Source organism: Lactuca virosa, chromosome 5 (genome assembly GCF_052849685.1).
Source record: "Lactuca virosa cultivar CGN04683 chromosome 5, Lactuca_virosa_CGN04683_v6, whole genome shotgun sequence".
Taxonomy (NCBI): Eukaryota; Viridiplantae; Streptophyta; class Magnoliopsida; order Asterales; family Asteraceae; genus Lactuca; species Lactuca virosa.
The window spans coordinates 376,621,612-376,693,700 of NC_136430.1; the positions used below are offsets into that span (position 1 = coordinate 376,621,612).

The 72,089-nt window shown below is 34.6% G+C and overlaps 2 protein-coding genes, 2 long non-coding RNA genes and 1 pseudogene across 5 annotated transcripts; 3 read left to right on the top strand and 2 right to left on the bottom strand.

Annotated features, from left to right (window-relative positions):
• Positions 1–14,343: 14,343 nt before the first annotated feature.
• On the top strand, positions 14,344–17,456 carry LOC145113683 (tubby-like F-box protein 7; annotated as a pseudogene).
• A 3,704-nt stretch (positions 17,457–21,160) lies between these two features.
• LOC145116237 (uncharacterized) lies at positions 21,161–22,631 on the bottom strand. The gene is made up of 4 exons (XR_013711939.1): positions 22,016–22,631; positions 21,867–21,927; positions 21,680–21,759; positions 21,161–21,544 (listed from the first exon to the last, which is right to left on the bottom strand). It is a non-coding gene; the product is annotated as an uncharacterized LOC145116237 (long non-coding RNA).
• A 16,132-nt stretch (positions 22,632–38,763) lies between these two features.
• Positions 38,764–40,628, top strand: LOC145117427 (Lactoylglutathione lyase / glyoxalase I family protein). The gene is made up of 5 exons (XM_079053717.1): positions 38,764–38,913; positions 39,421–39,583; positions 39,737–39,820; positions 39,933–40,136; positions 40,369–40,628. Exons 1-5 carry the CDS (start codon positions 38,851–38,853, stop codon positions 40,464–40,466), a joined length of 612 nt encoding a protein of 203 aa, XP_078909843.1. The 5' UTR covers positions 38,764–38,850; the 3' UTR covers positions 40,467–40,628.
• On the bottom strand, positions 40,530–45,203 carry LOC145117426 (U-box domain-containing protein 34-like). Its single transcript, XM_079053716.1, has 9 exons — positions 44,890–45,203; positions 44,213–44,334; positions 44,005–44,120; positions 43,666–43,766; positions 43,365–43,600; positions 43,160–43,261; positions 42,657–43,088; positions 41,817–42,566; positions 40,530–40,939 (listed from the first exon to the last, which is right to left on the bottom strand). The coding sequence occupies exons 1-9, from the start codon at positions 45,095–45,097 to the stop codon at positions 40,733–40,735; spliced, it is 2,274 nt and encodes a 757-aa protein (XP_078909842.1). The 5' UTR covers positions 45,098–45,203; the 3' UTR covers positions 40,530–40,732.
• Positions 45,204–67,523: 22,320 nt separating this feature from the next.
• On the top strand, positions 67,524–69,753 carry LOC145116138 (uncharacterized). Of its 2 annotated transcripts, XR_013711888.1 has the most exons (7): positions 67,524–67,767; positions 67,848–68,027; positions 68,138–68,221; positions 68,317–68,441; positions 68,515–68,659; positions 68,771–68,935; positions 69,554–69,753. It is a non-coding gene; the product is annotated as an uncharacterized LOC145116138 (long non-coding RNA). The 2 variants fall into 2 exon arrangements; XR_013711887.1 differs by lacking the exon at positions 68,771–68,935 and having other exon boundaries at positions 67,524–68,027.
• The last annotated feature ends 2,336 nt before the right edge of the window (positions 69,754–72,089 follow it).

Consider the following 72,089-nt stretch of genomic DNA (forward strand, 5'->3'; position numbering starts at 1 on the left):
TTCGACAACATACCTTAAATCTCTTCAAGAAATAACAATCTAGGTAAGCAACCTAAAGCATGTTATAACATATAACATTTAGCACATATTAGCATATCATGAATCTCTCCTAAAGTATGCTAGTGCACACTATAGCAAGTAAGGTATTAAACCTAAGGCGTGATATAAAATAAATCTCTTAGCACATAATATCAATTAAGGCCTACAACTTAAGTTGTTCTAGTACTTGTGTCTTGTAACAACCCAAATTTCCAAATAAAATTTTTCAATTTTTAATTAATCAAAAAATTCCCATAAAATATGAAATCTCAATAACAACTGTTTTCAAAACCCACAACATCAACATTTTATTTCAAATATCAGAGTGTCCCATATAAAATGTCGGAGAGTGCATACCACGCCATCAAACTTTGCCCTTGCCCTTAGGCTCTGAAGTACTTGAAACAAATCAACAAACTATAAGCTAATGCTTAGTGAGTTCCCCAGAGCATACCCCACACAATCCACATAATCCATATTAGCTATATAAGCTACATAAACCACATAAGCCATGCATACAAACATATAAGGGTGCCGTGGGCTCCTCCCAGGGTCTTATACCTACATGTCATGGGCTCCCCCATGGTCTTTACTACATTCCATGGGCTCCCCACATGGTCTTTACCTAGGAATGTCATGGGCTTCCCCACATGCTCTTATATCCAACTGTCACGGGCTCCCCCCGGGGTCTTCCATGAAAATAACATAATAGTCAACTAGCATATCATATATCACAGAAATATCTATCATACTACATAACTCATAGATAAACATATAGGGATGCCGTAGACTCCCTCCAGGGTCTTAACTACTTTCCATGGGCTGGCCCACATGGTCTCTACCTAGGAATGCCATGGGCTCCCCCACATGGTCTTATATCCAACTGCCATGGGCTCCCCCCGGGGTCTTCACATATCCAGTCAATAAGTACTAGCACATTCTCATATACATGCATACCAGACATATCAGTAGTGAATCCACAATAAACACTACAACTAACTAAATGGGCCGACCTTGGTGCCTTCGACCCATTGGTATGGTGAGGAGACTCACCTCTGTCTGCTGAATTCCGAAAGATGCTCTTCTCACAGTCTGTAACCACCCGTGTTGAACAATAATATCATTAACCCAAGGTTAGGGTTGAATATAATCCAATTAAAGAACCCAAGCCCCAAGTCCTTTCATAATGGCCCAAAAGTCTTCCTTTACTAATGGGCCCACAGTCCATGTCCAAAATCATTAATGGGCCTCATGGCCCAATAAAGCCCAACCATAGTAACCATGGCCCAAAACAGATAAGTTGGCCCACTAACTCAAAACGTGACCAGGCTCAATATCTGATTAAGGCCCAAAGGGCTTACAAGCTCAAAACAAGTCCAAGCCCATCTGGGGTGCGTACGCCTTGCGTACCACCCTTGTACGTGCAGCGTACTGAGTCCCTGAGTTGTACGCGCTACGTACCCTAAATTAAGCCCAGTGTACAAAAAGATTAAGCACCTTCTTCCATTAAGTGCTTAATACGTGATTTTCTAACGTCTAATATCAGATTTGAGCTCATTAAGACCTCCTAGGGCATAAAGTTCGCAACTTTATGCCCTTACATGCTATATGGGACTTAAAAACTTCATTCTTCACATTAGGACTTCATATAAAGCTTCAAACTCATGCATGGAGTCTAGATACTCTTCAAGCTAGAACCTTTATTCAGTCTCTGGAGTTGCTCAACTCTCAAGAGAAGGTCCAAAACCAACTAAAGTGACAATATAGAAAACCCTAGCTAGATCTAATGAATAAGATGACAAGATCAAGGCTTTATACCTCCAGAAAGCTCTTCAAGGTGATCTAGATGTAAGTTCTTGGAACACAATGCCACTTCAAGCTTGCTCACTAACTTCTTCTTCTCAAATAAGCTCCAAAATGGCCACCAACACAATTCTATGCTCCAAAATCACACTCTCAAAGGAAAACTGAGGTAAAGGGACGAAATGAGGCTCAAGAGGCGGATTAGGGTTTAGTCCCAATGACTTAAGGGTGCTTAAATAGGTGTCAAGTCCGAAAATTAGGGTTTTGGTCCTCTGTCGCGTACGCCCCGCGTATGCAATGCTCCTCCGCGATCCTTCCTCCATAGTACGCTAAGCGTACCCTTAGGTACACCCAACGTATAAAAGGGACCATTTTTGCCAACTAAGTCATTTAAAAGGGTTATAAAGGTTTACCTGATTTGGAGTGTTACATGTCAATCTAGGTATACAACCTAAGATATACTAGACACAAATCTCACCATCATCACTTACCAATCTAAGTTTAAGTATATAAATCCTCACAATTCCTGATTCGTTTGAACTAATGCTCTGATACTAACTGTGACATCTCCTATTTTCCAGAAACCAAAAAAATCTTTACACTTTTAAGATTCATAACATCTTTATTTATGGAAAATATTAGTACATAAACATTTTGAGTACAAATGATTGTTTCAATATAATAAAACTCTAAGGATGTTATAATCGATACACAACATATGTTAAAGCATAAATACCTAACTGTCCTGAACACTATGGCAGGTCCGCTCTTCAATCACTCAACATTTTATTCAAATCTTTAGCAGTCTTAACATTGTTACCTATGATGCATACAAAATGAGTGGGTCAGGTTGGGAAGCCTAGTAAGATACATAGGGTTTTCAATCCTACAATGTTTTAATGATAATTAATCTTATATCTCAAACCTGCAAAACCAACTGTTATCATTAACATAGATATATCATATTTATAAGAAAATATACCCCATATCGTCGATCCACACATTTTGATCCTATAAAACGACCTTACGAGATCTATCCATATGGATCACTATGAACAATAAATTGATTATATTGCTTCGGGGATTCCCTGGTAGCCAATGAGGATCAAGAAATAGAATGATTAAAAGGAATGTAGTTCTTGAATGAACATACGATCCAGTCTCCTCAAATTAGTCTAATTCATTAGCACCACAAGATAATTATGTTAGGGGTAGTCATCTATACTCCGCTAGATGAATTAGACATGCCTAGCAGTGGTCCGATCCCAAGTATTATTGAACATAGTTCCACCCTCATACGCACCAGCAGTCAAAAAGAAAATAAGGGGAGAATACTAATATAGTACTCTGGTACGCTCTTGTACCCCGACACATAATACCATCGAAAAAGACTTTGTACAAACAGTACTTCTATCACATATTGTACCCCAACACAAGTAGCACCTGAGAAACAGAGTTCTACTCTTCATTCCAAGCTCACGCCCACCCCAATATAAAACTACCCAATATCGAAACTTAACTGAACTAAACATCTCTTTTAAGTCTTAGGTTATAGCTACATAAAATTGTAATACCTATAATCATCCCAAAGTTCATGCATACGTAATATAATTACAATACAATGTAAGTATACATCTCTTCAACTTAACTCAAACTAAGCATCCTTTATAAGTCTTATCTCATCACTAGGCAAGACTATAACGCTTAATATCAAGTCCCAGTACCAACTCTGTTTTGAAAACACTATCCTAATCTAGTGTATACATTTAACACAGAGTATTAAGTATCAATATATATTTACTTTCTCAGAAATAATACTTCTATTATTATTATCATGTAATAATATTATATATATATATATATATATATATATATATATACATCTTATTTTCTAGTATGACTTTTATTGATAATTGTTTAAATGTTGTAACTATTTGTGCAAAATAACAAATCACTTTTAGAAACTAAAATTTGAAAAAACTATATGCACCTGTCGCTTGGCACGAGTAAATGGCTAGTGTGTGTGTGTGTCTGTATATATATATATATATATATATATATATATATATATATATATATATATATATATATATGAATTTAACATTTTAATATTTTCATTTTGCTTCAAATTTAATTGGTTTACTACTTTCTTTAATTCAAGTCTTCAAACTTTTGATATGTATTAATGAATTATTTATGCATAATTGATTTGTATAAAAAGCTTTGTAACTTATACCTCTTAAAATTCAAGATATGTCAACTTTTTTAATGATTTTAATAGTCTATAAGGCACGAAAATAAGAATGTACTATTAAAATTCAAGATAAGTCAACCATAAGTATCGTTAAATTGATTTTAATGACAATAATCTTTTATAATATATGTTATGTTATAACATAAGTATCATTACTAATTTAATTGGTTAAAGAAAAGGTAATGTCCATGTACATGACTTGTATTTGAGTGTATCGGAGATGAATAAAGTATATAGAAAATGACTTAAAATGGTAAAAAAAAGTTTCAAAAATGTATAAAAAAAAGGCCATTATTTTTTTAGTAAAAAAATACCTTTAAATTGAATTTCTTTTACAAAAAACACCAACGAAGTACTAATAGATACCCGAGGTAACCGGTTACCTTCTGTAAAATAATGGCTTGGATTATTTAATGTACATTTACACCTTCAACTACAAAATTAGGGTTCTTCATCTTTATCAACAACCCTCCCTCCTGCAACGGCTCCTGATGGCATCTTCATCTTCATCAACATTTATGAAATCAATTTCACACATTTCCAAGAGTAGGAGTACAATTGATTATGCTAACCCTTGTCACTGGGAGAAGCCTTCCATAATTTGGACCTCAACTACGAGGGATAATCCGGGTAAAAAGCTTAGGTGTTGTCGTAACTCAATGGTAAATGAATCTCATATATTTATCATCTACTTCTCCTACATAATTGATTTCTCATGTAAATTTTATTATGTATATAAAGGAATCCAAGAAGAAAAAATGTGATTTCTGGGAATGGGTAGATGAAAATGAAGAACCAATAACACAAGATACCACTGAAGTGAAGATATCAATATTGGAAAATAATTTTTGGACTCAGAAGGTGAATGCATATCAGGAATCAATGAGTTTTAGAAAGGAATTGGATAAGTTAAGTAGGAAATATTGGAATCTCAAATGTTGTATGTTGTTGTTTTTTGTTATGTTTGTACTGTATGTTATTCTAAAATAAAGTGTAAGATTAGGTAATGTACTTTGAAAGTTGTAATGAAATGACTTTGGTAATGTAATTAGAAAGTTGGGTTAATTTAATTACTTATATTCAAATGGAATTATGTTTTATGGAATGGAAAAATAGTTTTGATAGTGGAATGGAATCAATGATTCCTGGATAAAATTAAGTGTTTACATTGGAATGGAATCAATGATTACCGAATAAAATTGAGTGTTCACATTGGGATGAAATCAGTGATTCCTAGATAAAATTGAGTGTTCACATTGGAATGGAATCAATGATTCTTGCATCAAATTGAGTGTTCACGTTGGAATGGAATTAATGATGCCTGAAATAATTGAGTTTTCATCTAAATGGTACACAATAAATGATTCCAACAACAATATATATCCACAGTAGGACCTTTAACCAATATAATTGAGTTTTCATCTAATGTAGACCACATACATTATATGTCATTACAATATTTAATAGGACACCTAACCAAACACATGTGTCTTCATCAGTTTTGGGAATAAATACAAAACAAAAGTTATCAAAAGATGTGCCCAACAAAAGATTCTCTAACAAAAGATGCCCCTAACAAAAGTTGTCCCTAACACTTTCTCCTAGATTGTGAGAGGATTTTGAAGACTTTCCCCTTCATCAGTCTTGGTCACCACCTTAACCTAAGTTTTGTGTTCCTCTGAGAAGGACCACACTTTGTCCTTTTCAAATTAGGAGCAACCACATGTCGATTCCCAGTGTTCACCAAATCAGCTACACCTCCAACATCACCCACTTGTTCATCACCCACTTCTAATTCAGCCACACCTATATATCCCTCACCACCATCCTCAGCAGCCCCATGTTCCTCACCAACTTCTACATTACCTCCAACCTCCTCATCAGCCCAATATCCCTCACCAACTTCTCTATCACCTCCAACCTCCTCAATAGTCCCATGTCTCTCACCTACTTCTGCATTAAATAACATGTGGTAATCAAATAGATCTGCATCATCAACTGCATTAACCTGATTGAGTGGAAATTTCCTTTTGTTATGACCTTCTTGGGAACATAGACTGCATTTTGAAGTGGTCCCTCTTTTGCTAACAGTGTGTCTTTCACTTCTTTCTGAATTGCATTTCTTCCTGTTTATCTTTGGTCTACCATGCATTCTTCTGCATTTTTGTGGTAAGTTGGTATTACAATCATTCACTGGCCACATTTCAGATCCATTTATTGGCTTCACATTGTATTTGTAGCAGCTCCCAAACATATGCGATGTATACCAAATTGCTACATACTCCTCTATATTTCCATTCAAACACAAGATTGCAGAAATAGCATGGACACATGGTATACCTGTCAACTACCATGATCTGCATCCACATGTCCTTTTATGTAAGTCAATTGCATACACCTCATTCAACCACCTACTCTCATATTGATGAAAACCACTTGGAGTTACTCCCCAATACCTGTTATGAAATGCTACATACAAGTTAGTAATGATATATATAGATATATGTATTTTAATTAAATATAGTTATATACATCTGTACTTTCTTCATGTCCTCAATATTCCTTCTAATTTAGGGTCAAATCTCCAAGTTCCACTTCATTCCCTTCCTTTTTTGAGTAAACATTCTTTCCATGACATACACTCTAATATCTTCCAACATTGTTATTATGGGTTTTTTTCTAGCTTCCACAACTACTGAATTAAAGGATTCTGATATACCATTTTCAATTGCATCACTACCAGTATCTTCCTTAAAAAATGCCCTAGACCATGTGTTTGGTTTTTTTTCCATCAGGTGTTCATAAGCATGTAGGTCAATTAACCTGATTTCCTTCATTATAACTTCAAATTTTTTTGTGGTTGTGGCCTTGGCAGCCCCCCATAATAGTTTCATGTACTCAGCTCCTGTGAATTTTCTCTTAAAGTTGGCATAAACATGCCTAGCATATTGTCTATGCTCACAATCAGGAACTTTTTCCTTAACTGCCTCAATAAGCCCCTGTTAATTAACATTTCAATGTCATTATCAATTATATATATATATATATATATATATATATATATATATATATATAAATTATTATTAAAAAATATCTGAAAAGCAGTTAACTACCTTGTGTTGGTCAAAGATGATGATTAGTCCTTTACCTTGTCCCATTCCAATGTCTTCAAGTAATAGATCCAAAAACCATTTCCAAGTTGCCTTAGTTTCAACTGGAACAACAACCCATGCTAGAGGACACATTTGGTTATTAGCATCCCTACCAACAGCTGATAGTACCTCACCTTTACAAAGACCCTTTAAAAAACATCCATCTACACCAATCACCCTTCTACACCCCTCAATCTGACCATCCTTTACAACCTTCAAGCAAACATAAATCTTTGAAAAATAGACTGTAGAATCAGGCATGATATCCACATCTAATTTTACTATGGAACCTAGATTAGCCCCCAATAGCTCCAAACCATAACTCCTAAGCTTTTCATAATGTGCCACCAAACTCCCTTCTATGTCATCCATTGCAAATTTTGTTTACATTTCTACATTGACCAACACTAACTTGTAGATTAAAATCTCTAAGGATTGCTGCTTTCATTTTCCTGTAACGTATTCTTGGATTATCTGTTATGGTTTCCATTAACTATTTTCCAATCCAACTATATGTGACCATTGCACCTAAATTGAAGGCCCTACAACAGTTGTGTTCAGAGATTAAGGACTTAATCTGAAATGAACTTTCTTCACTCATCCAAGTTGCCTACAATCTAAAAGGGAATTTAGACTTTTCTTCACCTTTGCAACATCTGACTAATAATCTACTTGAATCATTCTTTCATACCACAGTTTATTTGCATTAGCAACAACATAAATGCTTAACATGTGCTTAAGTTCAAAATGATCACAAAATTTCATACCTAAGATTGGTGTCATTGTATCCTATTTCTGGTTAGGATCATGAACAAGATACTTAGGAAGATCTAACTTCACATCCTTCTTATCATCTACAACTCTTGGTGGCCTGAAAATTTTTCGTCTAGTGAAAAGATCATCAGATGGTTGTATTTGTATCTCTTCATCATCAGGTTCATGCTCCACAAACTCATTATCTGAAAGTTCAGAGTCTACATTATCGTCATCATCCGTATGGACATCTGACAATCCATCTTCAACTATCTCTTCTTCAGTCCACTCCATAACTGCCTCCTGAGAGTGATTAATGTACAAATTAATCCTTCCCCCATTCTCATATCCAGCATCAAGAAAACGTACGTAATCATTTTCATCTTCAAAGGCTCTCAACCCATCTCTCAGTGAACGTTGTGGAAGACAATAGTAGACAGTGATTCTTCCATCCTTTACCAGCTTTTTTACATATGAGATCAACTCCGTGAAACTCATGCTTCTGAAATCAACATTGCTAACAACCACTTTTACAGGATTGAAATAGACAATGGGTTTGGGGACAAAAGAACCTATATGATTAACTTCGATTGTCAAGTACTCCACTTGCGAGGTTGAATCCATTGTTTGTGGTGATTTATGTAAAATGGAGGAATAGAGGAGAATGAGCAATCCCTAATTGTTGCAATTGGGGGGAAATAATGAAGGGGCAAACTCTAATCATCCCGTTTATCATTTACTGTTTAAAATAATAATAATCGTAAATCGGCTAACCTACAATACCCGGTAAAATGGATTTTTTACACAAAAAAAAATGGTCTTTTTTGTATATTTTTGAAACTTTGTTACCCTTTTTAAGTCATTTTCCCTAAAGTGTAATACTTTATTCACTATTAAATATAACAACTTTGACATATTTTGACATATTTATTTATATATTAGTTGATTTATTTATAGGGGTTTTCTATAAGTACCCCCTTCCTTTTCCAATTCCACCCCCTTTGATTTGATTTTTTGTCTTTTGTTGTTTTTTTTTTGTTTTTTTTCCTATTTTGTTTTTTTGTTGTTTTTAATTCTTTTTTAATTATTATTATTATTATTATTATTATTATTATTATATTTTGATTATTATTATTATTATTATTATTATTATTATAAATTTCGCACAAAATTTTAACATTCGGAAGACATTATAAATTCAAACGGCTATATAAAATCGGTTTTTAAATATTTTTTTTATATTTTTTAATTACAGACAAAAAAGTCGTTTGAATTTTATAATGTCGTGCGAATTTATAATGTTTACCGAATTTTAAAATGTCATCCGAATTTAATAGTAATAATATTAAAATATAAAATAAAAGGAAAAAAAATCAAAAAAAAAATGAAAAAAAAAAAAATAATAATGTCAAATCAAAAGTAAAAAGTTGATTTGATTGATGTTAGGGGAGGTAAAATTGGTTAAGAGGTACTTACATCACAACCCTTATTTATATCTAATCGACTAAAACTTTATAAGTTAACAAGTTGGCAATATATATCTCAAATAAATCAACAATTACCCAAAGCATATATAATCGTTACAATCTCCTAACCACTTAAAAGGGAAAGATTTTTAACGTTCTAGTATGGGGTAAATACCATTAGTATGTAGTAAATAATTTATTCTTGTAAACCAATACCAACGTGTTATAGAAAAATACTATTAAGCAAAATGTAATTGTCAATTCAAATTACAATTATTTTTTCTCAAATGATAATCAAATGATCATCTAAAACCACTTCCTCCATGGCTATGATGTAATAGATTATGTGCAATACTATCTCTAACTTGCACTGCATTTACCATCTTACCCCTAGCATTTTCCCCCGCAACTATCTCATCATCAAACAATTCAAACCCCAAATCCGCATCCATTGTCTCATTATTCATTTCACAAATATTGTGTAAAACACAGCATGCCCCCAAAACAACCGGCAAATCTTGAAGCTTTACTTCTGTCCTTTTTTGTAAACACGTCCATCTCCCTTTTAGCCTCATAAATGCATCTTTAGCCACTTTTTGTACCTCGCCAATTTTTTCATTGAATGAGTGTTGACTCCATGTTTGGTTTTGGCTTGTATACGGGACCAAAAGCCAGTCGAGTAGTGGGTAGCTTGTACTACCCACTACCTGTATATCTTTCAAGTGGCCCATGTTGAATCTTTGGGAAAGTGCTGACTTTTCTAGGATTTTGTCGTCACGCATCGAGCCAGGGTACCCGATGCAGATATCAGTGAAAACGCCATGTGGGTCGACCACACCTTGGACTGTGGTCGAGTACGATGGTTTTTGGTTTCGTTCGGTGTGTTTTTTGTTGAAGTAGGCGGCTGGGCTAACTTTTGGCGCGATTATTGAAATGTGGGTGGTGTAGATTGATCCGGATATGTTGGGTATGCCCGAGATTGACTCAAATTCAGCTTTGATCTGTTCGAGGCGGGCCTCATTGGGCCATTGAAGATATTTAGGCATTAGGACAGTGCGGATGGCCGCACAGACTTCTAGGACGAGCTTGTGGCATGTTGAAATGCCTAGTCCAAATAAGTCTGACACAGTTCGCAGTGGGTCGCCAGTTGCCAAACGGTACAAGCAGACAGCGACCCGCTGGCGAACTGGTATTGCCATACGAAGCATGGTGTCCTTTTTGGTGACAGCCGAGTCTAGTTCGTCACAAATCATATTAAATGTTGCTTTACTCATTCGGAATGCTTTTTTGAACTCCATATCTGGGCATTCATCGCTGTTGTAAAACTCCCACCACCCTTTCGACCTCTCCTTCACCCACAACCTCCGCTGCGGTCCTCCGACGCCGCCACCATGGAACTGACCGGAAACCATTTCCTCCGTCACCGTCGACGACGATGCTCCGCCGTCGAATTTCGGCGGCGGTGTTTTCCTGACTCTCTCCGTGGTTTCTGAAGCGAAATTCGAACTGGGTTTTTGAAAATCGAGGTCGAAAGTCGAATTGGGGATGTCCAGATCGTCGAGAAACGAGATGGTGTTGAGAATTTCCTTTAACGAGTTATTTTCGCCGGCGGGGTCATCAATTTTCCGGCGTTTGTTGATCGAAATATCACCTATGTTGCTATTGTTGTCGAGCTCTTGAAAGAAGCTGTAGAAATACGAGTATTCTTCTTGGTTTAAGAAAGGAATTGAACTGATTTCCATTTTTTAATATAAGATCTGTAGTGGGTGTGAAAAGGTGGATTAGAATTGGGGGAATGTGAACAAGGAAACAGAGATCTTGAACTTTAATGGAGAAATTGGAGATGTGAAGAGGTTGAAGATGGATTTGATATATAAATGAATATATATACATATACCTGAAGAGAGAGTAAACAAACGTGTGAGGATTAGAGAAGAATACGACCAATATGAACGCGTGGGGGGGAGTGAGGGAGCTGGGAGGAAGATTCAGTGACGAGGACTTTCTTTTGGCAGGTAAAGCAGTAGAAGGGAGTAGTGAGAAAGTACTATTTGGACCTCAGAGAATTTTGAATTACATTTCAGTCCTTTATTTGCATAAAGCCATAAACCATTGACAAAAATAAATAAATAAATTAAAATGCTTCTTTAGATAATAATATATACTATTTTTAATTGTTGTAGCCTTCTTTAGATAATAATCAGTAAAAAATATTTTTTTTTATTGTTGTAGCCTTCTTTAGATAATAATCATAATATTCAGTATCAAATATTATTAAATGTTGTAGCAAAACACAGAAATAAGGATTGCAAAAAATCTCATATCATGGTACTCTTAATCATATTTAACTAAAGAATCATCAAGTTGATTTGAGATAGGGACAAACATGTTTGTCCCTGACCCCAACCCCAAGATAGGGACAAGTTGACTTCAGCCATAACTATGAACTCTAAGAGGTCAACAATCGTTTTAACCAAGTAAACACAACTTACTTGTTTCTAGCTATGACCTTTATTTCTAAGTAAGTCTTTTCAAGTATTTGAAATGGAGAAGATTAACGAGTTTATAAAACATGATCTTAGAGCACGTACAGCAAAAACTTTTAAAATATATTATTTATGTATGTGAAGATTCACGATTTGATAACTTGGAAAATTTAAATTCTTGGAAAATATGATGGTTGAAACAGACAGACATATAATATATCCAATTGTATATATTGTAATATTAACATTGGCTTTGCTCGTTGCAACATTCTTAGTGGTCCGCATTCAATTTCAACGATGAAGTTTATAAAAACAGTTTACACAATAAGAATAAGCGATCAATTTATTGACGGTTGTTTATTGTCATCTATTGAGAATATATGATTTTAGATAGTATTAAAGAAGAGCTTGTAGCTTACTCATATCAAGAGTGTTGGAAATATGGCTCTCAATTAATAGGTTAATATGTTTAGGGTTCAAGTTCTATTTGAAACGAAGATGTAGTTTTAGGAGCGGTATTTAAGGTATGTGTGAATGAGTAGTTAAAAAAAGACATTAACTAAATTACATTTTATCTGTGGCATTAAAACTATATTTACCGCAGATGGTATTATTGAAAAACGGACCAAATAATCAATTTTTTTTAACATATTTATTTGTAACTTTAACAAAATTAGACATGCATACATTTGAGGAATCGTTATCGTTATCGGTCTTAAAAGAAATCCTCACTTACTAAAGATTTCTTGGCTCAATCAATATAATTGACGCCAAAATAGAATAAGATTACGTTGGAACTTTGTTTAAGTATGTTTTTGTTTGTTTCAGTTTTATTAAAATTTCTTTTTCATTTGTTTTTTGTTTGGCTCAATCAATACAATCAAGTATGTTTTTTGTTTTGTAATTCCCTTGTAATATATACATTTCTTTTTCATTTGTTTCAGTTTTATTAAAATTGTTATTTTTGTCATAACAGATTTATGATACATGTACTGAGGTACAGTTTGAATTGTCTACCTTCAGTTATTAGTTTATTTTTATTTTAGATTTCAATATGAAATCATAATCTTTTTTTTTATTTTTTTATTTTTTTTATTTTTTTTTGTGAAATCAATCTATAAGTTTTTCCATCTTTGTAGTATTTTGTCTCGCCTACTTAATGTTATACGTGTCCATGGAAAACAAAAATAGTTTCCTAATCTATAAAAAAAAACAAGTATAAAAAATCCGTCGGTATTTCGTAAAAAAATCCAAAACTAAATTCAAAATAAACTCATATATTATCATATATCATAGTTGAATGATATTACAAATGTTTGGGCAATTAACTCTATTTTTTGAGCCACTTCTCTTATTTCAGTAGAAAATAAGTAAGCTCAAAAAATATATCGAGTTGCACTACTTATCATTGTGTTTTTAAGTATTTGCAGGGCTATGGGACAAGGAAACTTTCACGGGAGTACAATGAAGTTGGTATGTTGGTGTGGTGGAAGATAAATGGGTTGAAGTACCTTAAAGTTTTTGTTTTTATTTAAAATAAAAGCTTTAATCTCGTATTCATGAATAATTTTTTTATTCGAGTTTTTTTTTAAATAAAACTCTTAGAAATTCTTAATAGCTTGTTGTCAAACATGGACATATATGTGGAATCAACAAACATGTACCACATATACTATTTATTCTTAAAAGCTTGTTGTAAAATATGGGCATATATGTGGAATCAACAAACATGTACCTTTTAAACATGGACATTATATATATATATATATATATATATATATATATATATATATATATATATATATATATATATATTAAATCACAAGGGCCTTAGCAATAGTAATTTTTTGTCTTTAGTTTTTATCACAAATCTTTGATGCATTTAACACTTTTCGCCCTTAAATTCAAAACTTTTACATTTTTGCGTTTTGACTAAATTTTTCTGCCTTGTGGTTTTTGCCACAAATCTTTAGTGAGCTTGACACTTTTAGTCCTTCCAGTCAAAAGTTTTACATTTTTGATGTTTTTGCCACAAATGTTTAACGAATGTCACTTTTCGTCCTTGTACTAAAATTTTTTCCTTTTGATATAAAAAGAGAAAAAAAACCTCTTTTTGAATTTTGTCACCATATTTTCCCAATTTTGGCAACTTTAACATTATTGCCACAACATTTTTAAATTTTCTTCAACAGTGTCCATTCTTTTGGTTGTACACTTTTGACATCCAATTTTACGACCTGTCGACTTTCTCCCCTATTTGTGGTGATTAACAATTTCAGCACATATCTTTTAAAGTTTGCCGATTTTTCCCATATTACCCCAAAAGCGGCGTAGCTGCGGGCTCTTTACTAGTATACTATTTATTTGTAAAATGCTAGGAGGGGATTGAAATGGTGTCATACGGTATACAGCCGGGGTTAAAATATAACTACGTGATAGATAGAGGGTTGAAAGCGATATTTAGAACTTCCGGTTTAATTAAGCGTTATAGCGTATACGCGGTTGGGATCGCGGTTGACCGTCTCAGGAAGTTTCATTAAATGCAATAGAGTAATAGACAACTACCACAGTACAAAAGCAACAGCAATCATAATGATTCCTCCTTTATAATAATAAATATAATACTTTTTCTTTCTTTTTAATATCCTCTTTGCCATTTACCACGTGTTTTTTATTAAGTTTCATCTATGTGCTTTCGTGGTCTTTTTTTTTTTTTTTTTTTTTTTTTACGTTATATAATTTCGAATTTTGGATAATGACAAAAATACCACATGGCTATTGACAGTACAGTAAAAACATCCATAATATTGAGTTATTTTTCGTCAAAAAATTTAAAATGATTTTTCTTTTTATATACTTTTCATAATAAAAAACTTTGTCTATTTTATTACTGTTTTGGTTTTATAATCGTTTATTTCTTATTGTTTGAAAGGCCAGACACCTATCTTAGTGAAACAACTCAAGAGAAAACTTTGCTAAAAACATCCGCAATATAAAAAAAGCTATGGAAATAAGAGCTTTTTACTAAAAAAAAAATTCATGAGAGCTCGTTAATTAACAAAAAAAAAAATCATTTATTCTAATAAAACAGTACATTTATAGCAAATGACATTTTCTCAGCCCTTCCTAATGCTTTTTCCCGTCCAAATTTACAAAATGAAATTATGATTTTACCCCTATGCTCCTTTACACTCTAATGGCATAAAATCCCGTCCAAATAATCACGGATTTTTGATGATGCAATTTCAAATCCTGAGTAACTGATATCCCAAATAATCATGGATTTTGTTTCCTTTCTAAATTCCATTTGAGAACGATGTAAAAGACAAGAAATACGTAATCTTCTCCAAATTTGAAATTCATTGACTAGGGCTTCAAGCTGCATATATCTAATGCATACTCGCTATGTATTTCATATACATCTCCATCGAAACCATCTCCCTCACCTTCGTCTCTCTCATCCCAATATACTCCTCCGGTTATCACATCTTTGTAAGTGTTCCTGTCACTAACACTCTATTTTGCCCTAACCACTTCATACATAAACTCTAGCAAGCAGCAACAATAGTAATCCTCTTCTTGATTACAAAAATGAGAGCTCCAACAATCATTTTATTTTCTTTATTGGTGTCAACAATCGTTCCTATCACGTCGAACCAGCGGCCGGTCAAATTCGTTTAAGGAACTGACAACCTTATCAAAACCGTCGGAAATTAACATTGCTGTTGTTCCCGGAGACGACAACGTCGTTGGTGAACAGAACGTCGGCGAAAATAATGGAAGATTTTCGTGGTCTAATATGTTGCCAGAGCTCTTAGGCAAGATAATCAAACGAGTGGAAACGAGCGATGACCGGTGGCCGCTCCGTCGAAATCTGGTTGCTTGTGGATGTGTTTGTAAAAGTTGGAGAGAAGTTACGAGAGAGATCGTAAAGCCTCCTCTTCACAGCGGGAAGATCACATTCCTTTCTTGTCTTAAGCAGGTACGATTTGGCTGTATATTATCTGATTTTATTTGTTTCAAGCTATATTCCTTGATTTTTATGTCGTTGATTCCAGATACTTGAATCAATGAATTAAATGTAGTTAGTTTGTTTGTTTTTTTCAATTTTTTTGTTAAATTGCTTTAGATTCTTATGTTTAGCCAGATGAGTATCTGGTTTGTTATGGAGAAGCTTTTGATTAGCTCACACAACTGAAAGCAAGTAGCATAAGTCAAAACTCCATAAAGTCAATTCTATTGTGATAACGATTAGGAACAGTTTGATAAATGCTCGCCTTTGGTCACGGTTGCCAATTTTTACTAGGTCTTATTTTGAAGTATTTTCCGGTAACCACGTTGTTCATTATAATATTGTTTACTTCATCGTCGAATCAACATGGTAAATTAGGGAATATATGCCTAATGATGCTTCGTATATAATTTCTGCAAATTGTTACCTTCTAAGTTTCCATTGTTCACTTATTACGCTATAATAGATCCTTGAAATTTATCAATGTTGTTAATGGATGAACATGCTTGATTTATCTAACAAATTTCCATGTCTTTGCAACCTGGTTCACGTGATTCTCCAATTCAATGCCTGATTAAAAGAAACAAGAAGAACTCGGTGTTTTAACTCTATCTTGCTACTACTCCATGTAAGCATCATCAATAACTTTAATCTCTTTGTGAATCATGTATTATACAACCAGACATGCCAGAAAATGATATTTCTGGTAACTTGTAATTGAAGTATTAACCATTTGGATTCCATTTTTGTAGCATTTACAAACAAGGGTAAGTTTCTTTTAGCTACAAGAAGATATAGACAAGGTGCTCACATGGAATACATAATATCACTTGATCCAGACGATTCATCTCATGGAAACAATGCTTATGTTGGTAAATTAAGGTAAGTGACTATTTCTTTTTTGTACTTAATGAGCTTAATGGGTTAAGCACTTAATCTATACACCTATTCATTGATGCTTCTTTATGACTTAATATGGACATAATGACTATTTTACCCTTCACAGGTCAGATTTTCTTGGCACAAAGTTCACAATATATGACAGCCAACCACCATATAATGGTGCAAAACACTTAAGTAGCAAATCTATGAGGCGAATTGCAAGCAAACAAATAAGCCCACAAGTTTCATCAAGCAACTTTGAAATTGGAGAAACTTCATACAAATTCAATCTTTTGAAATCAAGGGGTCCAAGAAGAATGGTGTGTTCTCTAACATCCACATCCACATCACCAGATCAACTCTGGTTAAACTCAAACCCTTTTGAGAAACAAAGCTCCAAGGTGGCATGAACATTTGTAGTGTTGGTGCTTGAATTTCCATGGGCGGGTGACAGTTGCATCGGTTAAGAATTTCCAGTTGGTGGCAACATTGGACACGAGTCAACCGGGTGGGAAAGGTGATGGTGAAATGGTTTTGCTTCGGCTTGGAAAAGTTGGTGATGATATGTTCACCATGGATTATGTATGGATTATAACTATAAATAAATAGTTCAAAGTTTTTAAAGTATAATGTTTTAATAAAAAAATTTATAGAATAAAATAATTGTTTGCATATAGTTTTTTTTCATATATTTGAGTAGTCATTACGATTTCGAATTACAAAGTGTTTTTTTTGTTTTTTTTTTTCTTTTTTCTTTCTAATCCGTGGTTTCCACGGGTTTTAAACCTAGTATATATATATAAATCATTTTCAGTTAAAATGATGGGACACATATATATTCAACTAGTTATAAGTTACCAACTTATATAAAAACCAATTGAATCTACCATAATAAATGAAAATGTTATTGACACTTGTCATTCTTTTATTCAATTGGCCACATGTCATTTTGTCATAATTTTGAGATATATTTATTTTTCATTTGTCATTTACTTCATTATTCATTTCCGATATATCATTAATTTAGTTTCCATAAATTAAACCTACCGTAATGACTATTAATTTCAAATTTGAAATTTAAAATTTCAATTTCAATTTCAAATAAATTTACACTTTAAACCTTTGTATTTAACATTTTGTTATAATAACTCGTTTAGTACATGGGTCGGACAATTAAACACATGATTTTAATTAATTTATTTTTTGCATGTTTTTTTTCCAATAATTTTCACTTATTTCATATTTCAAATTCAAATAAACTTCTCATTTAATCGCTCCTATTTAACATTATGTTTTAATCAACTCGTATAATATACGAGTCTCACAACTAGTAATATAATGTAAACTAATAGGTGAATCCGAGGTGAACCCCAAGACAATTTTTTTTCTTATAGGACAATGTACTTTGAAAAAACTCAATGATAACATTCTACTTTTGATATTTTTCTTATTAGGAGATTATACTTACAATTTTTTTCCAAAATATAATTATTGTGTTTGGATGAAACTGTTAAAGTTTGACATTGCATATGATAAATCATTCCATAGACACATGAAAATTGGCCACTTGGAGAAACGAAAAAGAAAATAGCAATATACCACCCAGGAAGGTTAGCCTGCAATCTTCACCTTCTGTTTACCAGACAACTTTGCATTCACATATTTATTCGAAAAAAACCACTTTTTTCCCTCTTTCTTTGCCTCTGCCCTGCCTAAAAACCCATCACATTTTATCTATTATATTACATTATCAGATATTCAAGAAATTAAAAAATACACTTCATTAGTCTATCACACTTTATCCAATATTTGTTCTTCTGTCAAAAGTATTTGAACGTTAGCCTACAACAAAAAAGATAGAAAATTCAAGGCGGTACTTTGATTGCATTGAAGACGAGAATAAAACTCGATAAAGAAACAGTAACTTACAATGTTAAGCCACGAATAAAGTTCACGTATTTGAGAAAGAAACTGTACTAAACGTTTAGATGTTCTTTTCAAAACAGAGATAGTCAGAAAATAACGACAATAGAAAAAACTTGTTGCCACCCATACGAATGAAAAGAGTCAAATTTAAAAACTTTGCAAACTTACTAAATACCTTTCTTCTTGAAACTTGAATGATATAAGTTTTGTTCAAATTTAATTCATCAGTTTCTTATAAAATTTAAAAGATAAGCAGTTTTGACTTTCACGCTATAATTCCTACAAAAGGGATGATAATCTCAATTATATAAAAAAAATAGATTTTTGATCCAGATCCCGCCGGCAAGAAGAAAAAAATCATTCAAAAAATGAAAGGATTTTCAATTTTTTGATGAATACAAAGTGGGATTAGACAGAATTGTTATAACATATGATGACATATCCAATTCCTTATCCCTATAACAACTCTTAACTAAATAAGGTGAAGTTAGAGTCTGGGAAAAGTTATTGGAATTTTGAATTAAATGAGATTGAATTTCAATTCCACGCCTAGAATTTTGTGGTCATGAAACTAAACTAAAACAGTTCACCATTGAAATGATTATGTCATACTCACATTTTTCCTAAAGATGAAAAATATTTTGTAATTTCTTAGTGAAGTTTGCACATTTGTTGGGTTCCAAAAGCCACTTGTCAACGGTGGAATTGGCGGGACCCGTAGTGTTGGTCCAAGCAGTTGTAAAAAAAGTAAGAAATAATCATAAGTACAAACTAAATTAAGAAACCCCTCCCAAAAAAAGATAACTTTAAATTTTGATATCTAAGAGTTTTGTAGAACATGAAGCTAGCCTGAAGGTGTTTTTAGGAGCACTTACACAAAGCTTGCCTGCAACTACAAACCTCCATAATGCATCAGCACCTTCAAGCAAAGCATAATCTATCCCCACACGTGGGCCCACTACCATCTCCTCCAGTTTCACTTCCGGCCTATCCAATAATTCCAGATCACCTAAAACACCAACCAACTTTTTTCACATTCCACTCACAAAAAAAAAATTGTGATCGAATGTTCTAAAAATAGAATTCTAACCAATGCTTGGTCTAAATGGCCTAAAAAATCGAATTTTGACCCTGCATTTGGTTACAAATGAATGCGTAATTGAATTCCATGGGATTTCAAGATGGAATTCATTCCTTAGTATTTGTACCTTGGTAAAATTACTCAAATATCCTTTTAATTATGATTCAGACCGAAGAGGTGGAGGGTCTTTGAACTCTCTCCGAAATGGATATATTTGTTTTTCAATTTGTTAAGGTTCTACATTTCATCGAGTGGTCAATTGCCTGACACATAAAAAACACATCTGAAAACAAATTATAAGGCTTTGACTAAGAAACAAAATCCTAAAAGAAGATCAAATTGTGAAGAAGGAATGTTGACACTCGCCAATTTAATAGTTGGTTGGTGAGTCTTTTTAGTAGTTTTAGTCTTAACAATAGTCAATTCTTTCATGCTTTGTTGGGTTGATTGACATTCCGATTAACGGAATTGTTGGGTTGATTCCCGTTAGCAAGAAGAACGGTGGGCGAGGATGAGTTATCGGAATGGGTGGCAGCAAGGTGACGTTTCTGATCTTGAATCATTTGATGCTCTTCCATAACCAAGACTGATCTTGCTTCCATGAATGTAGGAGGAGGTTTCGAGTATAGAATAGTACGTGCAATGTCTTGGAATTTTTGGGTCAAACCACTAAGGGTATATGAGACAAGATTGTGTTCAAGTACCGGAGCCCCCAAATTTTCAAGCATATTGGCGATAGTTTTCACACGAGTACAATAGTCATTAATCGATGATTCACCCATGCAGATATTACGAAGTTCAGTCTCTAATTGGAATGCCTTATTTTCTTTATTAGTGCGAAAAAGATCTTCTAGACTTTGCCATAAACCGTGAGCAGTGGATTTCTTTTTCAGAACCATGTGAAGAAGAGATTGAGATAAAGTGATATATATCCAAGATTTAACAATATTATCAACCCTATTCCATTCTTTAGAATCGATAGCCACAGGTTTCTCTTTAGGATTTGATGAGAGAAGAGGTTTTGTCACAGGGGGCTTCAAGATGATCATCAACACCGAAACCAATACAGTGGGTTTCGAAAAGTTCCCTCCAAAGATCATAATTCATATGATCTAAATCCAAAACAAGAGGCACTGCATTCTTGATGTTAGTTGTAGATGAAGGTTTGGAAGAATCACCAGACATACTAAGATGAAGAAGAAGAGACAGAAGGCGCGTTGTCGATCAAGAGAAAAACGGGAAGGAGAAGAACAGACGATGGGTTTGGATCGGCTAGGGTTAGGCTAATACCATGTTTGACAAGTAATTTCCCATGAAATCCATCGAGCCTTTGATTAATAAATATATATATACAAATTACATGAGATGGGCCAAGGGCCTTGAATAACTAATAATAGAACTATGCTAAAATACAATACAATACAGGACCAGGTCCGTTAACAATGCTTTCATAGATGGTGACAGAGTTTCACATCCCAGGATCTCAGATTCCCTACCATCTCCTCCAGTTTCACTTCCATCATTTGATCAGAACACACCACCGAACAAAAAAAATAGAAAACAAAGTTTTAATGATTATAGAATATTTAGATCCTTATGATGATACTAAGTAACGTTTTACCTGAATATATTAATTTGTTGCTCCAAAAATGACTGGCAAGTGATTCCCGGATGTTATGCCATTGATAAGCTGAAAGTAGCAAATTTGTTATGATCACAAGGACGTTCAAATGGAAAATATGGAACCAAAAACAACAAAACAATCATAAAACATTAATGAAGACACTAAATTGACAGTCCTAGTTTTTAATATAGGAGGACTCACGGAAATAGCGAAATCCCTAAAATCCTTTGCAATGAACTCGACGATATGGATGATTGTACCCAAGAGATGATGTGGCACTCCTACACAGACAGAAAATCATAGATGATTAGCGATAATACATTAAGAATGAAGACATTGAATGGTGAAATCACATAGATGTTTAATCAAGAAATTAATCGAATAACACATTATTTGAGAGGAACCGAGTATCAATCCACGCCTTGCAAGGACGAAAGAAGCGCCTTCCCCTGTATCAAACGCAAGCACGAGACTAAAATGAAGAACACTATAAATTTTAGGTTGAAGAAAGAAAGGGACTGACAGAGTAAAACGGACCTGTGAGACGGTTGGTGTGGATTTGTTTAATGCTATCTATGTCATTAATGGGATTGTGATAGCGATTGATCAGGTCACACTCAAGTAGGCGATTGTTTGGCCTAGATGGCTTCCCTGTACAACCATTGTCACCGAAGATAACGAACATGAGGTGAAATTAGGGGAGTTTCGACATGGGTCGGTGGTGGTTTTGAGCAAGAGCAATAGGAAATTGGAAGTCGGCGAAGGGTTTTCAGTTTACGCAGTAGAGGTGGGTGGGAAAATGGCGAGTATCCGTGGAAACCTAATCGACAAATACTTCATCATCTCTGATTGCATTATTTGCAATTCGGTGACAAGCAATATTCCATGTCTGTTCCAATGAATAACAAAATCTCCAACTATGAAAACCAATTTAAGAGATAATAGGAAGACGATGAAGTGTGGGCAAAGGAAGAGGGACTGGTGATTTTTTTGGGGGCTATTGAGATTGTTTTGCTTTTCGATTTGTTAGTGAAACACATCGATAAGAGGAATGAAGATGGTGAAAAACCTGTGTGCATTTCATTGGAGGCAGTGGCGGTGAAGAAAAACGGGGATCAAATTTCTAATACCCACAAAATAGTGTGGCCAAACGTTCAAGTTCATGAAATATACGGTTACCAACTGCGATGGAAATTAATATTAATATATGTATATAAAACCCTAATTTTTAGGGTTTGCACTCTATTTAAAGGACCTTAAGTCATTTCCTCCAACCCCTTACCACCTTTTGACGGCCAGAAAAAACCCTAATCAGTCTAAACCTTATTCTTGAGAGTGTGAGAGGCTAAATTGTGTTTTTGGGTGCATTTGTTGAAGAAGCTTGGAGTTTTGGAAGCTTGGAACGAGAAGAAGCAGGTAGATCCATTATCTACTTCTGCATTTGTAGGTAAAAAGCCTTTACCTTGGCCTTCCATTTGTTAGATCTCTTCTTATATGAGAAAATGGGCATTTTGGTGCAAAAATGGAGTCACTTTCGGATTTGAGCTTATCACAAGGGCATAGTTCCAGATCTGGACTCAACTAGGCCCTTATGGACATAAAGCCTCAAGCTTTATGAAGCTTTGGCCCTCCTTCATGTCCAAAACCTCTTTCTAATGCTAGTTATAAGTGTTTTAGATTCATGTAGCCTTGCATGCACGTGAAGTTAGCAACTTTATGTGATAACAACACCCTAGGAGCTTAGATCTACAGTTTGGAGTTTTGGTTTCACGTGAAAGCATCTAAATGAGAAATGGACTGAAGGAACTCGACGATTTGCATGGTCAACTCGACGAGTCAGATGCAGATTGGCCGTTTTTGGTTTCTGCATGGACTCGGCGAGTCAGTAAGATGACTCGACGAGTTAGTTAGGGTTTTTCCCGACATTTGGATACCGCATGGACTCGACGAGTTGTCTGGAAACTCGGCGAGTCGACTTGGGTTTTCACGACTTCTTGAGTTCTGAAGGAACTCGACGAGTCAGTGAGTTACACTCGACGAGTTGGGTCAACATGGACTGTTGACCTTGGCCGTTGACTTTGACTTTGACCAAGGGTTGACTAGTTTGATTTCTGGGGGTATCTTAGTAAATTGGAAATTTATGGAAGTGGAATATTGGTGGATGTAGGTGTTTGAGTTTGGAGCTGTATTTGCGGAGCTTGACATCATCATCTCGAGCTACTTGTGAGGTGAGTTCTTCTCACTATATCAACAGGGTCTAAGGCACCAAGGCCGACCCTTTATGATTTATCTCATGGTTATAGGATTATGCTATGTTAGTGATCTGTTAGATCGATGTCCTGGTTATAGGTATATGTTATGTTAGTGATCTGTTAGATCGGTATCCTAGTTATAGAATGATGTTATGAATAGTGATATGTTAGATCTATATAACTATCTGTACATGCTAGCTAGCGTATGATATTTATGTGCACATGATTGTTTGATTGAGGGTTTGGGTTGAGGTGGTCATGCTTTGTGCTTGTGCCAACATACCCAGGGCGGACCGGATAGACTGTAGACTCGATTAGGGCATACTAGTCAGGTCAAAGGCCCGACGAGCGGTCCGGATAGGCTGAAGGCCCTGAGAGGCGGTCCATACGTGTCGATGGCTCGGAGAGCGGTCCAAATAGACTGATGGCTTGTGAGGCGGTCCAGTCAGGCGGATGGCTCATTATGCATGCAGTTTGATATGATATGGTTATATTTGTATGGCGTTGGTATTTCGGGGGAACTCATTAAGCTTCGGGCTTACAGTTGTTGATTTTGTTTCAGGTACTTCGGATGATCGCGGGAAGGCGAAGGCGTGATCGTGCACCTCTTTATATTTTTATGACTTGATTCTGGGATACTCTGACATGAAACAATTTTGAAAACAAATCTGTAATAATTATCGGTTTTTGATCGATTTAAAAAGTTTTAAATTGGCTTGATTTTCGAGGGTGTTACAAAGTGTGCAAGCTTGAGAGGTTAATTTATGGACTCAAATAAGCATCTCACAAATAGAACATATGTCCGATGAAAAGATCAAAGAGTTTGGTTTCTTGAGAAATGAAGATGAGCAATATGTATATGTTAAAGCTAGTGGGAATGCTTTAGTCTTCCTTGTATTATATGCCAATGATATGTTACTCATAGGAAACAATGTCCCAACACTGCAAAGTATAAAATCTTGGATTGGAGAATATTTCATTGTGAAGGACATGGGAAATGTCGTGTACATACTTGGTTTAAAGGTCTATAGGGATAGATCTAAGTGATTAATTAGAATAAGCCAAAGTACATACTTAGATAAGATCTTGAAGAAATTTAAGATGCAAGATTCTAAGTAAGACATTATGCCTATGCAATGTGGCCCGATATTGAGTAAGACTCTATGTCTTAGTACTGGTGAAGAACTGGACAGGATGAGTCGAATCCCATACGCTTTGGCTATAGGACCAATCATGTATGCCATGATATGTATTAGAATTGATGTCTCATGTTCCTTGAGCATAACGATTTGTTATCTGTCCAACCCACGTGAAAGTTATCGGATCGCAGTCAAGAACATTCTGAAGTATCTTATGAGGAATAAAGATATGTTCTTGCTCTATAGTGGTAAGGACGAGATAATTTTAAATGGTTATGCATATGCAAGTTTCCAAACTGATAGAGACGATTTCCGATCTCAGTCGAGATTTATGTTCTTAATGAATGGAGGAGCAGTGATGTGGAGGAGTTCCAAGTACAACACCATACCAGATTCAACGACATCGTCAGGGTATATTGCAGCTAATGAAGTTGCAAAGGAGGCGATGTGGTTGAAGAATTTCATCAATGATCTAGGTGTTTTTCCCAACATAGTTGATCCTGTTGAGATCTTCTACAACAACAAGGATGCAGTCGCATTGACTAAGGAACCCCAAGAACACAAATGCACGAGACATATACCCAGAAAGTTCCACTACATCAGAAAGCTCGTGGAAGACGAAAACATCATAGTAAGCCTTATATCATCTGAAGAAAACCCAACTGGTTCATTCACCAAACCATTATCACATATCAAGAATAATGGTCATAATAGATCGGTACGCATTAGATTTGCTAGTAAGTTGGTTTGTTTACTTAGTTTATATTTTGCTATTTTGGAACTGACACATTTTGTATTTTATCTGACGTGGTGATTATTTTCTGGAGACTTCATAATAATATGAAGCTACCATTTACAATAATATATTTTTGTGTTCCCTTCTGCATGTTTTTAACCACTTCCAGAGTATTCATTTATTCAAACCTCCACAGTCGGTCCTGATGGGATTTCTAGGTTATAAAAATTCATGTGGCGAAAAAAAATCGTAAACCCTTAAGTTCACATGCAACCTAAAAAGGATATATGTTTTCTCTGTTGACAACAACTAACTATGAATATCAAGAAACCCTAGGAAACCCTGGTATAATCAAAATTACAAAAGGTTTAGGGTTACATACCTTTTTGATTAATGTAGCAAGTAATCAACCAAAATCTCCTTTGACTTCCTTAGAAATCAAGAACTAAAAGTTTGGATGCCTCTAATGGATTGTACCCAAAACTCTAGAAACTAGAAGACTTTAAGAGAGGGGAGAGAAGTGCAAAACTTCGGCTCTTGTATGAGGGATGTGAGGGACCAAATTAGAGAAGCCTTAAGGGGGTTTATATAGGTGAATAAGGCAAGTAGCCCTAGATAACCATTATCCCTTTTATTGCTCCCTAAGGCTCCTAGAAACCCTAGGAAGCCTCCAAAAAATGTCCCCTTCTATGGGAAGGTTCTGTAATCCTTCAATGGTCAACTTTTGAATATTGTCACTTGTAACGCCCGCAGATCCGGGCTAGTCGATTTAGAGACAATAAGTGTCGAAAAAGACTTTTCGACAAAAGATTATTTAGAATAAATAATCTTAACCAAGTTTTAGAATACATCTCAAGGGTTCCGTACATATAAAGAACGCCGAAATCCGAGTTATAACGAAGAAGTTATGACCCGTCGAAGTTTTACGACAAAACCGGCACGACGCTGTGAGACGTAAATAGTGAATTTACGATAGAGGATTTTTTAGCCTTAGAAATCTAAAGCAAAGTTGTAGTATACATTAAAATGAGAGAGTGCATAAAAAGAACGCCCAAATCTGACTTCGTATGAGGAAGTTATGATTTTTCTAAGATTTGACTTAGTAGTGCACAACCCGGAATTCGAATTTTAGATCGGTCGATTTTTAACCAAAAAAGTCTAAACGAGAAATGAAGATATCGTTAATAGGAGTTAAACGATAAAAAGACAGTAAAAAACGGAGCTCGTATGCGAAAGATATGGACGAAGCTTAGTCTCTACTCTTCAAGCGCGACGAATTCGATGCAGTTTTGTAAATCTGAGATAGAATGAGAATTACCCAACGTGGTCTAAATGAAAGTTGTAGTACTCGTAAATACCAACGCGTGGATATAAATAACGTCGAGAATAGAGCTCATATGTTAAAGATATGGACGAAACTTAGTATTTACTCTTCAAGCGCGACGAATTCGATACAGTTTTGTAAATCTGAGATAGAATGGGAATTAGCCGACGAGGTCTAAATGAAAGTTGTAGTACTCGTAAATACCAACGCGTGGATATAAAGAACATAGAAAACGGAGCTCGTACGCGGAATATACGGACAAAACTTATGGACTACTTTACGATAAAACCCCTATAAATAAATGGTGAATCCTTCATATTTCCCACACCTTTCACCCTCTCTTTCTCTCTCTAACTTATATCTAACCTCCTTAAACCCCTCCCAAGTCTAGGGAACCTCCCTAGCATTAGAAGGAAGCCTCGGAGCGCCCGACGGCTCCGAGAAAAAGAGTTTTTCGGCTCAAAAGCTCTGCTCCAGCGAAACCCGGTTTTTAATAAAAACCCGCTGTAAGTGAGATACGCCTACCATAATTTAAGTATAGCTTATATTTAAATATAATATCGTTATTATGAACCTATAATTAAGATTTATCAGTGATTCAAAGTCTTTATACTGATTGATCTACTTACGAGAATGATGTCTAGGCTGTGATTTAGTGAGGTGTTTAAAGTGAGATTTCCAAACATTATACTTCGTATACCAAACGGACCCTACCTCCTATATGATCCTACATGGTTGTTCCTTACTTGATAGATCATGAAAGTAGACTTTGAGTTAATGATGAATCTAGACTAATAATTAGTCGCAATAAATATTAGACTAAAATCTAGTGGTAATAATACTAGGTTTCGTCGAAGGAAATCATATTGTAAAGAAGCGAACCGCTGCTCGAATTTCGAGTCGTCACTTTAACAAGTGAGTGCATAGTTACTTTCATCTTACAAATAGATATGAAGTATTTTATATAAATTACGTGTTATGTGCGCATATTATTTGAATACTTGCTTTCTATGCTGGATGAACGATTTTATGCATGTTTTAAAAAATTTAAACTGTATATGTATTTTATATCTACGAATATGTTGGGTAAAACATGGGTAGATGAATGATGAGAGATGAAAGATGATATGAGTGAACATTGGCAGCTACAGACTTAGTGCCTAACAAATAACATCGGCATCTATGGACTTAGTGCCTATCGAATAAACATTGGTAGCTATGGACTTAGTACTTGTTAGATAAACGTTGGTAGCTATGGACTTGGTACCTGTTAAATAAACGTTGGTAGCTATGGATTTAGTACCTATTAGCTGAACACTGGTAGCTGTGGATTTAGTACCCGATGAATGAACTTTAGCAGCTATGGAATTAGTGCTTTACGAACAAGCATTGACAACTATGGACTTAGTGCCTATCATATAAACCCTGGAAGCAATGAGCTTCGAAATGAACGAATGCAGGATAGATGATTCTTAGGGTAGATCCTTAAGAGTAAGGAAGATAATGGGGATGGGTAATTGGGTTGATTGTTTGATGTTTAAACATAATAATTAAATTATTGTGGGTTGAAAACCCTATGTACTCACCAGGTTTCCCAACCTGACCCACTCAAGCTTATTTGTATCACAGGTGTCGATATGAAGCTACTTTACACCGAGGGATTTAAAAGAGATGTAGATCACTAGTGTAAATGAATATAAGATCTGTTTATGCTTATGTTTCTGTATTGACGATGACATCCCAAATGTTTTAAAATGGATAAAAATACATTTCTTCGGAAATGCTTTGATAACGTATTTATCATGTTTTTCTGGGAACAAATTCCACAACATTTTTATTAAAAGGGTACTCTGATTTTTATAAAGCATAAACAAAATCGGTCTTTTCTGGCCGTGAAAATGGGGATGTCACATCACCTTTAGTCCCGACACTTTCAATTAATCTAATTAATCACAAATTAATTCTAATTAACTTTCGATTGATTCTTAATTCATTAATACCATTTCTAATTAATATTGATATTAATAAATCATTTATTTTGATTTTAAAGTAATATATCGATCATATAATAAATTAATAAATCAACTTCTCTCGCCAAAAGTCATTATATTCGGTTACTAGTTATGAGGGCAACCCAAAAAAGACTTTGGTCTTAATTCAAGAATATACCAATTTAGTTATTGGCTTAGATAACTTAATCCAACAGTCACCCACTCTGATAAGTTTGTAACTACAATTTTGAGTATAGACCTTGAAGTAAACAGCAAAGAGTGATTTCCAAAGCCACTGCCAAACTCTGATTCAAATCAGTTATTGGTCCTAAGATAAGTGATAAGATATTCCTTTGGTTTTCAAGATATCATATGGACACGAGACATGGATCAGAATCAATCTCATTATCCAAGATTCTGTTTCTCAATTTCCCGATTTGTAAAGACTTTATTGGACTTCAAAATTAACACATCAATTAGTCTTGGATGGGCCCAACACTTATAATGTCAACATCAAATCATCGATGGGCCCAATAATATCACTTTTCCTGATAGAGCAAAATGAACAAATTACTTTGACTATATAGTCATATAATCTACATATCAAATCACACATGGAATAACCCTTTATAACATCTAGTTACGAGATGTGTTTGAGTAAACCAATGCATAACTGATCTGTAAACTATGAACTATATATCTCTGTTTTAAGAATAGTAGATATTATCGTCTTATAATTACTCGTAACAAGATCCATGAAGTAATCTCTAAGCATGGATTTATCCAATACTTAAAATCCCTATTTTCAAAGTACTCGTGAATATTGTAGCAATTCAAATTGCAATGTCTTAACCTCAATCGACAATCTACAATCCATTCATGACAGTCTTAATTCACTACTTACTTCCAAAAGGATGAATGACTGTGGAAAATTGAATAATTCAAATTATTCAGGAAGTGTAAACATGCAAAAATAAACACAAGAATAAATAATTGAATAAGTCAGTAGGATACTCATAAATAATTCTCTATTATTCAATCACCAAATCAATTACATTTATTTTGTTACAAGTTTCAAAATATCGCCTATCTACTAAAACTAATATCGTCTCTTAAACCTATACTTCTAGCATGCTTGTAGTGTTTTACCCTGCTCAGAGCCTTTGTGAAAGGATCTGCAACATTATCTTCTGATGATACTCGCTTCACCAGAAGGTATCCTTTTTCTACCCGATGTCGAATATAATGGTACTTTTTGTCGATATGCTTGGATCTACCATGATCCTTTGGCTCTTTCGTCAAAGAAACCACACCTTCATTATCACAGAACAATTCTATTAGTTCTTGAATAGTTGGAACAACTCTGAGATCCCCGATAAAGTTCTTCAGCCAAGCCGCTTCCTTAGATGCATCACTCGTCGTAATGTCCTCCAACTCACAGGTGGAATCAGCCACCGTGTCTTGCTTGGAACTCTTCCAAGTAACCGCTCCTCCATTCAATAAGAACAACCAACCAGATTGCGAACAAAAGTTGTCTCGGTCTGTTTGAAAGTTGGTGTCACTGTAATCGGTCACTCTTAACGTATAACTGCCGCCAAGAACTAGGAACATGTCTTTTGTTCTTCGCGCATACTTAAGAATATTCTTCACTACAATCCAATAGGATCTGTCATGATTTCCGTAAAATCGAGTGACCATGCTCAAAGCATAAGACACATCAGGACGAGTACAGGTCATTGCATACATGATCGATCCTACAGCCGAAGCATATACGAATCGACTCATGTTAGCTATCTCTTCATCATTACTTGGACTCTGAGTCTTACTCAACTTGATAGCACTATGAATAGGCAATTCCAATTTCTTTGAATTCTTAATACTGAAATGCTTAAGTATTTTTTCCAAATATGTACTCTGGCTAAGACCAATAAGATGATTCTTTCTATCCCGATGAAACCTTATTCCTAGAATATAGGCCGCTTCCCTTAGATCCTTCATAGCGAAATATTTTTCAAGCCAAGACTTAACTTCTTGAAAAGTTGGAGCGTTTTTTCCTATATGGAGTATGTCATCAACATACAAGACTAGGAAAGTCACTATAATCCCACTAGCTTTGACATATACACAAGACTCATCTTCACTTCTAGAGAACACAAACTCTTTGACTTCTCATGGAAGCAAAGAATCCAGCTGCGAGATGCTTGTTTCAATCCATAAATAGATTTCGCAAGCTTACACACTCTATCAGGAAACTTGGCATGTACAAAACCCTCTGGCTAACTCATGTAGACGTCCTCAGATAACTTCCCATTAAGGAAAGTGGATTTAACATCCATCTGCCAAATTTCATAATCATGAAATGTAGTTATAATAAGAATAATCCTGATAGACTTTATCTTAGCTATTGGTGAGAAGGTCTCATCATAGTCAATCACTTAGGTTTGAGTAAAGCCCTTCGTAACCAACCTAGCTTTATATGTGTGTATTTTCCCATCCATGTTGATCTTCTTCTTGAAGATCCATTTGCACCCAACTGTCTTTCGACCAGGTACATAATCATCCAATTTCCACACTTGGTTATCATAAATGGATTAAATCTCACTGTCCATTGCCTCCTTTTATTTAGCAGCCTCATGGTCTGCCATTGCTTCCTTGTAGTTAGTTGGCTCGTCCAAGTTTACCAGAGTTCTATCACTGATAAACATATCACCATCTGATGTAATATGGAAACCATAGAACGCAGGTGACATGCTAACTCTACTGGAACGATGAAGAAGTAATGAGTTGTTAACTGGCTCAACTGGAACTTCTTCCTCATGTTAAGTGCTAGTGTTGTCCGAGGTTCCTTCATTGGATGACTCTTGAATTTCTTCAAGATCAATAGTACTCCCACTTTCCTATTTGAATATGAGTTCTCTCTTGTGAAAGACTCCTCTTCGAGCTACGAAGACCACGTTATCACTAGGTCTGTATAACAAGCATCCAAAGGACTTTTGTAAGTAACCAATGAAATAATACTTCTCAACTTTGGGTTCAAGTTTTTCATGTGTCTCTCGTCTTACGAGTGCTTCATAACCCCAGACCTTGATATGTGCAATTGAGGGATCTTTCCCTATCCATATCTCATGGGGTGTTTTGGAAACCTTCTTTGTTGGAACAAGATTCATGATATGAGCGACTGTCTCTAAGGCATACACCCAGAAGTGAATAGGAAGAGAAGCTCGACTCATCATGGAATAAACCATATCTAGTAAGGTTCGATTATGCCTCTCAGCCACACCATTGAGTTGTGGTGTTCTGGGAGGTGTCAATTGTGAAACGATTCCATATTCCTTGAGATAGTAGTGAAACTAGATACTAAGATACTCACCACCTCTGTCAGATATGAGCACATCTTTATCTTCCTACCTAATTGATTGTTGACTTTGTGCTTAAACTCTTTGAACTTTTCAAAAGTTTCCGAGTTATGTTTGATTAAGTAGATAGAACCATATCTGCTATAATCATCCATAAATGTCACGTAATATCTATTAGCATCCTTCATGGTGGATCTAAATGGGTCACATACATCTGTATGGATTAGGTCCAATAATCCTTCACCTCTTTCACATGATCCATTAAAAGGTGATTTTATCATCTTACCCAAGAGACAAGATTCGCATTCATCATCTGTCCTAAGATCAAATGATTCCAACACTCCATCCTTTCGAAGTTAGGCAATGCATTTCTTGTTTATGTGCCCAAGATGACAATGCCACAAACATGCCTTGTCCACACCATTGGATGAATCATTGTGAAACACACTATTACCTAGATTATCAACACAAGTCATAGTTTCATACACACCATTACAAGGTAAAGCTTTAAACATAAAAACACCATTATGAAAAGCAGAAATAGATCCAATGTCATTATCAAATGAATATCTAAAACCTTGTCTGACTAATGCATGAAATGAAATAATGTTTCGCGTCATATCCGACGAATAACAACAATTAATCAAATTAACCCTAACAACACTAGAAAATTTCCTCAGGAGAAGCAGTGGAATGATCGATTTCAACAAGATGCTTTTCGAGGACATATTATTTTCCCTAGTATCGAAGAGTCATCTTCAATTTCCTCATCCAGTCCATGTAGTTGGGGCCAGTGAGCTTCTCTTTTGATAGAATCAAGAGTAATGAGAAGTTTGAGTTGGAGGGGGCAGATTGAGTAGTAGCGAGATCATCATTTCCAGAAATCTATATAAAGAGACATAGTTTTTAGTTAGTGATATGAATCCTTAATATTTTAACCCAAAATAAATATTCAAGGCTAGGATCCAAAATACAATTCACAATAAAGAAGAGGGGTGTCGTAATCTAATTGCGAATTTATCAAGGTAGGTAATACAAATTTACCAATTTCAATCTAGTATGAAACTCCTAGATCATTTGGGATTCACTGAATCTTATCAATGACATGTTTAATCTCAGATTATGCTTTTCAAATTTGTGACTAGGATGCTGATGATTACAAATAAGATGTGAATAACCATGCAAACACGCTACATTAACAATGATAATTTTCGATTTGTCCATCACTCAACTTTATAATCCCAAATTAGTGTGCTGGTTAACTACGCACACTCTACTAACGACATATAAATATTGATGTGCGTTTTCGTGGATTAGCATACACTTCACATTTTTGTCCTAAAGTAACTAGAGTTGGTTTTTATTCAAAAATGTTCTAGTACTTTAATAGCATCATACTTTTAAGAGGTTATGTCCTATCAAATTCGTTCGGCTAAGGACACTCCACCATATAAGGGAGCGGTGGCTAAGAGTGGACACTCATTCAACGGTCATTTTATAGGTCACTTCCTTATACCCCCCCTAGAGCATGGCTTCGTGAATGAGACATATTAGCGATTTGACTAACTAGTCTTATACATATAATATATTAAACTTTTAATCATATATAATATAAGGTGTATTTTAAAACTTTTCAAAATACTAAGGTTTAAAATTAATTTTCAAATTAAACAATTAATAATTAATTAATTTTAAACTAAATGATGATTTAATCTTTAATCTTAATTAAACGATTAATTAAATAAATTTAAATCATATGGATTAAAGAATTATTTACCAATTAAACAATTAATTAAATAATTCAAATTTAATCCTAATCCCTTAGCCTTCTAATTTTCGAAAAAAAGATAAGGGTTACCAAGTTTTAATTATCCAATTTTTAAGGCATTTAAATTTGTAATTCAGGAAATTAGAAACCCTAAGGGATCCTCCCATATTTTCGAAAATAAGGGTGGAGGCTAGGGTTTCAAGAATCCTATCCATTATCGAAATTTTGAGCATTTAGGGTTTAGTTTCCATAAACCCTGATTTTGATCAATTCATTTTAGTGCACAATCAAATAGAAAACTAAGGCTCTGATACCACTGATGGGTTTTCTAGGTTAAAAAAATTTGTGTGGTAAAAAAACTCTTAAGCCCTTAAATTCACATGCAACCTAGAAAAGATCTATGTTTTCTCTATTGATAGCAACTAACTATGAATATCAATAAACCCTAGGAAACTCTAGTATAATCAAAATTACAAAATGTTTAGGGTTACATACCTTTTTGATTTGTGTCTTGGTATTTCCCCAATGACATTATGAACTATAAGGCAATCCTATGTAGTCGAAGTTTATTTGGTCCTTTTGTCTTAACTGAGGAAGTAATTATGTTTGGGGTCCTTAGATGACTTGGCGTTGACAATCAAATGTTTGGCCGAGCTGAGACTTGGTTGGTCATATCAACTGTCAGTTTGATAAGCTCATCACAAATCTCAATCTGGAAACACGATCTTGAACTTTGAGATTGACTCATTATCCATGACTCAGGTTCATATAGATATCATGAAGAGCAAAGAAATATAAAATCACTAGTCTAAGGGATGTGTTATATGCAAGGTTATGATCAACACGGTAGTTACATTGGATGACACACTCACTGTATATTACTAGTGAATATTGGACCATACTATTGTTTGTGACTTTTGTAAGTGGGAGTTGTTGGGAGATAGTGTCCACAATCAGAACTACTTGATAATATTATTATTAATGGCAATGTCTTTTTAGGTTACACACAAGGACAAAAAAGAGCAATTTATCAAACAAGAGAATTACAATGATCTGGTTTGTTAATTAATTAATGGAAACTTATAGATTATCATGGGCTTAAGTGAAAAGATTTGAAAGACAAATCTTTTAGATAATTACTTGCCTTATATATAAATACCAGATAATAGGATAATTATCTAAATGGAAACCCTAATCCCATCCTATAAATAGAAGGCTTGATGGACGCTTTCCGATGATGATCCCAAGTGAAAGATTACTCTAAAGGTTGGTCAATATTCTCTCTTCTTGAAACCCCTCCCGAAGGAAGTGACGCGTCTTCCTACGGTGCATCTCAAGAACATATCAGACCTGTTGTTGCGATTTTGGTTCCAGAAGTGTCAAGTTGTTGTTTTGACTTGCTTGGGTGCGATTGCAGAAGATGAATCCTACTTTGAGTTCTGTTTATTTGTTAAATTGACAAGAAACAAGAAATCAAAAGCTTCGAAAGAATGATTATATTTCTCTCTTTGGTTGATCTATTTTGTTGTATTGATTGGTTGTACATGAGATCCATCTCTTGGTTTATGAGTTAGGGGCCATTTGATAGTTGCTTCCTGGGAAAGTGCTGTATGGGAAAGTGTTGTCTGGGAAAGTTTTCTGACTGGGAAAGAAACAATGCTGTTTGATTGTACATATGACTGACTGTGCTGAATGATGAAAAATGACCATATTACCCTGCTGTTCTATTCTGTGATGGATGAAGTTGCTGAATGATTATAAAAGCATATAAATTATCATACAAAATCAAAATTACATAATAATCATTTAAAAATCCGAATACAAATTGTCTTACAAAGTAATTAAACATAAATCAATCAAAATCCAAATAGAAACATACTGAAATTGAAAATAACATACTAATTTGCATACATCTCTAAAGTAAACCGGGTGAAAGTAGTTGATTAGCAATCTGCTCACGCAAAGTAGTCATGTATTCAACGGCTTCTGAACCCCACTCTATGCCTTGTGTGTTTTCGCCTTCAATTCCTCCACCGTGCACATCAAGATTAACCATAACGTTCTCTTCAAAATTTTCAAATAACTCATCTTGGATATTGTATTTCCTTATAAAATTATGGACCGCGACACAAGCAATGACTATGTCTCTTTGTATCGGAAAAGGATAAGGAGCCATTTGTTTTAAGATTGGGAATCTCGCCTTCAATACACCATAAGCACGCTCAATAACATTTCTAAGTTGTGCATGAGCAAGATTGAACCTTTCTTCTTTAGTTAAAGGTCGACGTCCTCGAAAATCGGCTAACCAATACCTAGTGCCACGGTACGGAGCCATGAACCCACGAGTGTTGGTATATGCGGCATCACAAATATAATATTTATCTGTAGGTGAGTGACATTTATTATATAAAGAATATAGATAATAGAATTTATATAAAGAATATAGATAAACTTATATAAATATTAGAAACCTGGTGGAGGGAATGGAAATCCGGAAGACGGATTGAATGCAACTTCTTTCAAAACTCTTGAATCATGTGCTATGCCTTCCCATCCAGCCCATACAAAGGTGAATATCATATCAAAATCACAAATTCCTAATACATTTTGATAACATTCACCTTTTCCTCTTCCCCTATACCTCGTTTGTTGATCAACGGGCACAACTGCATGTACAAGAGTTCCATCTAGTGCACCTATTGCTCCGGAAAATATAGCTTTTAACCGTCTTTGTCGTTCTGAGGCATGTCTTGTTGGATTAGGATTTGTTGGTACTATAATTTCTTTTGCAAAACACATCATTGCATTTAAGACCTCATGAAAACATTGATGAATGGTTTGTGTGGAGTGATGAAATCTTCCTTTAACCGCTCGAAAACGTTCATTATGTCCTATAACATGTAAAAACATAGCCATCTTCTCTTCAATGCTTATCGTTCTACTAGCTTGCAACCAACTCCTTTGTGACATGTCTATAATAAAAAAAAACAACAAATATAACCAAAAATCAACATGTATATACAAAAAAAAAAACAGCATATAAAACCAAAAGGCAGCATACATATACAAAAAAAACATATATAACCAAAATTCAACATTTATATACAAAAAATAGCATATAAAACCAAAATTCAGCATGCATATAAAAAAAAACTGCATATATAACCAAAATTCAGCATGTATAAACAAAAAACAGCATGTATAATCAAACTTCAGCATGTGTGTACAAAAAACAGCATATATAGAACCAAATTTCTGCATTTATATACAAAAAAACAGCATATATGTTCATAATTTCAGCATGTATGTTAAAAAAACAACACATTTATAACTAAAATTCTGCATGTATATATAAAAAACAGCATTTACAATCAAAATTTTACATATATATACAAAAAAAACAGCATATATATTCATTAGTTCAGCATGTATGTTCAACAAACAACATATATGTTCACAAAAAACAACATCCTGTTCACAAAAATCAGCATATTTGAACAAAAATCAACATGTTCTAATAACCACAACATGAATGTATGCTTTAATAACCACAAAAACATGTTCTAATTTTGATTTCAACCACAAAAACAAGTATAATGCACAAATTCTAAAAAATAAGAAATCTGGAAAAAAAAAACTTGTTCACAAAAACATGTTTTGATTTTGATTTCACTCATAATTTCGAAATCAAGAAAAAAGAAAGATTAATTGAAAATCCTTGCTGATGGATCGAGAAAAAAAAAAGAAAAAGATGAGAATCTTGTTGATGGATCGACAAAAGGAGAAAACGAAACTTGTAGGGCGGAGCAGTAGGGCGACGGTGGTCTGCTTGGCGGGAGGAGGTTGGCCGGCGACGGAAGATGGATGCAATGGAAGGTGGGTAGAGTCGATGATGACCGATTGAAGATTGCAGCGACGATGTATGCGTTTTTTTTTGTTAGGGCACAAATGTCCAACGCGTCCTTCTTTTCCATTCAGACTTCTTTTTGTGGCTGTGTGGGAAAGCCCAATCTTACCGGGAAAGACGAAGTTTTTTGTGTAAAACAAACAGTCTTTCCGGCCCATTCAGCCGGAAAGATCTTTTTGGGGCTGGAAAGACACTTATCAAACAGGGCCTTACTCAATTTTAACTGTTTATGCTTCGATGTGTTTGTGTCATTGTCACCAAAAAATCCTCATAACCAGTAGAACATGTGTAGGGGTGGAAGGAGGAATAAGATAAATTTATGGGAGTGGGTGTGGGTGTGGAGCCTTTCATATTTTTATTAATAATGAAACATTAAAAAATGTAAAAAATATATTTAAAAGGTAAAATAGTTTTTTTTTTAATTTTTTTAATTTTATTATTATTTTTTTTAAGTTTGTCAGTTAACAAACCTACGATCATAACTTTTTAAAATAATGAAATTTGCTAAATTTGAAATTATCTAGACAGTAGAGAAAACATCAAATCATATCGTCCAACGATACAAAAAAAACATATGCAACCTAGGCGAACTTAGAACTTTATACGAGTGTATTTTGTTTTTTTTCGCAATAACTCGTAAATTCATATCAAAAATCAAGATTGTACTCCATTGTTAAAGCTATTACTCAAAAATATTTATTAGAACCATCAAATGTGGGCTGCAAAAATCACAGTTTTGAGTCAATTTGATCATTTGATGTGTGAACGACAATAGGAGCCCACGGACCACAAATAACATAAAACGGCCCTTGAACTTACAAGAAATGACATATTTGACCCGATACAAAGAAATGGTGCTCAGTCAACTGAATTGAAAAGAACGAACACACACTTCACAAATGAGTGACTCATCCGCCATGGCTATCCTTCTTCCATCAACTTCAGCTCTTCTTTCTCACAAGGTTAATTTTTCCACACACACAGTACTCGTATATATGTGTGTCTACGACTCTACATATCTTTACATCTAGCTTTTGCTTTTGTGATTGTTTATAGAATGCTAAGAATCAACGTTTTGTGGATTCGATTTTTCAAAACCGGAACACTAATTTACGATCTGGAATAAAATAAGCAATACGAGTATGCGCCTAATTGTGATGCAAATGTTTCTTCGAGATCTGGAATTTCAATTCCAAATCCAAAGTTAGAGAAAAATCAATTCGAAGTCTGAACTAAGTTATCCCAAACCTCGAATCACATGCTCCTAAGAATTTGGATTGATAACAATTTTTTGTTGATCGTAATCGTTAATTTATGACTGATGATAGTCGTACAGATTGGTGATTTGATTGTGGATGATAACATTAGGGTTCAGGGTATATAGACTCTTGTTATGTTGTTTGTGATCTTATACTCTGTTTTTTCGACCATGTTTAATCATGTTTTTGGCTGTTTGATTTGATTTTTAGGCGAGCCATGTTTGTATTAGCCCAAGGGTTGCAAATATACAAGTAAGGAAAAACATCATCAAAAGAGTCTTTGAAAATGGCAACACTCTCAGGCATCGTGTGATGACAAAAGCTCAAACGTCTTTAGAGGCAGTTACTGCTGAATCTATCGATGATCAGAATGGTAATCTTTCCTTCTGTCTTTAACTCCATAATTTTTACTTTATTTGATAAAAACCTGCTGTCACATCTTTCTACTAGCCTTTTCAAATAGTAAAAATTTAGGCAATTGCTTTTATTCTGTGGCTCTACTTATACAAAAGTTGGATGTGTGCAGATTTTGGAGTTGTAAATCTCCACCATGTTGGAATATTATGCGAAAACCTCGAGCGATCACTTGATTTTTACCAGAACATTTTGGGTATTATGCTTTTATATTCCTCTGCTCGAGTTCAATTCTATTGATTATTTTTCTGGTTAAAAATTAAAAACCGAACTTTTTTTTTTTTTTTTTATTTTATTAATATGATTAGGTTTGAAGATAAATGAAGCAAGACCTCATGATAAGCTTCCATACAGAGGTGCATGGCTTTGGGTTGGTTCTGAGATGATTCATTTGATGGAACTTCCAAATCCCGACCCTTACACAGGTCGCCCTGAGCATGGGGGACGAGATCGTCACACTTGCATTGCCATTCGCGATGTCTTAAAACTAAAAGCTATTCTTGATAAAGCTGGTAATTCTTCAATCTCCATTCTTCAAAAGGTTAAATGCAAGAAATAGCAATGTACTTCCATTGTTTTGTTTATTATAGCATCCTACTTTTAATTTCCTTTTAAGAAAGAAAAAAATTGAAAGTGGGTAGAGTTTTGAAAATAGAAGTAGAATGTTGTAATAGAAAGAAATGAAAGTATGATGTTATAATACACAAAGTAATAAAAATATGTTGCTATTTGTTAACATCTCAGGTATTCCCTATACTCTTAGCCGATCTGGAAGACCAGCAATCTTTACAAGAGACCCGGATACCAATGCACTGGAATTCACACAAATTGATTCACCCTGAACAATTTTATCATATATGTAGATATGAAGTACAAACGTTTATACTCTCTCCAAAAGATTGATGTGAATATTAGGTTAATTAAATCTCCATAAAAGAACATATGTATTTTTATTAATTCTATGAATCTAATAATTGATATAAAGTCGGTGATTTGGTTGTTCATGTTTCTGAAAGTATGTATGTACCAAACACATCATAATTACAATTTACAACTGAAAAAATTATAGAGAGTATGTAATAAATCAGAAGTTGAGAAATGTTTCATTTCATGCTGAATTTTTTGAGTTTGAGGCTGTTGAAAGTAATCTCCAGTCTTGTATGGCTGAGCGCAATGTGTGGTTGGGAGTTAATGTTTTGTGTTTTAGGCGACGCTTTGTGACTGGTGATTCGTTTTGTCTTTCAAGCCATATCTTTATAGCTCTATGTTCGTATGTAAAACCATCAGCAGCAATATGAGGATCATTCATGACTTCCTGGATTGTCAAATTGCAATTGGAGTGAGGTTATAGTAGATAAGTGTTTTTGGTATATGATAGAATGGAATCACAAAGATAAGGAATGATCAAAGTAATCAGATGAGGTATGTATTGATCATTACATATGGTTATCATGTTAGATTGACTTGAAAGGATGAAATGAATTATTTAAACATGTTCTATATATAAATTAACAAACTACATTAAATTATATTGATGAATTAAGAAAAAAGTTATTTAATAGTATTAAACTTTAATTAGGATCAATTACATCCAAGTATATAGCATGTTGTTTGAAATATATACTATAACGTATTTCAAAAAGTCAAAAAAGTTTTATTTATCACTTACAAAATTGTCTACAATATAAATTTTTTTAAGAAATTTAAATTCCATGAAATCTTAAAATAGAATTATAATCAAAATGTATTTTTAGTTACTGTTAGAAATTTAAAAAATAACTTTATTAAAGTTTTGATTTTTTTTTCAAAAACATTATTGCTATTGAGCGATTAAATGAATAAAAGTAATACTATATCATTCCATGACATCAACGAATGAAAAGAAACAGATAACCTAATGCAACGAAAATCAGCTAAGAATCATATTCCTTGAGGAATGATCCATTCCATCCTAACATGGCAAACAAACAAGATTTTTGGTTTGAGAGATTAGTCTATGTAATTGTAACAATTTATGATGTCTCTATGGAGGCCCATGGGTTTTCTCCAGTTTTGAAGCTTACCACGTATATTCTTGTGTTCATATTTCTCTATTATTTTTCATCGGACGGGGGTTTGTAAATCTTTGAAACCATTTTCCCCAACAATGACAACAAAAATGTAAGAGAGAAAGTAAACAAACATTGTCATACCTGGACGATTGGACAATAGAAATGACTAGGAACATCATTGTTGTTTCCCCCAACCTTCCTACTAGTATCACCAACTTCACAAAGCTTCTTCAAAACCGGAAGTATCTCCGTATCAAGATCCGGTCTATCCCTACATCTAGGACTACAACACTTAAGACCTAACAAAGCCAATTCTTCCGCTTCCATTAATGGCCAATCACTTATCGAATCATCCAACACATCAACCAAATTCCCACGAGAAACCGCCAACTCAACTTTCTCAATAATCCCCTTCGGGTTAAGCAAAGTCAACAACTGCAAGATTATAATCCCAAAAGCATATAAATCCGATTTAGGTCGAACCGTACCCGTTCTATGATACTCCGGATCAATATAATACATGGTCCCCGCAAGAATCGAATCTTTATACTCCGTGACATTATCCGGTACCATATCCGTAATAAGTTTTGCCATTCCTACATCGCCAATTTTGCTCACGAAATTTCGGTCAAGTAAAATGTTTCCCGGTTTTAAATCACGGTGTACTATAGGGTCGGGTTTTGAGTTATGTAAAAATGCTAGCGCACATGCAACTTCAAATAGTACACGAAAACGCGTGGACCATGGAAGATGGTGTTTGGTGGTTTTTTGGTAGATGTGGTCTTCGAGGCTTCCGTTTTCCATGTATTCGTATAGTAAGCAGCCTCTTTCGGGACATGCTCCGAGAAGTTGTAGTATATGTGGATGGCTTAGTTGACTTAGAACCTCAATCTGTTCAAAAAAATGGTGTAAATCGTGTAATGATGTGAGAAATGAGTTTTTCTTACAAAATACAAAACATTAAGATTCTCGAAGAAAAACCTCTTTTAGGAACTCGCGTTTCTTTTCGGATGTATCTGACCAAAGAACTTTAATGGCTACAGTGGTATGGTCTATATTACATTTGTAGACTTTACCATAGGCTCCTTCACCTACAACTTTTGATTTTGAGAAGGAATCTGTTGCTAATTCAATCTCGTTGATTGTGTATCTTCTGTAACGTTTGTCATTGTTATTAAATAATGCTTCAACAATCTGTTGTTTCTCGGAGGATTCCTTCATGGCTTTTATTTCTGCTATTTCTCTTTCGTAAGCCTCTATTGCTAACATGTTTCTTGCAATTTCAACTTCTTTAATTGCTTCCAGATGTTTTTCTTTCTCTTCAGCTGCAATTTTCCGGAATTTCTCTCCACGTTGTACTGAAGAATGAATTCTATTGGCATCTTCTTTGCTATCAAATGAAAGCATTTGGACCTGTATATAGTAACAACCTCAAAGAGTAATAATTAAATGAAATCATTTTTAAATTCCTTTACAACACTAACCTTGTTTTGGGTGTGAACCAGTTCATCACAAGCTTGATTGTACAGGTTTACAGCATGTCTTAACTCGAGTCGGAGTTTTTCAACTTCAGCATGCAAGTTTGACTACAAAATAAGAACACAAACAGTCAAATTAACAACTCAAAAAACAATATAAAGTTAGAAATTAAACAATGTCTTTATTGTAAAAACAAAATCTATCAAAAACCTTATCTGAAAATGTTGAAGACACAGAACTTCCATTTTGCAAAATCACATCACCAAATGTTCTTCGGGAACTACCCCTTTCATCAGTAGCAGACATTATTGAAACTTTCTCATGGTTTGATGCCACAGATGATGTTTCAAGTGTACTACTTTTGATTTTGAATTCATTAGAAGAAGAACAAAGGGAACACCATAGTTTATTCATGCCACAAGACAGTTGATGGCTGGAACTGCTGTCTGTAATTCATAATCTATTAGAAATGAAATTGTTTTGAGTTTTTAATTAAGTGAAGCATGGTTACCTGAATTGGAAATGAGTCCATGTCTAGATACAATGTATATATTGCATGTTTTTGGAGCTTGTTTTAGAACATCCAAGGGTACTTCTTCTCCATATAGTTTCCTAAAATGGAAAGTTAGAAGTTAGAACTTATAAGTTATAAGAATATAATTTTGTGCAAAAGAATTATTCTTTCAGCAATCCCTAAGCCGGCCCATGTGGGTCCGACCCATGAGCATCATGTGAAAGATAAATCAGGTACACAGTGGCCCACTAGCTGGCTGACATAAATGCAAATATGGCATTTAAGAATATAATTCGTAAAAGGCATTAAAAGTGGAATAAAATATTGTTAGTAAACCTTGTGAGCCAATTGGATGAGCAAGAACCAAGAACCAAACTATTGATCCCTGACATGGATGCATACTCTACAAGCCCTGATGCAGGATTATCCCCTTCCACCACCATTGTTTCTATCTGGAAATTACAGTTTTAAGTATGATATGTCAAAAAGATTGGTTTAAGTCTTTATAAGAACTTAAGATCATAGGTCAATTATTATAAAAAACCTTTTTGCCTTTGCATAGTTTCTTGAATGGTATAAATAGTTCTTCGATCTGTGATTTCATGTCTTCTACATACATGGCCACTACATTAGCATCCAGTTCGTCAATAGGGATGTGATTTCCTGCTGAAAGAATGATAAATGCTCATGAATACAAGTGCAAGAGTTGTAGTTGTTTACCTTTCTACAAAATGAAACCTCTTTTTTTCCAAAATTCTATAAAGATATTGGTTGTTCCTAAGTCCTAACAACGCATACTTACAACTATTTAATCGATCTATAGGCCTAACTTAGATCGCCCATTCCAAAATTACGGGATCCGTGGAAATAGACCAATTCATATCAGCATATAGACCTCAATTCAACAAATCGTCTTAGGACTCTTACTTTTTTGGCTAATTTTTTAAGAGGAATGCTAGAATAACTACATCATTAACCTAATAATTATGTCAATTACACGATCATTCATATTTTCACCAGAGTTCACTTATCAGAGAGTTACGACGACATGTAACCCAGTTTGTAGCAAATCAACTCAACAACAAACCCTAAATTTTGCACAATTAGCAAGAAGTTAATAAATTCAAGGCGTTATGCGGAATTATGGGAAAACATTTGATCAGTAAAATTCGTCGAATCTTATGAGAGAGAGAGAGAGAGAGAGAGAGAGAGAGAGAGTACATGGAGTAGGGATCGAAGTGATGTTCGGAATAACGTGAATTAGGATGAAACGATCGGCTTTCTGAAACAGATTCTCCACTGCCCATCGTACAGCTCTTCTACTGCCTTTGCCGCCAATTCCTCCAGTATTACCACCACCCTTCACGGCCACAGCCACCACCACCGCCGACGGAGCACCAGCACGGTCTACAGTACTTGTTGACTCCATATCCGCTCAAATGAAGAGAATTTCAGAATATCCACAGAAATATAGTTTGACTTCCATTTCAGTATTCTGCGGAAGAAAACGACGACTTCCAACAACCTTTTTCTGATAAAACAGAATATACGGTTTACTCCCTTTCTATTTGCCTATATATTATCCCTTTTTTTTTTTTTTTTTTTTTCAACTAGTATTTGAGCACGCATTTTGCCATGGGTTTTTAAGTTCAATTTTCTTGCACATTAGCCATGAGAATCGATTAAATCGGTATACCATATCACAACTTCAAAAAATACTAAAAAGGTTCAAAAAAATGAATGTTGGATGATATCAAAAGTTGAGTAAACTTAAGGGACTATTTTTGTAAGTTTATGATTTTTTAATAATCCATAAAAAAAGTAAGGGCATAAGCGGAAGTAGAGAGTGAAAATCATATATATATCTATTCCTAATAAAAGACTCCTTAAACTGCCACGTGTCACCATTACAGTCCTCACTGTTTCCACGTGTCCTCTTTTAATTTACCCAAATTATGTTTTCCCGCTCATTTACCTTTCCTTTGTTAACAATGTCATCCCAAAAAATCAGGAATCCAAATTTAAAACCTGGCTGTCATCCCAATAAATCAGGAATCCTAATTCATTTCTAAATCTCTATATTTGTACTATGCGATTCCATTTACACCTTTCAAAAATCAACAATCAACATCCACAAATTGACCCATTCCGATTTTGAAACGGCTTCAATTTTCGTTGTTGTCTTCTTCATGTACTGAATGTGTTAATCTGTAGTTTTTTTTGGGTTCAGAATTTTCTCGATCAGGGGGAAGGTATTGCTTCTAAGGTTATCGACACCATCTACAATTTCCATGATTTTCCAAAAAAAAAAATACCAGGTAAGTAACTCTCTTTTTTCTGATACATGATCCTCTCGATTCTCTTTTTAGTTGAGATTCATAGACTAAAATCTCCTATCGGAATCAATCAATACATTTATCTATTAACTCACACTTAATCCTTGAAGACAAGGTGTTTGTTGAAATGCTAGACTAAAAATTAACTTTGTTGGACTACAATCTTCCTGCTCAGCATGAACCTCGAATGAATCTCAGGTTCCACTTCTGATTTACTGTTAATATCTTATGCATCCAATATTTATTTTCACAACTTGCACCCTTTTCCTATAATTCTAAACGTACAAACAATGAAGTTGAAAGGAAATTTTAATGGCAAGTAGGAAGTTGGTATTCTTGGCATCTTATACATGAAAGTCACTCAAGGAATCTTGCAACGAGATTTTATGCTGGACCATTTTGCCCTTGGTTTGCAATCTGTTTATTACATGAGGGGCTGATTTCTCTACAAAAGGGAATTGTTTCCGGCTTCTACATAATGATAGGCCCTTTTGTTTTTGCTTAAATTATGAATGTGGTAGACTATACCCAGATAGTTGATTTCATTATCCCTCTTTCATCATCTTCTGCACAATATTTGTTACACATTTACAAGATTTGGAGTGCTGACTACACCTAAAAAAATTGACTTCATTAATCCACTCCTTATGCCCCTGTTTTCAATCTTGATTGCTTACTTTTATGTCATAAATCTAATATTTTTAAAGGGTTTCATGTGAACATATGACAAGAAGTTCAGCTAGAAAAGGTTATTTTTGGTATTTTATAAATTAAGTTAAAATGTTATAACCAGCCTAATAAAACCTGCAAAACATAGGATATGTCCCAATTCTTACAACCAAAAGGGCCAAAACCTGTTTTGAGTTATTAGCTATCTTCTTACTTTCTTGGGAAACCTCTTAGGTGATATAAGATAGAGAATAAATTTGGAATGTCCCCTGTCAAAATTTGCCAGCTCATTTACATATTTGTACTTCAAATATCATAAAGTTGTAATCTTTGCATACAAAAACTGAGCAGGATTATGATGAATTTTGACGGTATTTATCTCTATTAATTTTTGGAATGTATGCTTCATGTATATCATTTTTCCCAATGGTAATTTTCGATTGATCAAGTCAAATTTTGTAACTTAAAGAGATCTAACTATTATAAACCAGGGAGTACATCTTTAGTATATAGCTGTTACTTATCCAACCAATGGCAGGTATAATCAATAATATAGGAGAATTATTCGTGTTGCAGTGCTAAATCAGACGTTATAATCAATAATGTGTAGAGACTAGAGAGTAGAGAGTATCAGTTCCTATTTTTGATTTTTGTTTAAGAATGACTTCTATGTTAAAACTTTAATTTATCTGCTTTTCTCAATTCCTCCACCATTAATTGTAAGAAACTTCAATTAATTTTGTTAAATGGATCTGAATTTCATGTTTTTCAATATTACTTTGTTATGTCATCCAGCTATAAGCTAAGAATCTTCCTTTTAGATAGAATTCATATTGCATATTGTATATTGCATGGTTTAAGTTATCGTAAGTACCGTGAGGTTCTATTTCTTGAGTGACATTGCAAATCTTATTATTTTTCTTTAAATATATATTTAGATCAGGTTTTTGGGCCTACAACCACTACACATCATGTGTATGATATTGCACCCCAACATGTTGTTAGTAGTGCTATGGAAGGCATTAATGGTATGTTATCTTTTCTCATCTCACAACATCTTCAATTAAGTACTATGTTATGGATCAACGAAGCGGCCAATTTTTGCTCTTTTTAATAGTAAAATGGGCTCTATTTTTTTGCCATGGAGAAAGTAAATTTTTTTTGGATTTTGAAACTGTGTTTCTTTCTGTACTTGACTCATGGAACATGTATTCTTTGTGGTTTAAGGTTCACCTTTACTCATTGATTTTGTTTCAAAAAGTCTTAACCATTATTCTCATTAGGGACTTAGAGAGCTAATAAATCTTGGATGTAGGAAATAATTTCTTTAAATGAATGGTTGTGGGAAATAAGTCAATAACTATATTAGCATCTTAACGGATGTAGGAAATATATATATATATATATATATATATATATATATATATATATATATATATATATATATATATATATATATCCCTACTTCTAATAAAAGACTCTAACTTTGTCTACGTGTTAATTTCTTATAATTTACAATTATTTTGCACATACATTCTAAAAATTACACGTGTACTCTTGTGCTTACTTTCCCGCTCATTCACTCCATTATCTCTCAAAATCTCCCGTCTCGGCGCAATTCTTGCTCAGTCACATTTTATTATCCCGAAATCATCGTGAAGCTCAATATTGAAATCCCTATTTCTCCTCGCTAAATTATCTTCTCATCACCTCCACCATAATTGTGTACCTAACCTCTTCTTTATTTCTTATTTCATGCTAAGGAGACTATACAGTTTGATTTTTGTTTCCCATTAAAACCCTAGCCCCTTATTTGCTTATCACATCCCCTAAATAGTAGGATTTAAGTTTTTTGAAATTTGAATTCTCTTTACCTCTTTTGAAATCACATCGAACACTTTCTCTCTTAATCGTTCTCCTCCCGCCCACAACTTAAAACCCTAAACAGGGTCTTGATGAAGGCCATTAATGGAGTGTTTTTTTTATCATGATACAGGCCACGCAAGCCATGAAATTTTGGATGAAGACAAGTTATCGACCTGGGTAAACTTTCTTCAGTTTTGGCTGTTTTTTCTTATGGTTTTGCTTCTATGTTTTTGTTTAGCTTCGATTTAATGTCCATGTTTCGATTTTGTTGCTTCCAATTAATGCCCTAGATTGATAAAAGTCCATTTTGTTGCAGTTTTTCAAATCTTTAAATAAGTTTTAGATCTTGATATTGATGCGTGAAGAAGAACATGGCTAAGGAACAAGAAAAACGAATCAGGCCTGTGTTGATTCGTCTTTATATATCTTAGCAACAAACTTTCCCCATGAAAACAAGATTATAGAATGATGTTTCTTTACAAGTTCTTGTGCTTCCTCTTATAATTGATATTGATGAGCTTAATAGTGATACGTTGGCTCGATTATGCAAGATATTGGATGACCATTTGAGAGACCAAAAAAATAATGCAAAAGCAGAGCCTTGTGTCATTGAGGTAATTTATATATTTTTTATTCACCCTTCTAATTTCTAAAGATGTGGAAGGCAAACAGTTTTTTTTTTTTTTTTTTTTTTTTTGCAGCTGTTACATGAGCTAAGGCTTAAGAGTTCAACAATGCAACTGATTTTTGTCTGTCACAATCATGGGTATTTGGAACCGGTAATCAGTTGTTTAATATATTACATGAAATGACTTGTGGAGGAGAATATAAATATTGTTGGGAATGAACCCTATTACAATTTATACTCCAGATGAAAAATGAACATGAACAAACAAGAACAATGACATGGGGAGAGAACGTCATCAAGAACCTCAATTGATAACCGAGTAACTCACTTTTTCTATGACTAAATGTAAAATATTATATAATTCTTTATCTTTACTCTACAATAAGAGAATATAAGTTCCAGCACAATTTTCCATATGACAGCTATTGATTCTGTTTCAACTCTATTCCCCCCCCCCCATATATATAACGCTATTACTGGCAATTCCTTCTCAAAAGTGAATCTAAATAGCTTTATACCTTCTCATTTAATTTCATATGCCATTTTATATGCATAATTCTGGTTGCTTTTGTAACTGATTTAGTTTGCAGATCAATTTTTATTGATGCATCTCGATCAATTCAATTCTCAAATTTTGAATTCTGACTATAAGTTACTGATATAAAATCATTGATATCTTTCATTCGAAATCATCAATTGTACGTATTTGTTTCTTGATCACCAATAGGTAGGTATCAGGTCGCCAATTGATTTTCTGATGAATAAATGTCTGTCTTCCATATTTTTGCTTGCTTGAAAAAATAGCAATTTGAAGGATACATGGTCTCATTTTATGGTTGTAAGTTTGGTTACAATTCAACTGACTTTGTGGAAATGGCATGTTAAGTAGCAGGTCTTCTGATGTTAAAGTTATTGAGCAGTCAACTAAAAAAGAAAACAAGATTTGGGTGACTAGATGAAAGGAAAAAAGGTTCACAGACTTGTATTTATCCCATATGGGTTGTAGAAGCAAAAATTGAAAGTTTATTTTTTATAAATGTGGATGTTTTAAGCAGTTAGGAGCTCCTGGATCTGTTAATGCCAACTTTATAAGGACCAATGTTTATGTTTTCAAAAAAAAATCTAAAAAAAATTGTGATTTTTAAATAACATAATTTTATTATAATTTTTACATGTTGACAGAAAACATAATATTTAATCAATTTGACACGTTTGTTACCTATTTTTTGATTTCATGGTTTATAAGATTTTTTTTTTACTTTGGCTTTATGTAATTCAATTTTAAAGTGTCGAATTTTTGTACGATTTTGCATCAAGTTATAGAAGCAATCGCATATTACAAAAAGGGTCTTGCATTCTCAACAATAAGCTTAAGTTTTAGCATACATATACCATCTACAAGTAACATTTACATATCATTAAACATTGTTGCCTTTCTATATTAATTTGATTTATGAGGAAAAATATGTCTTTTTTTTTAATTTATGCATTTACATATTGGTTTTCATATAGATTTCCTGAAATGGTAAAAAACCTCTAGAACATATTAAATTTTAGGGATTGAACTTTTATTTTTTTCTTTTACAACAATGTACTTTCAAATTTTTTTTATTGAGGCATTGTAGTCTGAAAATTCTATCAAATTATAGAATTGTTCTTCAGATCTTTTCTTTATAAGAGCATTGTACTTTAATGATGTGTGGTGTAAACGTATGTACTTTACCTTATCATAGTGTGATGTCTTCCCTTGGTTTACTTAACTTCTACCTAAAATATTTTCCAGGGTCTTTACTTCTAATCCTAAGGATCCACATTATAAAGTATATATCTGTCTTTTTATATTTTAGTGGAAAGTTATGTGGTTTACATGCCAAAACTAATAACACATTTTTGTAAATAAGAATTGCAACCTTTAGACGGGGTTAAGACTATGCTCAAAAGTTATATTGGACTTCTGAACAGACAAGAGTTACCCTGGAACATTGAGCTCCGGATACATAAAATAGCCCACATCATAAGTCTTGCATTTTCTTTTAGCCTATCTTTAGTTTACGTAAAACATCATTATTAAACAATATTCTTTTATTTTGCAGAGCTCAGTTTAAAATATCGATTAATTTGTCTTCATATGTTTTGATGATTATTGCCTTGCATTTTGGTCATTCTCAAAGAAAGTTATACATTTGGGAATTGTAAAATTGGAATTTGATGATATTGTCTACACTTATAAAGAAGTTTTTAAAATTTTATAAACAATTTTTATAAAGAAGTTTTTAGAAATTTATAAACAATTTTTGTAATTTTATTTCTTATAGAAACTTTTATTTATTAATAGTAAAACACATTTTAATCTTAATTTTCATTTCTAATTTATTTTATTGTGTTTATGTATGTTACTTATAATAATTTAATTTTAATTTTGTCATATAACAATTGCATTTTCATGATTAACAATGTTGGTTTTTTTTCTAGACTATACAATTTTATACTTCATTATATAATATTATCATTATATTTTCATTAATCTACATGTAAATAGCGTCACTCATATTTTCAAACAATTTTATATATTAATTTAAATCAATAATTATAAACTTACCGACAAATCACCTAACTTTGTAAGTTAATAACTATTTGAAAATAATTTATCGATGATTATGGTTTGATGTATCAATATTTTTTTACTTTGCTAACCGTGGTTTCCACGGTTATAACCTAGTATATATATATATATATATATATATATATATATATATATATATATATATATATATATATATATATATATATCGAGAGGATCAAATGAGAACACCTAAAAGGTTGAGAACGCGAGAACAGTTCTAGACCAATCATTTTATAAGGGTATATTAGTAACTTTATATAAATATTAATGAAACTGATGATTTCCTAAAGTCTAGGGATAATGATTTTAATTACCTAACAAAATTAATATTTCCTTTTAGTTAATGAAATATATATAAATATTTTTTTTTATGATTTTTCCCAAAAATTATTTATGACCGTTTCAAAAAAATTACCTAAAAAAATTAATATTTCCTTTTATTTTAAATCTGAAAAGAAAATCTTAAAAAAATATTATTTTCTACTATTTCACGTTTTTGTTTTTCAAAAAAAAAAATGAATAGAAATCCAATCCCAACTCAATACACTTCCAATCATAAATGAAAACACATCAAATTACAAATAATTCAATGCATTTTTTCATAAATTAAAAATAAAAAATAGTGTAAAAATTATCATTTTTTCATAAAATGAATACCTCTAATCATAAATAAATACACCCATTCACATGAATACACTACTATTCATAAATAAATACAATCATTCACACACGAATACATTGCAATTCACAAATAAATACATTGTTATTTATAAATTAATACACATTCTATCATAAATGAATACACGTGCTATTCATAAATGAATACAATCATTCACACATAACTACAATGTTATTCATAAATGAATACACGTGCTATTCATAAATAAATACAACCATTCACGCACCCCCTTCAAGAAATTATTACCAAAAAATTCGAAAATTAGGATTGTGTTTCTTTCTTTGCCTCTGTTCTTCAGAAAGTTTTCCAGTTGGTCCTCCCATTGCAACCATTCTACCTCCTGAACACTCAAGCAAAGATTAACACTCAAACAAAATCAACACTCCACGGTAAAATCAACATGTATAATTATAAAATGTTTTTGTGAGATATGGATGATCAAGAAACAAAAACCCACCGATTCACTGTAAAACATCAACACCCAAATATCCATACCTTCATCAGTTTCTATCAAAACAAACAAAGAAAAAGGAATTTCCGTTGTTCTTCTTTTCATCTCTATCAATTTCTGTCAAACAACCAAACCCAAACACCCATCTAAACCTATTTATTAAACTTCATTGATTTACAGTCAAAATAAAAAGAAAAGAGAAGAGAATCATTACCGATCGAAGCAACTGACCCATCGAGACCCCTTCCCTCATTCCAGTCGAGACAGAAGAAGCGCCCTCCAGCCGCCATTGTTGTTTTCATTTTCTCCTCTGCGAAACAGTGAAGCACCGGAGGTGCTTCTCCCACCCAACGATTGATCGTCTCCCCTCCTCGTGGCTGCGTGACCACCGAACAGCCCATCCGCTCATCTTCTATCGACTAAAGCAAAGCACCCACCAAGACCGACGACTCACACCTCACAGTCGGAAGAGATGAGCAAAACTTCGCTACTTCTTCACGCCCAGCGGTGGCTAGAATGAGAGGAGGCCCTAGGGTTGTGAAAAATGCAGAAGCAGGGATATAGAGGGAGAGATACGAGAGAGAGAGAGAGAGAGAGAGAGATTGTAGGAATTGCTAAACATAGGTAAACAATCAATTACCATTTTACCCTTATGACAGTTTTAAAGTTACACTTTAATTCCTGTAATTTTAAGAATTTACATAAATGGCCTATTCGATAATAGCCTTAGATTTAGTTTTTTAAATGGTTTAGATGTGTTCTCGCGTTCTCAACCTTTTAGGTGTTCTCATTTGATCCTACTCCTATATATATATATATATATATGAAAATGACACATATGACCTATGAACTGTAACGCCCGTAGATCCGGGCTAGTCAATTTAGAGATAATAGGGGTCGAAAACGACTTTTCGACAAAAGATTATTTAGAATAAATAATCTTAACCAAGCTGTAGAATATGTCTCAAGGTTTCCGTATATATAAAGAACGCCGAAATCCGAGTTATAACGAAGAAGTTATGACCCGCCGAAGTTTTACGGCAAAACCGGCACGGCACCGGGAGACGTAAATAGTGAATTTACGATAGAGCGACTTTTAGCCTTAGCGATCTAAACGAAAGTCGTAGAAAACGTTAAACCGAGAGCTTCCATAAAAAGAACCCCCAAATCTGACTTCGTATGAGGAAGTTATGATTTTTCGAAGTTTCGGCTTAGCAGTGTACAGCCCGAAGTTTGAATATCAGATTGAGCGGTTTTTAGCCGACACAACCTAAACGAGAATCGAAGATCTCGTTAATAGTAGCGTAACGATAAAAAGACAGACGAAAACGGACGTCGGATGAAGAAGTTATGCATTTTTAACGGACAAATCATGTCCCGGCCTGTTAAAAATATAAATTTAAAATAAAATCAAAATTAGCCGACGGAGTCTAAACAAAAGTTGTAGAGTACGTTCCCGCCTACGCGTGGATATAAAGAACGTAAAAAACGGAGCTCGTATGTGAAAGTTATGATTTTTAGAAGTCGGAGTGAGAATTTGCGAGATGCGATGACGTGGCACGATCCCAGCCTTCCCTTGCTCCCCACGGTCTCGCATCCGATAAGGACACCTGGCCTCGCTACGCAGCGCGTATAAGGAACGCCTCGCGTTTGCAATTGCTTGGTCTCGGAGCAGGCCACGTCGCACCATCAGGCTTCGGACACGTCTAATACGAACGCACCGCGTTGGAAGTCTACGCCTTGCGTCCGAGGAACGCCCATCGTAGGTCCGAGGAGCGCAGCGCGTTCCCAACAGCTCGGCCCTATAAATACCATGCGAGCCTTTTCGGATTTCTCACTAATTTCTTCATTCTCTCTCTAATTTCTTTCTCTCTCTAAGACCCCAAACCACCCCTAAACCCTAGGAAAAACCCCTAGCACCCAAAGGACGCCCCGAGGCACTTGGAGTCCCGAGTAAAAGGGTCTTTCGGTTCGGAAACGCTGCTTCGAGAAAAGCCTGGTTTTTAAGAAAACCCGCTGTAAGTGAGCTACGCCTACGCAATTTTTAATATAGCTTTTAAATAATTATAGTAATGTTATTAGGTCCTTAAAATAATTATTTGGACTATTATTATGAGTTATATTGAGTGTTATTTAACGCTTATATACTAATAATAATAGCTAGACTATTAATTAGTCGCGGTTAACGTTAAAACTAAACTCTAGTGGTATTGATACTAGGTTTTGGTCAAGGAAAAATTGTTTTGAGATAACGAAGTGTTGTTCAAGTACCGAGTCACCACCTAATCAGGTGAGTGCATAGTCCCTTTCATCTTACACATAGATATAAAGTATTTAATATAAATTACGTGCTATGTGTGCATATTGTCTGTATACTTGCCGTCTGTGCTGGGTGAAAGATTTTTATACATGTTTTAAATGATTTAAACTGTATATGTATTTTATATCTACAAAATGTGTTGGGTAAAACATGGGTAGATGAAATAGTTGTTGTGTGACAAAAAAATATAATGATGAGAAGTGATATAGACCATGAGATGAGGGTGAGAGGTAAACCATGAGAGAAGCCTTTTACCCATGTGTTGGCCCCGTCATTCAGCAGAGTATGGATGACAACCACAGACTATTCTAGACAGTCCAGTGGACACTAGCAGGCTCGCAACCTGTAGGTGTTTTGAACTGTGTATTCACCAAATGTACTCTAAAAACCCATTGACATGTATTGCGAGTGGATTCTCGGAAACGATACTGTCGATAAACAAACCCTGACAACTATGAGACGTAGTGTCTAAACCCTGGCGACTATGCGACGTAGTGCCTGTTGTATAAACCCTGGCGACTATGAGACTTAGTGCCTAAAACCTGGCGACTATGCGATGTAGTGCCAATTGAGTAGACTCTGGCAACGATGGATTTCATGCCGATTCCTTAGGATAATCCTTAGGAATGAATGAACGAGGAATAGCTAATTCTTAGGGTAGATCCTTAATAGTAAAGAAGATAATGGGGATGGGTAATTGGGTTGATTGTTTGATGTTTAAACATAATAATTATATTATTGTGGGTTGAAAACCCTATGTACTCACCAGGTTTCCCAACCTGACCCACTCAGTTTATTTGTATCACAGGTGTCGATGTGAAGCTACCTTACACTGAGAGATTTAAAAGAGATGTAGATCACTAGTGTAAATAAATGTAATTTCTGTTTATGCTTATGTTTCTGTATTGACGATGACATCCCAATGTTTTGAAAATGAATAAAAATACATTTCTTTGGAAATGCTTTGATAACGTATTTATCATGTTTTACTGGGAACAAATTCCGCAACATTTTTATTAAAAGAAGTACTCTGATTTTTATAAAGCATAAACAAAATCGGTCTTTTCTGGCCAAGAAAATGGGGATGTCACAGTTGGTATCAGAGCATTAGTTTAAGCGAACTAGGAATATGGATTTATTTCTAGACTTAAACTTAGAATGCTAAGTGATGATCGTGAGAAATAAATTTAGGTAATACACCTGAATAGACACAAGCACTAACTTATTTAGGAAAATGCCTAATATGCTTTATGTGCTAAATGATTTATGCCTTATATGCTGTTATTTGTTCGGATCTATGGTCTGTTGCCGACCGGATCTGGAAACCTTATGTGTTTAGGATTCTAAACGTACGATTACGATATTAGAACTAACATGTAAACATTTCGGAGAGATAAGGATGATTTAAACGTCTATCCTAAATAAGAATCTAAATTCACCGTATTCGGTGTATAGATAAAGATGGCAAGAACCCGCAGTGGAGCTGGGAATGCGAATGGGAACAGGAATCAACCACCAGTGGTTGAGCAAATACCCGTGGTGGTAGCCGCTCCCGAACCAATCACAATGGACGAAGTACAAGCGATGATCCAGATGATGTTGGATCGCCAAATGGAAGAAACAAGGCGGTTACTGCTACAAGAGAGGGATGAACCTACGATGCCTGTTGAAGAGCCTGAATTGAATGATGGGCAGCCTGAGGAAGGAAACTACAGCAGGACCATTGGTCAAGCTAATCCGCCGATAATTAGAAGGAACAACCAAGATGATGGAGTCGAGAGGAATGGATGCAAGTACAAAGATTTTCTAACTTGCAAGCCATCGACTTTCACTGGGAAGGAAGATCCGATCGGAGTTATGGATTGGATCTCGGAGATGGAATTAGCCTTCATGACGTGTGGTTGCAAAGGCAAGCTACTAACCACGTTTGCAGTGCGTCAGTTCCGAGGAGGCGCGGTTCGTTGGTGGAACACCCTGGGGAAGACTCTGAGCCCCAATGAGCCCCTGAAACTGACATGGGCAAAGTTTTTGGTGCAATTCAAACGCAAGTACTGCTCAGGCCAAAACCTGCTCGAGCTAGAGAACCAGTTCCTGACCCTGAAGAAGGGAAGCATATCAATTGATGAGTACATCAACAACTTCACAGAAAAGATGGAGTTTGCCTTGCGTCTTGTGCCGGATGAATTAAAGAAAATCGACAAGTATGCCAAGGGATTCCCATGGGAGTATGCGGTGCCGGTACGTCAGGCACATACTCTGGAGGCAGCTATCTGGGCTGCTAAGTCTGTAGAAGAGATGATCAAGAGTAGAGCCGCCAACAAGGTCAAAGTTGGCGAGAAAAGGAAGCATGAGGGATCTTCAAAGACCAACAAAGGAAGCAAAATCTCAAAATTTGGAGGAGAAGGTGAAGCTAAGTGGTACGAGAAGTGTAAGAAGAAACACTTCGGAAAGTGTAGTGAGGAGATGACTTGCTACAAATGTGGAAAGACAGGGCATTACGCCAACAACTGCACGTCCAACAAGAAGGTGTGCTATGGATGTAACAAAGAAGGGCATATTTCTAGAGATTGCCCAAAGAAAAATGAGGCAGCAAGGCCAAACACGCCACCAAGGCCAATGGCATTTCACATGATCCTTGACGAAGCAGAAAACCATGCGAGGAATCAAGGATGAGGAATTCATACCCGAAGATCAAGTTAAGAAGTAACCAAGGGGATAGAATCATATGATGTAGCCTATTAGAGGCATAGTCTAGGGTGAACTTGAACACCTATGTAATAGTTTCAAGAAATAATAAAGCCTTCGTTTTGTTATCTGGTGTGTTAAACTGTTATGTGATTTTCTTGTATGGTGACTTGGGGACTGCGAGACAATACTTGGGACGAGTATGAGTAGGTGTGAAAGGTAGTAGATGCATATACTACCGGAAGCACATGACTCACGCTTGGATCAGGGAAAGTCACAAGGTTACCAAGAAGCTAGTAATTGATTCCGTTTTATTCAAGCATGTCGTTACCATCGATTCGGTAATGACTAAAAAGATTGTTGTTATTCCGACCCTGGTGGTCATATCGAATTAAGCCCGACTACGGTGAGTATGATACGTGGTTCAGAGAACCAAGTCCGATGTAGCATCTGACTTAAGCTAGAAGCTTGAAGTGAAAGACAATCAAATCGATCAATAGAGGTATCGCGATAGTTGCTTGTAACTAGGAATGCTACCTTTTAAGATGTGATTATATCCCATTAGAACATGAAGGAAGGTATAGTCTGTTCTAGAATTTGACTCTAAGAGACCCGAGTCTAAGCGTTGCAACATATGATGATAGGTCATTAGAATATGACACATCGTTCCATTGTAATACTAAAAGAACTTATCTTAAGTTCGTATCCAGTGAGGATCGAGATTATGACTTGAAGGTCATAATTTGGAGTCTAACGTGAGATAGGGAGCAAGTGCAAGATTGAGCACCGCCTGCAGTCAACGAGTCCAAGAGTTAGATACTCGTTCGAAGAAACATCAAAGTTACGGTTATTACTTAGGATGAAGAGATAACGTATGGAGTCATCATGTGAGCCCCGTTTCTTTGATGATTCTGGGACGTAATCATCCTAAGGGGGAGATAATTGTAACGCACGTAGATCCGGGCTAGTCAATTTAGAGATAATAGGGGTCGAAAATGACTTTTCGACAAAAGATTATTTAGAATAAATAATCTTAACCAAGTTGTAGAATATGTCTCAAGGTTTCCGTACATATAAAGAACGCCGAAATCCGAGTTATAAAGAAGAAGTTATGACCCACCGAAGTTTTACGGCAAAACCGGCACGGCACCGGGAGACGTAAATAGTGAATTTACGATAGAGCGATTTTTAGCCTTAGCGATCTAAACGAAAGTCATAGAAAACGTTAAACCGTGAGCTTCCATAAAAAGAACGCCCAAATCTGACTTCGTATGAGGAAGTTATGATTTTTCGAAGTTTCGGCTTAGCAGTGTACAGCCCGAAGTTCGAATATGAGATCGAGCGGTTTTTAGCCGACACAACCTAAACGAGAATCGAAGATCTCGTTAATAGTAGCGTAACGATAAAAAGACAGACGAAAACGGACGTCGTATGAAGAAGTTATGAATTTTTAACAGACCAATCATGTCCCGACCTGTTAAAAATATAAATTTAAAATAAAGTCAAAATTAGCCGACAGAGTCTAAACAAAAGTTGTAGAGTACGTTCCCACCTACGTGTGGATATAAAGAACGTCGAAAACAGAGCTCGTATGCGAAAGTTATGATTTTTAGAAGTCAGAGTGAGAATTTGCAAGATGCGATGACGTGGCACGATCCCAACCTTCCCTTGCTCCCCACGGTCTCGCATCCGATAAGGACACCTGGCCTCGCTACGCAGCGCGTACAAGGAACGCCTCGCGTTCGGAATTGCTTGGTCTCGGAGCAGGCCACGTCGCACCATCAGGCTTCGGACACGTCTCGTACGAACGCACCGCGTTGGAAGTCTACGCCCTGCGTCCGAGGAACGCCCAGCGTAGGTCCGAGGAGCACAGCGCGTTCCCAGCAGCTCGGCCCTATAAATACCATGCGAGCCTTTCCGGATTTCTCACTCATTTCTTCATTCTCTCTCTAATTTCTTTCTCTTTCTAAGACCCCAAACCACCCCTAAACCCTAGGAAAAACCCCTAGCACCCAAAGGAAGCCCCGAGGCTCCCGGAATCCCGAGAAAAAAAGGGTCTTTCGGTTCGGAAACGCTGCTCCGAGCAAAGCCCGGTTTTTAAGAAAACCCGCTGTAAGTGAGCTACGCCTACGCAATTTTTAATATAGCTTTTAAATAATTATAATACTATTATTAGGTCCTTAAAATAATTATTTGGGCTATTATTATGAGTTATATTGAGTGTTATTTAACGCTTATATACTAATAATAATAGCTAGACTATTAATTAGTCGCGGTTAACGTTAAAACTAAACTCTAGTGGTATTGATACTAGGTTTTGGTCAAGGAAAAATTGTTTTGAGATAACGAAGTGTTGTTCAAGTACCGAGTCACCACCTAATCAGGTGAGTGCATAGTCCCTTTCATCTTACACATAGATATGAAGTATTTAATATAAATTAGGTGCTATGTGTGCATATTGTCTGATGTGCACGATAGTACCCACTAATTTTATAATTTATAACCTAACTAACTAACTAACTAAAATGCACCTAGGCAGTGTACCTAGTCGAATTATAGAACAGTTTGGTAAGTCGGGTGTCGATCACAGGGAACGGTGTTGACTAATTAATTTATTTACTACTAAACTAACCTAATTACTAACGAGCTAAAAAGGGGTTTTTATCTAATTTTTCAAGTTTAGATGAACTTAATTCTTTAACAAAAACTCAATCAATAAACAAAACACTTCTGTTAGTTCGAATCCGCTTTCACTCAATGGTTATACATTAGCTAGGACTATTACTGTTGGTTACCAAATTAAGAAGTATTAGCAATTTAGTTCTAAATCTACTAATTATTAATCAATTCATGTAAATCTATGTATGGTCATACAATAGTTAACACAGAATCAATTATTAAATAAGATTGGAGCCATGAAAGATTGATTAATCAAAACACAATTACAGTCATAATATGAGTTCTCTAACACAGCTTAATTCAATGATTCAATTACTTATCTAAGATTGGTTTGATCTTAGCTCTAATAACTAGTGTTCACTATATTATTAGGTATTCAAATTCATGCAGATTTGTGTTCACTAACTACACAGAACAAGAATTTAAAGCAATCAAATAATTAATTCAAGCATGCTAGGTAAAATCAATCAACACAAGCGTATCACCAACAAGTAAAGTCAAGTCTAACGCATTAAAACCATGAGTTCCAGCTTCATCTAGCTAACAGAAGCAGCTAGATTTAGCTGGACATACTAACAGCTAAATAAACAAAAACTATAATCAAAGACATGTTTAAGTGTACCAATCTATAAACCAAATTATGAACTTCTTCTTCCTTGGTGTTAAAACCAGCTCCCATAGCTTCTTCTCCTCTGAATTTCGTCTCCAGGAACCCTTCTAAGCCAGCCAAAAAGTTCCCCAATTGTAATAGAGAATGGTATATATATTTTCTCCAAAATCACCGTTCACGTCGTGAGAATGTAAAACTCATGTCGTGAACTCGAGGTAATCGTGATCGTCAAGGATTCCTTCACCCGTATGCTTATCTTCTAACTCTTTCCACTCACGTCGTGAACCATCAACTGTTCACGTCGTGAGTACGTCTTTTTTGGGTGTTTTTCTTGTCTTTCAAGCCTTCAACCTCCAAAGTTCCATCCTTTAACGCTTCTAGTCCCTTTTCTTCAAAATGTCTTCTTTTTTGCTGCAAAATATAATTTAACCTTATAAGTACCATTATTCTATGCAAATGACCAAAATATATATAAATATATACTTAAATATTGCCTAAAAATATGTATAAATATGACAATATCATTGTCTGTATACTTGCCGTCTGTGCTGGGTGAAAGATTTTTATACATGTTTTAAATGATTTAAACTGTATATGTGTTTTATATCTACAAAATGTGTTGGGTAAAACATGGGTAGATGAAATAGTTGTTGTGTGACAAAAAAATATAATGATGAGAAGTGATATAGACCATGAGATAAGGGTGAGAGGTAAACCATGAGAGAAGCCTTTTACCCATGTGTTGGCCCCGTCATTCAGCAGAGTATGGATGACAACCACAGACTATTCTAGACAGTCCAGTGGACACTAGCAGGCTCGCAACCTGTAGGTGTTTTGAACTGTGTATTCACCAGATGTACTCTAAAAACCCATTGACATGTATTGCGAGTGGATTCTCGGAAACGATACTGTCGATAAACAAACCCTGACAACTATGAGACGTAGTGTCTAAACCCTGGCGACTATGCGACGTAGTGCCTGTTGTATAAACCCTGGCGACTATGAGACTTAGTGCCTAAAACCTGGCGACTATGCGATGTAGTGCCAATTGAGTAGACTCTGGCAACGATGGATTTCGTGCCGATTCCTTAGGATAATCCTTAGGAATGAATGAACGAGGAATAGCTAATTCTTAGGGTAGATCCTTAATAGTAAAGAAGATAATGGGGATGGGTAATTGGGTTGATTGTTTGATGTTTAAACATAATAATTATATTATTGTGGGTTGAAAACCCTATGTACTCACCAGGTTTCCCAACCTGACCCACTCAGTTTATTTGTATCACAGGTGTCGATGTGAAGCTACCTTACACTGAGAGATTTAAAAGAGATGTAGATCACTAGTGTAAATAAATGTAATTTCTGTTTATGCTTATGTTTCTGTATTGACGATGACATCCCAATGTTTTGAAAATGAATAAAAATACATTTCTTTGGAAATGCTTTGATAACGTATTTATCATGTTTTACTGGGAACAAATTCCGCAACATTTTTATTAAAAGAAGTACTCTGATTTTTATAAAGCATAAACAAAATCGGTCTTTTCTGGCCAAGAAAATGGGGATGTCACAGTTGGTATCAGAGCATTAGTTTAAGCGAACTAGGAATATGGATTTATTTCTAGACTTAAACTTAGAATGCTAAGTGATGATCACTGGAATGAGCAGGAACTTGTGTTAGCTATGAGGTTTGAGAGTCTTAAACAATTGAAACACATGCTTTGTAACTATTTTGTTGCAAATGGTTATCAATTATGTTTTGTGAAAAATGATAGTAGACGGTTGCTAGCCAAATGCTGTGATGGAAAATGTACATTTAGGGTTTGGGGTTCATGGATGAGTGATGATAAGTATTTCCAAATTAAGTCTTTTATTAGTGAGCACAATTGTTCAAAGAATTTCAAATTCGGATCAATTGTAACTTATAGATGGATAGGTACCCACTTTACCCAACAATTTTTCAACAATCAGAAGATGAGTGTGAGATTACTAAAAGAGGAGGTGAAAACCACTTTTGGCATTGTTGTAACTATGAGTCATTGTAGGAGAGCCAAGAAGTAGGCATTGAGTCTAGTTGAAGGCACGGTGGCAGAAAATTATGCTAGAATATGGTCTTACGGTGAGGAGATTAAAAGATCAAATCTGGGATCCACTGTTAAAATTTCTGTGGATACAATGCCTGATGGTAAGAATTACTTTATCACAATTTACATATGTTTTGATGCAGTCAAACAAGGGCGGCGTGGAGGGTGCAGACGGATCATTAACTTAGATGGTTGTTTCTTGAAAAGTTTTTGCCAAGGTAAGTTGCTGTGTGCTGTTGGTAGGGATGCTAACAATGGAATATTCCCAATTGCTTGGGCAGTTGTATGCGTGGAAAACAAGGAGAATTGGAAATGGTTCATTGAAAATCTTGTATAAGATTTGGATTGTTGGAATGATGGAAGTGGTATGGTCTTAATTTCTGATCAACGCAAGGTATGTTTGTAAAGTATTTAACATAATATAATATATAATTTAATAAATATTTACATTTCTAACTTCACCTATTACTGGTACATATGTAGGGTTTGGTTGAGGAAGTCAAAGAAGTATTCCCAGCAGCAGAACATAGGCGGTGTGCTAAGGATATATATGCTAATTTTAGAAAGAGGTTTAGTGGAGCAAAGTTTGAAATTTTTTTTTGGAGAGCAAGCAAGGCAACAACTGAAGCACATTTTAACACATCCATGAAAAATATTGAAAAGTTGAATCCTGAAGCGGTTAAACATCTTATGGATAGAGATCCAAAGACTTGGTCTCTAGCTTTTTTTAGAGTTCACAATTCATGTGAATCTGTGGAGAATGAGTTTTTAGAGAGCTTTAATAGTGTCATTTTGGATGCTAGGAAGAAACCTATTATTAGCATGTTGGAGGACATTCGTATATATGTGATGCAAAGGATGGTCACTATGAAACTCACAGGTGAAGGATGGAATCGTTATTCTGTTTGTCCAAACATCAGAACAAGATTGAATATTCTCCAAAATGAGCAAAGGTATGCACACTTTTATTTCATACATAACTTACCTCTGTCAACTCTAAAATTTGTATTACTTTATGTAGGCATTGGCAGGTTGTGTCTTGTTGGAGTATGAAGTTTGAAACAAGGAATATGGACGAGTCATACATTGTCGATGTTATAAAAAAGGAATGCAGTTGTAGGTTATGGCAGCTAAATGGGTATGGTTGTGTTCATTCAGTAGCTACATTAGCTTTTTTAAACATAACACCTGATGGGCCATATGCAGACCCTATGTACCTGGCAACCTTCTTCCATAATACTTACAAAAAGTCTATTAGTTGCATGAATGGGATGAACATGTGGCCTTCAACAACCTTTACACCTCTATTGCCTCCTTTAAAAAGAAGAATGCCAGGCAGGCCAAAATTCAAAAGAATAAGGGATGCTTCTGAAATGTTTGGAAAACACACTGTTTCAAAGGCAGGAAAAAAGGTTTCTTGTGGCATATGCAAAAAGAAAGGGCACAACAAGACCACTTGCACTCAAGTGCCAAGGCCACCTAAAACTAATGTCACAAAGAAACAAAAAATCTTGCAAACACAAGAATCAATGAATCTGCAAGGTGTTGAAGAAGATGCTGTTATGGGTAATACAGTGAGCCATAAGTTGTTGAAGTTATGAGGGTAAACGAATCTGAGCAAGTGGTGAGGGTTAATGAAGTTGAGGAACAGGTAAGGGTTAATCAAGTTGTTAGGCTAGTGAAAACTACGGGCCAACAAAGAAAAAGGAAAAAGCCAGAGAAAATTATTAAACTAAAGCTTGCAAAAAGAGTTGAAGGCGAAGGTATTAGTGTTGGATCGCCAATGGAGTTAGATTAATTACACTTGTAGTTGTGTGTCTGTAATGTGGATTGAACAAGGGAATTTATGTTTGCTATGTTGATGTATGCTATACCAATCATAACATTTGATATTTGGATGTGTGTTTGTATTTATAATATGTTTGGTATGTCAATTTATTATTAAATTAGGGGTATTTTGGTCATTTGAATCAATTAAAGCAATATGTGTATGGTATTTCATGTTTTTTTATTAAAGTAGGGGTATTTTGGTCATTTGCATCATTTGAAGCAATAAGTGTATGGTATTTCATGTTTTTTATTAAAGTAGGGGTATTTTGGTCATTTGAATCAGTTAGTACAATAGTTGTATGATATTTCATTTTTTATTAAAGTAGGGTTATTTTGGTCATTTCAATCAGTTGAAGCAATAGGTGTATGGTATTTCATGTACTTATTAAAGTAGGGGTATTTTGGTCATTTCAATCAGTTAATACAATAGTTGTATGCTATTTCATGTTATTATTATAGTAGGGGTATTTTAGTCATTTCAATCAGTTGAAACAATAAGTGTATGATATTTCATGTACTTATTAAAGTAGGGGTATTTTGGTCATTTCAATCAGTTAATACAATAGTTGTATGCTATTTCATGTTATTATTATAGTAGGGGTATTTTAGTCATTTCAATCAGTTAAAACAATAAGTGTATGGTATTTCATGTACTTATTAAAGTAGGGGTATTTTAGTCAATCGAAGAAGTTAAATTACATACAATTCCCCCAGGTGTATTAGTCTCATTTTAATTGGTAAAATAGGGCATGTGAATGTTAGTTTAGGGGTATTTTTGTCATTTTAATTTGTTAAAGAACTAGGGGTATTTCAGTCATTATTTTTTATGTTACTAAACCAATCAGGGGTATTAGAGGCAATTTATATTATTTCACTAAACCCACTAGGGATATTTCAGTCAATATGTATTATGTCACCAAACCCAGTAGGGGTATTTTACTCATAACTTTATTATTCAAATTTGGCAATCACAAATACAACAAAAAAGCACTTTTCATTGTTTTCCATTTTTGGGTATAGGCAATGACAAAAATGGGTGCATCTTCTCTTTTGTCCCATGTCCCCACAAACAAATATTGGGGTTCATGTTATAATGATATTAAACGTTTGACTGTTTCATGTGACCCCAAGAACAACATCAACATAAAAAATGACTACTTCTTCACGACACATGCACATGTACATTTATAAGAGTACTCCATTTATAACAGGAACAAGTTAACTTAATCAACATTTCATTCATGGGTTTCTGCATCTATACATATATTGAACAAGTTATAACATGATTTTCACAACTACCTAAGTACATACGATAACCATCACCTGACTTACATCAAAAGACTAATCATCTAAACATCATGATCGCAAAACCACCAAATACTACAAACAAAAACCAAAAGACAACCAGCAAAACTCGTTACTAATAAGTAAAGTAAACAAGATGCACATCAAAACAAAATAGAAACCCAGGATTGAAATGTTTAACCTAAAGTTCATATGTCACTTATAAAACTTGTAGATTAAAACCCCCACAACAGCAATGACAAAAACCCCAAAGACCCATTTCACTTTCTTCGACTTCCTTTTTCCCAAAACAAACTTGACATAGGATGCTTGCATTGAACAGAAATGATTCTTCAAATCAGCAACCATGTTAGATAGATCGAGTTGACCTGCCCTAACATCATCGACTTCATGATTTAGAGCGTCCATCTCTCTAGTGAGGCTGCGTTGTAGTTCACGAAGGTCGTTTGCAATCTCCTCCCTCACAAGCAACACCTCCAACTGTGTCTGCAGTAGATTGATCGCCAGGTCTTCATTTATGACTCCATTCGACACATTTTCAGCCATGTGTCGATTGTAGTTGGGTGACCAACTGTAATCTTGAGATGATCGTGAAGGCATTGTTTCTGTGTTTGTTATCAAAGTCTAGGGTGCAGTCGGGGTAACCAGGTTATGAATTGTGCCATTTTAGGGCACAACCTTCACAATTTATACGGAGGCGGGTGAACAGTGTGAACTTGGGACTTACGTTTCATATTCCAAAACGACGTCGTTTGGGTCCAAAACTTAAATACAATGTCGCCATATCATCGATGATGTGTAAAATTGGGACGATATGGCAAGGTTACCGGGTATAATAAGTCAAGGGGACTAAATTGCTAGGTTGCAACACAATTCATTCCCTTATAAAGCCACTTAAAAAGTTTAGTGACTAAAAGGGTAAACCCTAAAAAGTTCATAGGTTTTATATGTCATTTTCCGTTATATATAAATAGATTAATTAAGGGAGGACCTTATGAACAGGACCTGGGTACTGTTCATAAGGGTTAGTTTACTATATCATGGTCACCACCTGATCTCTCTATTCTTCTCTTTAGATTCCACCGCCTCTCGATTATTCTTCTCAGTTAAACCCGAAAAGGCTCTCACCACGACTGCCATACACGTGACCGCTCAGCAGCAACAGCAACAGCAACCTACTTTGCCTCTTCCGTTAATCATCGTCACACCTGGTCCCTCTCTCCGTTAAACAACTGGACAACTGCTGCCGTTTCCTAGGAAATTTTGTCATTACAAAGACAGTAGGTACACATACATGGTACGGCCGGTGGCAACTATGAGAAAGCTACTTCAAGGTTCAATTTTTGCGTTTCATTATCTCAGCCATAATTCCTATTCTTTCGCTCATCTCTATTTGATTTCCCTCGAACCCTAGTTGCCGCCTTCGTCTACTTTTCGTCGCTCTATTTCTCGATTTCACTCCGTCTATGGGCCTCTTACTGATTCGCATAAACAGGAACTGATATAGCCATTGAGACACGAATTCGTTGTGGTAAAATTGAGAAAGTCATTGAAGAACCTCATGATGACCTCAAACTTATTAATGAAATGATCGGTACCAATTCCCTCCCTCATTTAAACAAGTCATTCAATTCGATTATGATAAATTGACAATGAATATTATATAAATCACAGAGATGAATTAGGTTTATTTGTTTGATATAGTTTTTGAAAGTGACGAGTCGTTAATCTACTGCTACTGATGGCCTTGCTGGATACTAATTTCGATGCATAGATTTCATTTGACAGGTTATACAAATTTAGTTACTGTTTTGTAGTTGGAAGTTCTATTGTTGAATAATTAGTTCGACACTTTAACTGATGTTGCTTGAATTATGGTCAAGGTTTTATGTATTTTAGTGAGATTATGTTTGGAGGTGAAGGTTAGTGAAAGATGACACTGACTGAGAACGAGACGGAGAAGAAAGGTACAATAGGGTACAGTCTTTTACGCAACATCATGAAGTCAGTAAGTCACACCCATTTCACAGCATCATCTTTCGTTTTACTGTTTATTCAATTCTTAATCAGTTTTACCTCAGTTTGTTTTGTTTAGGTGATTTTAATCGATTTATCTTAGGCTGCAGTTTCTAGGAGGTAAGCAGAATGCATCAAATTTGTTGCATCCATATGTCTATTGATAAAAGGATGTGGGTTAAAAAGACGACTTTCATTATCTATTTATAGGTTTGTATTATTCCCTTATGTTCATATATTTTAGTACCTTCACAATCATTGTGTTTTAGTTAACTTTGATATTCATTAAGGCCTCATATACATATTACATATTGGTTTCAGTTTTGCTATATGCTTGTCATGAAAAGGAATCATGATCCAGGGGATGATATATAGAAATATAGTAAATGAAAGATTATAAATTTCATATCAAAGCCATTTTACAGAGGATATACTATGGAGTCGTGTCTTTATAGTGCGTACATCAATAACAAGATTTTAAACAAGGTAACTACTATAAAATAAAACGAATCTTGCAACAACTTATGCAGTGAAGTTATTTCATTAATCTACATCAATTCCTATTTCGTTTTCAAGTTGGCTGTTTATTCACATTCTTACGGAGACATGTTACATGCATGACATTTTTTATGAGCAAGTATTATAAATAAATATAGGTTTCTCAATCCTCCGTAAAATGGATTCAGTGTCTCATGTATGGGTTTCAAATCTTAAATCTAGGTTTGGTTTTCAGTTTGGGTTCCCAACATTTACTCCACAACCATTTATCTTCTTATTTTTTAATCAATACTTTATATGCTTCTTTTCGCTAATGAAGAATATATAAAGTTTGTATGTTAGTGTTGGCAACTGTTTCTTGCAAAAGTTCTATAGATGAGGTGGTTTTTTTTTTTTTTTTTTTTTTTTTTTTCATAAAAAAACCACTTTTTCTAATCGCTTTCCACCTAATAGCCTAAACTTTAGAAAAATGTGGTTCTTATGATTAATAATGTTTATCCATAAAAATCAGAAGATGGTGTAGTGTAAGAGTGATGTAGAAAGATTATCATTTGTTTTTTCCTTGGAAAATGCAGGGAAGATTTACCTTTGTAACCTTCATTTCAGGTAAATTTCACCTCCAGTTATGTCAAGATGTAAAAAGTTAATCAACTTATTAAACAGAGTTTCAGCCAAATCCAAAACCTCTATGTGATTGTAAAAGAGGGTGAACAAACAATTGAGACTATCGATGATATTCAAAAGTTAAGTTCATGTTTGCTTGGCTTGAAGATGTGTAATGAAATTTCATTAATTTTTTTTAATAATTTTAATCACTTTATGCTAAAACTCTCAACCTACTTATATTATTTTAATCGATAATAACAATATTTAACATGAAACTTATGATAGTATATTACGAACAAATTAAAAAAAAAAAAAAAAAAACTGACCCGGGGAGAAGCCCAAACTTTATACTAGTTAATATCAACATTAACATTATCATTAATATTATAATTAACATCAACATTATCATTCTCATCAATATTAGCTTCATTAACAATTTGTTTTTCATTTTTCGAAAAGTTTTGTGTTTTTTTGTTATAAACTTATCCATAGATCCTGCTTGAGTTTTTTAAATTCTTCATTTTTTTTTCTTCTTACATTTTTCATATCCAAATTCATATTTTTTTAATCTAGGAGGAATTCTAAGTTATAGAAAAGAAACGACCTTATTTACGATCTGTAGATATCTTTTTGGTTCTAGATTTTCAACACTTCAAATCACAAAAAGGGTATTAAATCTGTAAAAAAAAATCAGAATCCAAATCAGCATGATATATTTTTTTTATCAGGAAAAAATGAACAATATGCTTCTAAAGAAATCTAGAAATCAAAAAAATTATCTTCTAATTTTCGACACTTCAAATAAAAAAAACAATGATATGCTTCTAAAGAAATCAAAAAAATCCAGAAATATGAAATCAGAAACGAAATCTGAATTTACTTCTTAGTTCTTACAAATCAGAATTTATCAGAAACGAAAAAGCAGAATTTGATTTCCTCATACCTTCAAAATTCAAAAATTGATTTCCTCAATTCCTTCTTCCTTCTAAGTTCTGGTTTACGAAACAGATATTCGTGTTCCTCCGATACACTGATTAGTGATTTGGAAGCAGAAAAAAAATTGATTAGAAATTAGAAATAAAAAACTAAGCAATGTCAATGATCAGAAATTTGAAAAAAACTAATCAGTAACAAACTCAGGAAAAAAAATCAGAAATACTTTAATGTTACCTTCTGATTTCGAAACCTCAAGCAGGTAACAAATATAAAGCTTCTAAAATCTGATTTTCGAATCAGTGGTAAACTGTGTAAGAACTGGAATTGACTGATATTGCTTATTGTTGGATTAGGTGTCTAAGCCCATAACTATAATTGGTATGTACTTGAATTGATAGCAGCACAGTCCTTTTGGGTTGCCTCAACCTAGCAACTGGACAAGGAAATTATGAAAGGAGAAATATTAATTTATAAGATTAATAAATTAATATATATATAATTGATTTATTAATATGTTAATGGATTAATATATTAATTAGAAATCATTATGTTTAATTAATTGTTAGCCAGAAATTAATCAGAATTGATTTTGGGGTTAAAAGAATTAATTATAAAGTGCAGGGACTAGTTTGCAATTAACTGATAGTTGAATGGAAGGATCCAGAACTCCCTTGGAAGGGGGTGGACGAAAACCCTAGGGGAAATCCTAGAGAATTCGTCTAAGGGGTCCAAGATAAGGCCTTGGGTCTTGCTTAGGCCCTAAGCAAAGGATAACTAGGGTTTTCCCTAAACCCTAGTTCCCTCAACTATTTAAGGAGCCTCCTGGCTCACATTTTAGTGTACTCATTCTTTGGAAGAATACCTTGGCCGAAATTGCATACTCCCTCCCCTCTCTCTTCTTCTACTTTCCTTCTTGCTAGTCATTGGGTGTGATTCCATTAGAGGCATTACACTTGTGGTGCTAAAGCTTCCAAGAAGATCAATATCAAGATCAAGGGAATATCAATTGTTTGCTATAACAATTGAAAGGTATGTAAACCCTAAACCCTAGTTTGTTAATTTCGAAATTAGCCTCTCTCCTCTAGGGTTCTTGTTTTGCAATTCAAAGTTATATGTTCAATAGTTAAAACATAGATCCAAAGTAGGTTGCATGTGAAATTAGGAATTGTTTTTCTAGTTTATTTGTTTTACCTAAAACCCATCAGTGGTATCAGAGCCATTGTTTTTTTTAAATTGAATTGCTATAATTGTTGAATTGCAAATTAGGGTTTATAGCTATTAAACCCTAAAGGCCAAATTTTCGATTTCTAGGGTTTTGGATGAAAAGGGTTTTTCGAAAAACCCTAGCCTCCAAAGAACCCTAATCGAAATTAGGGTTAGGGTTTTGAAAACCCTAGCCTACTCCCTTGTGAATTTCGAAATATGCTAGAGGATAACTAGGGTTTCTTGTTTTGGATAATTGTTACTTAATTAGATTAATTGGATAATTATCCTTACCCTATTTTTCGAAATTTAGAGGGATAAGGATTAGGATTAAATTAATGGATTAATTTAATTAGATAATCCTTACAAGATTTAATAATTTGATTAATAGTTAATT

Excerpts from the sequence above, each read along its gene's own strand:
- LOC145117426 (XM_079053716.1), bottom strand. The coding sequence starts at position 45,097 with ATGGAGTCAACAAGTACTGTAGACCGTGCTGGTGCTCCGTCGGCGGTG. Across the intron at positions 42,567-42,656 it reads AACGCGAGTTCCTAAAAGAG|ATTGAGGTTCTAAGTCAACT; the intron begins GTTTTTCTTCGA and ends TTTTTTGAACAG. Across the intron at positions 40,940-41,816 it reads TCTATTGTCCAATCGTCCAG|GAAGTCATGAATGATCCTCA; the intron begins GTATGACAATGT and ends TTGACAATCCAG.
- LOC145117427 (XM_079053717.1), top strand. The coding sequence starts at position 38,851 with ATGAGTGACTCATCCGCCATGGCTATCCTTCTTCCATCAACTTCAGCT. Across the intron at positions 39,584-39,736 it reads ATCTATCGATGATCAGAATG|ATTTTGGAGTTGTAAATCTC; the intron begins GTAATCTTTCCT and ends GGATGTGTGCAG. Across the intron at positions 40,137-40,368 it reads AGCTATTCTTGATAAAGCTG|GTATTCCCTATACTCTTAGC; the intron begins GTAATTCTTCAA and ends TTAACATCTCAG.